The 71,425-nt window shown below is 45.5% G+C and overlaps 4 protein-coding genes across 15 annotated transcripts; 3 read left to right on the top strand and 1 right to left on the bottom strand.

Annotated features, from left to right (window-relative positions):
* Nucleotides 1-16,255: 16,255 nt before the first annotated feature.
* On the bottom strand, nucleotides 16,256-19,488 carry LOC120685077. Its single transcript, XM_039966917.1, has 6 exons — nucleotides 19,484-19,488; nucleotides 18,350-18,478; nucleotides 18,028-18,100; nucleotides 17,783-17,835; nucleotides 16,831-16,909; nucleotides 16,256-16,679 (listed from the first exon to the last, which is right to left on the bottom strand). The coding sequence occupies exons 1-6, from the start codon at nucleotides 19,486-19,488 to the stop codon at nucleotides 16,659-16,661; spliced, it is 360 nt and encodes a 119-aa protein (XP_039822851.1). The 3' UTR covers nucleotides 16,256-16,658.
* A 3,650-nt stretch (nucleotides 19,489-23,138) lies between these two features.
* Nucleotides 23,139-26,549, top strand: LOC120686458 (translation initiation factor IF-2-like). 12 transcript variants are annotated; one of them, XM_039968663.1, is made up of 5 exons: nucleotides 23,139-24,011; nucleotides 24,170-24,243; nucleotides 25,429-25,544; nucleotides 25,824-25,933; nucleotides 26,163-26,549. In XM_039968663.1, exons 1-4 carry the CDS (start codon nucleotides 23,183-23,185, stop codon nucleotides 25,855-25,857), a joined length of 1,053 nt encoding a protein of 350 aa, XP_039824597.1. In that variant the 5' UTR covers nucleotides 23,139-23,182; the 3' UTR covers nucleotides 25,858-25,933; nucleotides 26,163-26,549. The 12 variants fall into 12 exon arrangements, with proteins under 12 accessions (XP_039824597.1, XP_039824596.1, XP_039824595.1 ...); XM_039968662.1 differs by having other exon boundaries at nucleotides 25,384-25,544; nucleotides 25,827-25,933; XM_039968661.1 differs by having other exon boundaries at nucleotides 25,384-25,544.
* A 10,761-nt stretch (nucleotides 26,550-37,310) lies between these two features.
* On the top strand, nucleotides 37,311-39,146 carry LOC120686464 (anthocyanidin-3-O-glucoside rhamnosyltransferase-like). Its single transcript, XM_039968683.1, has one exon. It carries the CDS (start codon nucleotides 37,470-37,472, stop codon nucleotides 38,880-38,882), a length of 1,413 nt encoding a protein of 470 aa, XP_039824617.1. The 5' UTR covers nucleotides 37,311-37,469; the 3' UTR covers nucleotides 38,883-39,146.
* A 26,829-nt stretch (nucleotides 39,147-65,975) lies between these two features.
* Nucleotides 65,976-67,235, top strand: LOC120686379. Its single transcript, XM_039968580.1, has 4 exons — nucleotides 65,976-66,315; nucleotides 66,389-66,457; nucleotides 66,547-66,692; nucleotides 66,953-67,235. Exons 1-3 carry the CDS (start codon nucleotides 66,123-66,125, stop codon nucleotides 66,687-66,689), a joined length of 405 nt encoding a protein of 134 aa, XP_039824514.1. The 5' UTR covers nucleotides 65,976-66,122; the 3' UTR covers nucleotides 66,690-66,692; nucleotides 66,953-67,235.
* The last annotated feature ends 4,190 nt before the right edge of the window (nucleotides 67,236-71,425 follow it).

The raw sequence follows: 71,425 nt of genomic DNA, 5'->3' as shown, positions 1-71,425 counted from the left end.
CTTTTGTGCAAATTTGCAAATGTACAAATAGTTCAAAATGTGAGTTTCAAATGAAAATTTTCATAACACGAAAGTTGTAGATCTTGAAAAGTTATGCAAAAGTGGTATTCAACACTTTTCCAATTGAGCCCTCCAAGTAGGAGATAATTTTAGTTTACCGAGAGGTCCCTGTATTTTCAGAAATCACAGATAGGCCCTCACCTTCACTTCTCTCTCTCCCTGGTGCTCTGTTTCCCGCCGCCCGCCGTACGCCGCCGGTGGACTTCGTCCACCGCGCGCCCGCGGCCAAGTGGACCCGGGGAAACCTCTCAGCGCCACCTGGCCGCCCCTTGGCACCTCCTCACGCGCACACGCGTCCCAGACGCCTCCCCGAGCCGCCACGACACCCCCCGCCATGCGCCGCGCCGCTGGCAGCTCCGCCCGCTCGCCGTCGTGCGCCCCGGACCCAAATCAACCGCCCCCAGTCGCTTCTTCCCTCGCCCAGGAGCCCCTTGGCCTATAAGAACCCCCAGAGTTCCACCGTCGCGCGCCTTCTCCTCCTTCTTCCTCCTCCCGCCGCTCCGCCATGGCCGACGAGATCTAGCTCGCGCGGACTGGCCACCACAGCCCTGCATTGCCCCCTCCAACCACCGCAGCAGCTTCTCTACCTTCCATTTGAGCTCCACGCGCGCGGAATCGAACCAAATCCTCCTCCCGACGCCGTTCCCCTTTTGCGCCGCCGCCGGCGAGCTCGGGCTCACCGCGGACCGGCCAGCTCCGAGGGAGACCGAGCATGACAGCTACCCCAGAAGCATCCACAAGCTCACGCCGTGCTCGTGCGCGCCCTGTTCCCCTACCCCGAGCCCTCCTTCACCTCCAGCGCCGGCGAACCGAACAACCGCCCCGCCATTGACGCCGACGAGCTCGAATCCATGCACTCAACCCTCGAACGCCGACCAGGGTAGGTGTTCCTCGATCCCTTCTCTGACACCCTAGGTGTCTGCACAATAGTTGTGTATCCATTTTATGCATCTTGTGCTTGAATTGTTTGAAAAAGGATCTTTTTGTAAATATAAAAGGTTCTATGTGTAATTATGATTTTATGCAAGGTCCTTTCTATAGTTTAATTTGAATTGAATGTGTAATTATAGCTTTTGTGGAGGGTGCTTTTGCAAATTTCAGTACATTTATTGCTTGGCAGGAAACTTTTCAAATTAGCCCAAGTTTGAAGTGAAATTTCATTGAAAAAGACAAGTTTCCTTTAAATTCAAAATCCCTTCTATGTTTTTAAAATTAGCCCTCTATCCTTTGATCAAATAAATTTTTGCACAACATCAAAGTTGTAGATCTTGAAAAATTGAACAACTTTCATGTTGGGCACTTTTCCATTTGAGCTTTAGTTTAAAAGTTATCCTTGTTTTACATTCAGGTCCCTGGAAATTTCAGAAATTACAAAATAGCCCGTTTTCCTCTTCCCCTGTCTGCCTCTCTGCTTGCTCGCCGCCGGCGCGTCGCCGCGCCTCCCGCCGCTCAGGCCGGCCCCAGCGCCACCTCCGCCTGCTAGCTCTGGCCACGCGTCGCCCTGATGCTCCCCACCGCCCTCCTTGGCTCGCGCTGGTGCCCCCTCCCTTTGCCACGCGCCCAGTGCACCGCCGTGCAGCCGCCACCTCAACGCCGCGGTGGCGAGCCCGCTGCAGCACCCCAGACCGCCAATTCGCGCTCGCTTCAGAACCCAGAGCACCGCAGCCTTCTTTTCCCCTCACTCTTTTGCCCGCTCGCCGCCCCGGAAGCCCAGAACGCGGTCGCCGCCCACCGAACGCCGGCGAGCCTCAAGCTCACCGTCGCCCTACCTTTTCCGACCACCTCCGCCCGCGCTGACCACACCAGCAGCTCCGACTTGGCCCCGCGAAGCTCACCCACCTCTCCTCCTCGCCCAATCCTCACTGGAACACCACGCCGCCGTAGCCCGAGCTCCGCCGCCGCCCTGCTCACCGTGGAGTCGCTCCTCCTTTCTTCCTCTGCCCAAATCGAGAACCCCACTCGCTCCCTCATGTCGAGGTGAAGCTCCCCGGCCGCTCCACGCCCCTTCTACCCCACCGGAACGCCGCCTCCGCCACTAGCCGTCGCCGCCGGAGCAGCTGCTCCGCGGGGGACCTCCAATCCGGCCACCCCGAGCCCCACGAAGACCATCATCGGGTGCGGCTCAGTTTCCTCTTTGATTTCCCCAGCCTCTCCCTCGCCGCCGCCGACCCCTTCACCGGGTTTTGGCCGGTCAACCACCGCCCCTTTGTTCTGACCCGGCCGAGGACCTCGGGTGAGAAGAATCAAAACTCCAGGGTGTTATTTGAATAGCTTGTGACTCAGTTGAATAGTGCCACCAAGGACTCCTTTGTAATTTTTGCAGTGAACTTTGAAATTCCATAGAAAATCGTAGGAAATTCGTAAAATAGCAAATCTTGATGTTTTGGAATCCTTGTGTAAAGCTCTTTGCAGTAGAACCATAATATTGTAGGTGTTTGTTGCAAGTTTTTGCTGTACAAGTTGTTTTGTGTCACTAGGTAAATAATTACTAAATGTTTTATCTTTTTCTTATCTGATGATTGAAAGCTTGTCTTGCTCTGAAATTTTTATGGTGTTTTACTCATGTGACACTAGTATTTCTATAAACATTTCGTGATCAGTTCTCATGTATAGATATTTTTTTTTAATCCTTGTTTAATAGACTTTATTTATGGTAAATACTTTATTTTCGTAATAAATCATGAAAATATTTCTGCATGTTCTTATTGAGTAGGTTAGCTTGTCCAGGAAGTTTGAGCCTCAGTACATGACTAGAACAGGAGCTAAAAATGAATCTTGATAATCTATTGTTCTGTTTTGTTTATTTTCTCGTAATTATTTCTGTGTAGATAAAATCATAAAAAATTCACAGTAGCTATTTCATTTCTGTATAGATCTTCTGTTAAATTTTGAGCTTCTTCTTTGTTTAGTTTGACCTGTATAATTCAAGTTTGTTCTATGTGCTGTATGAATGATTGATTTGTTCTGTTTAAATGGTTAGATGTTATGGCATGATTTTTACAGGGTAGATTACTTTGTTCATGTTCTGTTTAGTGTAATTTTTACAGAATTTATTACTTGTTATGCTCTGAGTGTTTAATTTATTAGCAAACCATGTTTTGTTTGTTATAGAAAACCACCCCCACTTGTTTATGGAGTAGTCAACATCATTTGTGTTGTTGATCATGATGCCTTGTGCAGTTAGATTTGTTAGTTAGGTACTCTATAAACGATTGCCCATGTGTGTTTTTGTTTTGTTTGCTTAAGCTTCACTACATCGCGAGTGTGTTTATAATTCTGTTCTTGCATTACATATAGATACGACTACTTTGTCGGACGGGACGTACGAGCTGATCCCGGAGCCTGACGGAGGTGATCTCGAAGCTCAAGTAAACACTGCGGAACTAACTGAAGCCCCGAACCAAAGTTCGGAAGAGCCTAGGGCTGAAATAGTTAGCAACTACCGAGAAGGCAAGCTCCGGACATAACCTATATTTCAAATTATTATCATTTACTATTGTTATTTACTTGTGCATCTACAGTTCTTAGGATTTGAATTGAAAACCCTAGATGCATGATCCTAGGAACCTATGTACTGAACACTAGACCTGAGTTCGACTACTTGCTAAGCTTATAGGACCGGTAAAAGTCGAGTGATTGTCTGTCACTCGCGAGCTTTATAGGAATTACTTGTTTACTTTCTGTTATCAATATAAGGATGATGGACGGGGTCGTGTTCGATATCATGACCTTTGGTGAGACCCCGTCTGTATTGATGAACTTGCTAAGGTCGCGGTGTGTGGTAGCGGTGGTTAAGTTTTTGAAAGTACTAGCCACATGCCGTAAATATGGTACGCGGCAAGCCTAGTAGCCGATTGGACCGGGGAGTGGATATACCTCCCACTCTCTCTTAGGGATAGGTTTTATTTTGCGCAACACTATGACTATGAGGGACGAGGTATAGAGTGCCCTATGAGACGAGAGAATGTGCCCTGTGGGACGAGGGGGAGCCCTATAGTCGGGGAGAGTGGCACTATCCACAAGCCGGAAAGAAAGGTCAATGGTTGTTTGGGAACGACCCGACGGTGTTCCAGACGTGTGTTCTAGGTTTATCCTTGCAAGGTTGAATTTCGATTCAGAATCGTCCGCCTCTCACGATGAAATGAGACTGCTTGATCCCTTTGCCACACAGAGTAATAAGAGCAACAATATTATTTATCAATCTTGATGTTTGCTTAGTTTTCTACCATGATTGGATAGTAGTTGCTTACATAGAATGGTTAATCAACTAGAATCTTGAAAGCTAAAACTTGAAAGTAAGGACATACTCTTTATTGCTTTTCAGCAAAAAGGAAAACCAGAACCTCACAAACCCTGCATAGTCTAGCTAAAGTGGGTTAAGTATACCCGTTGATGGTTAAGTCTTGCTGAGTATTAGAATACTCAGCCTTGCTGTTGAACCCCTTTTTCAGGTTTGAGTTTCGAAGAGCAGATCGCTAGTTTGACCTATCCCAGCTCTTTGCCTCCTGGCTGGTCCATCGAGTGGGATACGTCTTCGGCCGGCAATGACCCTGGCGAGTGATACCTTGCTTTGGCTAGCTTGGTACCATTTTGCGACGTGTTGTAGCCGTCGTGTTTTATCTTCCGCTGTTTAAACTCTGAAACTTTAACCTTATGGTTTGTATAACTGCTTTTTTTTAAAGTTTGTACTGGTAATAATGTTTTAGAACTGGTTTGTAATAACTTTTATGCCTGTGATGTAAAATTTGTGGTTGTAATATCTCTAGACTCGCCTTCGTGCGGGGTATGCTTGTTCGATCCGAGAACCGGTGGTTGTATCGGGACGTTACCCGACAGACCAAGAATTGTTCCGTTTGAAGTGCGTTTGAGCCGGTGTTGCCTTTTTGGTGATGGCCTGCGCACTTGAGCCGGGATAATTCAGGTGGTTCTGCCACAGCTGGTATCAGAGCTACAAGTGTACACCAGAGGTGTTGGAACCTTAAAAATCGTTTTCCGTATAAAATTGGAACAACAAAGAATTTCGGAAAGCTACGTTGGATTCGTTAAGGGTTGTGCATAGAACGTAAAGTCTTAGGGAATTTACGGGAATTACTAGGTGGTTATTTATGTATGGTTTATGTTATCTGACTTCCAGCACTTTACTTTTTGTCAAACCATACTCACAAGCAACTCTTAATTCTTGTAACGACGCACCTACGTTGAGGTAAGAAGGTAAGAATCCTCAGTCAGCTGAGGGAGTCTGACCTTCCCGTCGGTGATGCGAGCCGAACGCTGCCCTCAAGCAGTGGCTTACTTGAGGTGCTTCCAATATACCGACTATTAGTTGACTATATTGGAAGTAAAATGTACTCAGTCAGCTGAGGGAGTCTGACCTTCCCGTCGGCGATGCGAACCGAACGCTGTGCTCAAGCAGTGGCCTACTTGAGCTGCTGCCAATATATCGATCTCGGTCGATTATATTGGGAGTAAAGGAACTTGTGAATACGCCACTGAGTAGCGTATGTTAACGTTGGCCATACGGCGGAAATTGTATGGCTGCCGCTTCTATAGTGAGCGGTAATGTTTGGGGACACTTTCATGAGTGCTGGCATGAAAGGTTCATTGGATATATATATGTTCTGTCAATCTTCTGCAGGTACACTAACCGCGATTCGATAAGTTAAGAACAGTTAGAATGTATCGACTAGCTATATAGGGAGAGCCGTATTTATGTATGCCATCGTGCTAACCACGTAAGCCCAACGATAGTTGGCAATTGTTTATCTTGCGAGGAACGATCAGGACGTGCATGCATATCTAGTTGATGTTTGAATTGGTTCCTAGTGTTTGAAGTTGTTTCATGAGCTTTTTAAGGAATCTCTAGCATGAATCCTCATAGATAAGTGTTAGTGTGCTTAAATCATGAGTGAATTAAATTTTGATTTTAGGAGCACGCTTGTTAAAATGCTTAGACTTTCTTGGATGAAAAAGATGGTTTTGAGTCTTGTTTTCATCCTAAGCCCCATCTTGATGTCTAGTGATCTTTTCATTCCTTAAAATCTCAAATGATGAACCAGTACCACTTGGACTACCAGTTTGGAAGATCATGATCCTTCCTACTTGCCAAATCTCTTCATTTGTGTATTTCTAGGCGGATTGATGAATACTAAAAATGTTGCAAATTTTGTGACATGGGTGCTCATCAAATTTTAGCCTATTGAATCTGTGAGACCATATTTTTAGTCCAATCACTACTATGATCTCTGTTGATTAGCAGCGTAGCACAAGAACCCTGTCTATTCGATCGCCTAAGATCTATCTAGAAATCTGCCTTTCTATTGTATCTGGGAAAAACAAAATTAATTGGCCTAGTTTGTGATCTGATCTATAGTTGATCATGTGGAAAGTTTTATTCGAAAATGTGTTCTCTAGCTGCTATTAAATTTTTCCCTAGTTAATGAAAGAATTACGCATTGCAGATGGTGCAAGGGACACACAATGCTCCTGCAGGGTTGGAAAGTGCTTGTGATAGCGGACAGCCACTACTGTCCAAACTGGCTGAACTCGTGGCTACCCAGACCGAACTACTCCAGCAACTTGCTCAGAGACAGCAAGAGATTTATCAACTCCTACAGCAGCAACACCAGCTAGGGATGGGTATAATTATAATGTCCCCCAACCTCTGGTTGTGGAACATCAAGAGCTCAATGAAGAAATAAAGGAGACGAGGGATGTTTACTTAGACTCCCTAACGCCACCATCGCGACCTCCAAGGAAACTTAAGGCTCACCAAGCAAAGCGTCGGACTCTCAAGCATGACCCAAGCGACATAGACTTGACTGGGTGGGAAATTACCTGCACAGAATTCATCCCACGTGGTGGTTCAGGCGAAATAAAACGTTGTTTCAATTGTGGGAATCCTAACCACATCGCTCGGGACTGCTCCCAGCCTAGACAACCAAAACAGGGTCAAGATTCTATACAGAACAACAAAAATAAGGGCAAGAGACAGGCTAGTTTACAAGGAAGGGTTGGAGACACCCCACTTGCCGATCTTCTTGAAGGTGCACCGGTTATGACGGGTATATTCTCTATTCTCAAACCGTCTAGCCCATACTTTGCTTAGCAAAGGGAGATCTCATTACCCTCCTTGCTCGTATAACTCTCCTTGAAAACTAAAAAGAGTGGCAATCGAGAATACTAGAATAACACACAGGATCATTTTTAGCATGATTGTTGCATGGCCATTACTTAAACATGTGCATCATGGGGCTCAATTACAATTAACATCATATGCATCTGGGAAGGGTTTTGCGTTTATCACCTAACCCTCCATCTTTCTTTCTAGCCATGCACATTATTTAGGTTGCTATATTTTTACCTTGTCGTGGTGTCTGTCACAGACCAATGGTGCCGCGACGGGACCTAGGGCCTCGTGTGTGCTGCAGCCATACGTTTGTGCCACTAGGAGCGCGCGGGTATCTTGGTACGTGTAAGCAATACCCCGACAATCCATTTTTCGCGACCTGAATATTGTGTTAACTTGGGGTTCTGATTCGGCCAACAAAAACCGTGAGTTTTTGTATATCCTTCTGGGTCACTAACCACCATTGCAATCCTACATCATATGGGTGCATCATTATCATGGTTTCGAGAATTTGCACTTGGAGTTGAAAGATTTTGTCATCACCCCTTGATGGCCTTGGCATACATAAGAATATTTTGCCACGAGCATCCTGCAACTCAATCCGATTATAAAATCCTGAGCAAGGATGTTCCAAAAATCTTCTCCTAAACCATTCTTTGTGTATCCTCACTTGTTCCCACAAATTTTGTGCTGAATCTCACCGACATCCGTTTTCTTCATGTGGTGATCTCAGCATTGTGAGAACTGGCCACCTTGCATCATTGTCGTTCCTCGTTCCTTTTGACGTTTTCTTTTTGGATCTAAAAATCTTACATGGCTTACCTATCCGATCGCGTTGAAAAGCCGTGCAAGAATTAAGTTCGGGCGTTTGCTTAAAAGCATCATCGTCATCAGGAGGCGTCCCTAGCTGCATACGAAGAGGAAGATCCTTTCACCTTAGTAGGAAATTCTAGTTTTGGATTGCATGTGTAACCTTGAGTTCCCTAAACCACCTTGCTTATTTTGGGCTAGAAACTCTTGTATGCAATGCTGTTTACAGCTATTTGTGTGTATGAGGTTTTTGTGGGTCCTCCTGAAATAGAAGTTGTCATACTGCTAAAGATGTCTCCACTTTATTCTGTTTCTTAGGTGAATAATGGAGTATGCAGTGGGAAGTAGTAAGAAGGACCCTGGTCAGGGGCACATCAACCTTCTACCCTCCGACGTTGTGATAACCGAAGCACCAATGAAGAAATTTGAGCCTTGCCACTGTTGTAAGACATACGACCGCCCTTGTCTACGAAGCAGCCCTAGCAAAAAGAAAAGTGATCACAGTGAAGTATCCAAAGGATATGCTAACCCCAGACCGGAAATAAATGGGAAGAAAGAGAAGGCACCGACTGGACCCTCCGGTGTGTAGCCACCGAGATATCGTTTGATGCCAAACGCAGCTCCTAAGGCCCCACCGAGAAATACTCCATCACGCAAATGGATTTTTAGGCCACCCCAGCAGCAAGGAGCAACTGGATTCTCAACACCACAGCGACAGCAACATTCTGATCCAAGGACAAATGATCGACCGTTCAGTCGCAAGAATAGTTACAACCGTTGTTTCAATTGCGGGAGTACCTTCCACTTTGCTAAAAATTGTCCAGAACCCAAGAAATCTTATTCGAGTCAGAACTTCAACAAGAACACTAACCAGAACAATCAAGGCAAACGCAAGAAGCAAGACATACAAGGGAAGATCAACCTTATTACTCTTGCTAAACTTTTGGAGCAACAAAATTCTCCCGACTTCCTTAATCCAGGTACTTAGCCTCCTGGTCCTTTCCTATTCTCGAATCTCGGGGCGAGATTCCTTTTTAGGGGGGGAAGGCTGTGACACCCTAGGTGTCTGCACAATAGTTGTGTATCCATTTTATGCATCTTGTGCTTGAATTGTTTGAAAAAGGATCTTTTTGTAAATATAAAAGGTTCTATGTGTAATTATGATTTTATGCAAGGTCCTTTCTATAGTTTAATTTGAATTGAATGTGTAATTATAGCTTTTGTGGAGGGTGCTTTTGCAAATTTTAGTACATTTATTGCTTGGCAGGAAACTTTTCAAATTAGCCCAAGTTTGAAGTGAAATTTCATTGAAAAAGACAAGTTTCCTTTAAATTCAAAATCCCTTCTATGTTTTTAAAATTAGCCCTCTATCCTTTGATCAAATAAATTTTTGCACAACATCAAAGTTGTAGATCTTGAAAAATTGATCAACTTTCATGTTGGGCACTTTTCCATTTGAGCTTTAGTTTAAAAGTTATCCTTGTTTTACATTCAGGTCCCTGGAAATTTCAGAAATTACAAAATAGCCCGTTTTCCTCTTCCCCTGTCTGCCTCTCTGCTTGCTCGCCGCCGGCGCGTCGCCACGCCTCCCGCCGCTCAGGCCGGCCCCAGCGCCACCTCCGCCTGCTAGCTCTGGCCACGCGTCGCCCTGATGCTCCCCACCGCCCTCCTTGGCTCGCGCTGGTGCCCCCTCCCTTTGCCACGCGCCCAGAGCACCGCCGTGCAGCCGCCACCTCAACGCCGCGGTGGCGAGCCCACTGTAGCACCCCAGACCGCCAATTCACGCTTGCTTCAGAACCCAGAGCACCGCAGCCTTCTTTTCCCCTCACTCTTTTGCCCGCTCGCCGCCCCGGAAGCCCAGAACGCGGTCGCCGCCCACCGAACGCCGGCGAGCCTCAAGCTCACCGTCGCCCTACCTTTTCCGACCACCTCCGCCCGCGCTGACCACACCAGCAGCTCCGCCTTGGCCCCGCGAAGCTCACCCACCTCTCCTCCTCGCCCAATCCTCACTAGAACACCACGCCGCCGTAGCCCGAGCTCCGCCGCCACCCTGCTCACCGTGGAGCCGCTCCTCCTTTCTTCCTCTGCCCAAATCGAGAACCCCACTCGCTCCCTCATGTCGAGGTGAAGCTCCCTGGCCGCTCCACGCCCCTTCTACCCCACCGGAACGCCGCCTCCGCCACTAGCCGTCGCCGCCGGAGCAGCTGCTCCGCGGGGGACCTCCAATCCGGCCACCCCGAGCCCCAAGAAGACCATCATCGGGTGCGGCTCAGTTTCCTCTTTGATTTCCCCAGCCTCTCCCTCGCCGCCGCCGACCCCTTCACCGGGTTTTGGCCGGTCAACCACCGCCCCTCTGTTCTGACCCGGCCGAGGACCTCGGGTGAGAAGAATCAAAACTCCAGGGTGTTATTTGAATAGCTTGTGACTCAGTTGAATAGTGCCACCAAGGACTCCTTTGTAATTTTTGTAGTGAACTTTGAAATTACATAGAAAATCGTAGGAAATTCGTAAAATAGCAAATCTTGATGTTTTGGAATTCTTGTGTAAAGCTCTTTGCAGTAGAACCATAATATTGTAGGTGTTTGTTGCAAGTTTTTGCTGTACAAGTTGTTTTGTGTCACTAGGTAAATAATTACTAAATGTTTTATCTTTTTCTTATCTGATGATTGAAAGCTTGTCTTGCTCTGAAATTTTTATGGTGTTTTACTCATGTGACACTAGTATTTCTATAAAAATTTCGTGATCAGTTCTCATGTATAGATATTTTTTTTAATCCTTGTTTAATAGACTTTATTTATGGTAAATACTTTATTTTCGTAATAAATCATGAAAATATTTCTGCATGTTCTTATTGAGTAGGTTAGCTTGTCCAGGAAGTTTGAGCCTCAGTACATGACTAGAACAGGAGCTAAAAATGAATCTTGATAATCTATTGTTCTGTTTTGTTTATTTTCTCGTAATTATTTCTGTGTAGATAAAATCATAAAAAATTCACAGTAGCTATTTCATTTCTGTATAGATCTTCTGTTAAATTTTGAGCTTCTTCTTTGTTCTAGTTTGACCTGTATAATTCAAGTTTGTTCTATGTGCTGTATGAATGATTGATTTGTTCTGTTTAAATGGTTAGATGTTATGGCATGATTTTTACAGGGTAGATTACTTTGTTCATGTTCTGTTTAGTGTAATTTTTACAGAATTTATTACTTGTTATGCTCTGAGTGTTTAATTTATTAGCAAACCATGTTTTGTTTGTTATAGAAAACCACCCCCACTTGTTTATGGAGTAGTCAACATCATTTGTGCTGTTGATCATGATGCCTTGTGCAGTTAGATTTGTTAGTTAGGTACTCTATAAATGATTGCCCATGTGTGTTTTTGTTTTGTTTGCTTAAGCTTCACTACATCGCGAGTGTGTTTATAATTCTGTTCTTGCATTACATATAGATACGACTACTTTGTCGGACGGGACGTACGAGCTGATCCCGGAGCCTGACGGAGGTGATCTCGAAGCTCAAGTAAACACTGCGGAACTAACTGAAGCCCCGAACCAAAGTTCGGAAGAGCCTAGGGCTGAAATAGTTAGCAACTACCGAGAAGGCAAGCTCCGGACATAACCTATATTTCAAATTATTATCATTTACTGTTGTTATTTACTTGTGCATCTACAGTTCTTAGGATTTGAATTGAAAACCCTAGATGCATGATCCTAGGAACCTATGTACTGAACACTAGACCTGAGTTCGACTACTTGCTAAGCTTATAGGACCGGTAAAAGTCGAGTGATTGCCTGTCACTCGCGAGCTTTATAGGAATTACTTGTTTACTTTCTGTTATCAATATAAGGACGACGGACGGGGTCGTGTTCGATATCATGACCTTTGGTGAGACCCCGTCTGTATTGATGAACTTGCTAAGGTCGCGGTGTGTGGTAGCGGTGGTTAAGTTTTTGAAAGTACTAGCCACATGCCGTAAATATGGTATGCGGCAAGCCTAGTAGCCGATTGGACCTGGGAGTGGATATACCTCCCACTCTCTCTTAGGTATAGGTTTTATTTTGCGCAACACTATGACTATGAGGGACGAAGTATAGAGTGCCCTATGGGACGAGAGAATGTGCCCTGTGGGACGAGGGGGAGCCCTATAGTCGGGGAGAGTGGCACTATCCACAAGCCGGAAAGAAAGGTCAACGGTTGTTTGGGAACGACCCGACGGTGTTCCAGACGTGTGTGCTAGGTTTATCCTTGCAAGGTTGAATTTCGATTCAGAATCGTCCGCCTCTCACGATGAAATGAGACTGCTTGATCCCTTTGCCACACAGAGTAATAAGAGCAACAATATTATTTATCAATCTTGATGTTTGCTTAGTTTTCTACCATGATTGGATAGTAGTTGCTTACATAGAATGGTTAATTAACTAGAATCTTGAAAGCTAAAACTTGATAGTAAGGACATACTCTTTATTGCTTTTCAGCAAAAAGGAAAACCAGAACCTCACAAACCCTGCATAGTCTAGCTAAAGTGGGTTAAGTATACCCGTTGATGGTTAAGTCTTGCTGAGTATTAGAATACTCAGCCTTGCTGTTGAACCCCTTTTTCAGGTTTGAGTTTCGAAGAGCAGATCGCTAGTTTGACCTATCCCAGCTCTTTGCCTCCTGGCTGGTCCGTCGAGTGGGATACGTCTTCGGCCGGCAATGACCCTGGCGAGTGATACCTTGCTTGGGCTAGCTTGGTACCATTTTGCGACGTGTTGTAGCCGTCGTGTTTTATCTTCCGCTGTTTAAACTCTGAAACTTTAACCTTATGGTTTGTATAACTGCTTTTTTTTAAAGTTTGTACTGGTAATAATGTTTTAGAACTGGTTTGTAATAACTTTTATGCCTGTGATGTAAAACTTATGGTTGTAATATCTCTGGACTCGCCTTCGTGCGGGGTATGCTTGTTCGATCCGAGAACCGGTGGTTGTATCGGGACGTTACCCGACAGACCAAGAATTGTTCCGTTTGAAGTGCGTTTGAGCCGGTGTTGCCTTTTTGGTGATGGCCTGCGCACTTGAGCCGGGATAATTCAGGTGGTTCTGCCACACCTTCTCTCCCACGCGCCTCCCCGTTGCAGCCCCGGTAAGCCCTGCCTAGCAGAACACCACCGGGCGAGCTGCGGCGGTGGAGAAGGCCGGCAAAGGACCCGGTTGTAAATTCTTTTTTTTCGTTCGGGGTGTGTTTGCAAGAATTCTAGGGAATAGCAGTGAATTTCTAAAATGCAGAATAAATCACATAAAAATCGTAAAAATGTAAACTCAACTGATTTGGAATCCTTGTAACAAGATCTACAAATTTTGTAACAGTCAAATCTGCAGAAACCCAACCAATTTTAATCTGGGAAAAAGAATAAGAAAACCACCTTATGCATGTTCAGGGAGTCCTACTCAGTAAATGACCTTGATTTTTGGATATGTTACCACTAATGGAATATTAAGATCACAGTAAAAAGATGACACCCAACCAAAATAGATATCATGTTGGAACAAACAAGATTCTCTAATCTGTTGCTAGCTTTCTCGATTTAATTATGGATAACACATACATGAACTTGTTTTGAAATTTTTACTGAGTACATGTGTAACTGAAATCGTGTTACTCCATAAATTTCAGATTTATTAGAGTTAAATTGCTATATACCATGAATTATACTTGTTTAATCAACTTAATTCTCCATATATAGTTATTATGCTCAGAAAAATCTATATTTATTTCTAAAGTCTCTTTTTAGCTCTGTGTTCCTGTCTAAAAATTTTGAGCTGCAGTTAATGAGTTTTGCTTTGGTGAATAATCATGCTTAGTATCTTAGGGCTAGTTTTACTATTTTTGTTCTGAGTAATCTACAAAGTTCTGATCATGATTTTTGGGCATGATCTTTTATAGATTATTTTCTATCTGTAATAAAAATTTCATATGCAATACTGGTCAAATGCACCTTGAGAAATTTATGCTAACTCATGCTAAGTTAACTGCATAACTAATTTATCATATTGAGTTAAATCTTGAAAACTTTTCTGGAGTATGTTTACCTCATGTATAGTCTATGGCAAAATTTTGAGAACCATATCCCTAGTAAAACTCTTTGTAGAATTAATGTTAGTTAAAAGCTTGCTGATTTTGTTCTTTTTGTCACCTCAGATGTATAAGTGAATAAAATCTGAAAAATATTTCAGTGCTGAGTACATGCTATTAAGTTGGTCTCGTAAAAATTGTAGCACCAGAACCCATGTTAAACGTCCTGTACAAAAAGATGAAGTAACTAGAGTAATCTACTTACATGAATAGTAGTGGTAAATGCTTTATGGTCAATGGCTGAAATTTATACCATGAATGCTTAAGTTTGGATCTATGTTACTTTAGTTTCTCTCAATAGCTCATTAATAATGGTGTTGTTAAGAAATAATGAAAACATGCTATGTGTTGAATTTAAAAAAGGAAAACTAAAACCCCCACTCATTCATGAAGAAACGTAGTTATGTTTACTACTCTATAAATGACTGCCCATGAAATGAAATGTTGAAATCATCATTAATGTAACTTTTGTTGAACTACAACTTTATCGTGAAGGAAAGAAATCGTTATCCGTGAGTAACTCATAATCTTGCATTGCATATAGAAACGGTTAATCTCGCGGACGGAGACTACGAATTGGTGCCCGCGGACTCTCGTGTGGATCAGGAGGTCAATTTGAATTGTGCTAACTTGTCTCAAGACCTGGGCCAAGCCCCAGAGGCTTTTCTGCCTGACAGTGCCCAAGAAGGCAAGCCCCGGAGCATAATCCCACTATTTTTCCGAATTATCTTTCAGCTATCTTTTTAATAATGTATTGTAATATTTTGTTTTCTACATTTAAGTTTTCTAGGCGTTGATCGAAAACCCTAGATGCATGATCCCTAGGAACCTATGTTTGATACCGGATCTTTTATCGACTAGTTGCCATGCTAAATAGGTACGGTAGAAGTCGAGTGGTTCCCTGCCTCTCGCGAGCAAATAGGAATTGTACTGACTTTAATTCCTGTTGAAATGTAAGGACAACGGGCGGGGTTGTGTAATTATGATACCCCGCTGGTATAGTCAAAAATGGCTAAGGTCGCGGTGTGTGGCTCATTTCTTAAGCGTTTGAAAGTACTAGCCACATACCGAGAAATATGGTAATCGGAAAGCTTAAGTACCTGATTGGACCGGCGAGTGGAACGATCTCGCACCCTCCTGGTAGAAGTAGGGTTTATATTTTGTCGCGACGTACGGGTGCAGAGTGGTCGGACTCTGTAGTCGGGGAGGGTGCCCCGGATCCACGGACTGGAAAGAAAGGGGAACTGTAGCATGGGCGGGAGCGAAGTCAATCCCCATGCGTGTGGTCTAGGTTCCCCTGGCCAGGTTGAAATTCGATTCGGAATCGTCCGCCTCTCACGGCATGAGATTGCTTAATGTTTTCGGTCACACAGAGTAACAAGTGGAACATGATGATGATAATACTGCTGGTTGATTAAATGGTTGCTCTACCATGTTTGTGTAGAGTTAGTTGCAAATTTAGAATGGTTAATCCAACTAGAATACGGCTAATTAAAACCTGAAAATAAGGATCAACATTTAGTGGCGTTTTTGGCAAAATAAACCCCAACAACCAAAAAGCCTTGCATGTCTAGTTATCGGACTATGTTATATCCGGAGACGGGTCAGTCTTGCTGAGTATTAGTATACTCAGCCTTGCTTGTGGCACTGTTTTTCAGGTACTAATTTCGAGGATCTGTTTGCAAGTCTTACTTGGCCGTGTACCTTGTCTCCGGGTTGGTCTGTTGAGTGGGATGGTCCTTCAGCGGGTGCTGATCGCCCTCCCGCTGAGTGACACTTTCATACGGGCTTATCGATGCGTCACATTTTTACGCTAGTTATCTTTTAATGCTTCCGCTGAACAATGAGACTCGAATAATTTGAGTAGATGGAACTCTGTAGTACTTTACTATTCTGAACCTGGTTTGTAATAAATTTCTTTCCGCTGCAATCACTCTGAGGTGTATGAAATGTTCTGTATTGTAATCTCTGGGCTCACCTTCGTGTGAGTGTTGTCTGCTGATCCTGGAATAGCGCGGCTTTAATCGAGGCTTCACTCGAGGAACTACCGGTGAGTGCCAATTTGGGTCAGAGTTGCTTAGCAACAAAGATCAGTGCACCCGGGCCCAGTAGTTTTGGGTGGTTCCGCCACAGCATGAAGGCCACAAAGAATGTGGATACAACAATCATCAGCCATGATCTCAGGAAATCCTTATTTCAATGTTATTTTCCTTCACACCCTTTCCATAATTGCTTCAATTTTGGGTGCTGTGCCATGGACAATTTTGTACAGAGTATAAAGTTAATAGCTTCCAAATCAAGCTCGTATTTCACTTCGCCGCCCTTGTTTGGTAAGTCCAGTATGTCAGCGACAGCTTCTGCTGTAACAGAGATCCTACCCCTTCCATGAAGCACAAGCTCTGAGGACTCAGCATCAAAACAGTCAAAGAAAAGCCAGTTAGCGAGATCCGTTGCATTGTTTCGCAAGAGATCTTCAGCAGCCCGCCGAATTCCACATCACATATCATCTTCATCTCATCTGATTAGAAGACATGGTTTTGTACAGCTTGACAAGCCTAGCAGGCGAAGCCCTGTGCCTGGGTTGTTAGCAACAAAAAAAAAAGCAGGGCGTGCTATCAGTATTTAAGGAAGAACTGATAGGTATTGTTTACAGTTAAGACATGATGCTAGGATGAGTTGCCAAAAAAGATAAGAAAAAATCACATAGTTTGGTGGTTGGGGCCATACCGCCGTATGAGAAGAAGGGGGGCGCTGTTTCTGCTTCTGTCCTCTCGGCATTGTGACAAATATGCATGAAAAAGAGCTGCTGCAGAAAAAATTGAGGAAAAAATTAAGATGTTTGAGATGCCTGATTAGTAGACTATTACTGCCTATCTAGGATCATATTAATGCCTGGTTAACTAAATAAAATTACTCAGTATGCAGTGTGAAAAATATTTCAAAAACACTACTAATTAGAGCACATGCTTTCCAGCCCGCATATGCCCCCCTAATATGTGCTTCCAGCCAACATCACCCATCCCCGAACTGAATCCGAAAAAAATACGCAGCACATATGGAGTGCACAGCATAGGCTCGACAACCTAAATTTGAGACCCTAATTTGAAATGGTACTTTGCCTGATTAGTAGAGTATTATTGCCTATCTAGCATCATATTAATGCCTAGTGAACTGAAAAAAGTTGCATAAAATGCAGTGTGGAAAAATGTTCCAAAAAAAGCATTGCTAATCAGAGCATGTGCTTCCGGCCCGCATATGCCCCCCGATATTGGCTTCCATCGAACATCCCCCCACCCACTCAACTTAATCCAAAAAATGCCCAGCACATTTGAAATGCACAGCATATGCTCGAAAGCCTAAGTTGAGACCCTAAATTGAGATGGTACTTTGCTTGATAAGTAAAGTATTATTGCCTATCTAGGATCATCTTAATGCCTGGTTAACTGAAAAAAATTGCTTACTATGCAGTTGACAAAAAAGAGTTGTTGAGTAGAGGTGTAAAAACAGCTAAACTACATCTCCAAAAACTAAGCAGCTAAACAACTAACTCATCCAAAAACTACAGCTACATAAAATGTGTTTACGGGCATAAAGCACGTGCACAGATCTGTCTGCTAGCAGGACACGCATCACATATATGAAGATGATTTAGGGGTGTGTACGGGAGAGAGCAGCTCACCTGCAATTTCCCAGCACCCTGGCGTTACCCAAGATCCCCAGCGGCGTGCAGTTCTGGACACTGCGAAACATGAAAAGGACATGAAAACGGTGATGAGCATGCGAGAAAAATCCTACTCCACACCCATCTCCAAAATCAAACGCCACTTGAAAAACACCCCAAAATTGAATCCCTAGATTGGAGCACACAGAAAAGGGGATCCCCTGCAGGACGAGGAGGGAGGGGTGCGTGGAGAGATGGCTTACCATGGCCTGGATCTGCACTTCCCAAACAAACGCGCGTAAGCCACCACACGGAGATCCAGCCTCCCGACCCGCACTGATGAAAAAATCGACAAAAAAACTAGAGCACATCAGAAAAACAAGGGGGGGGGGGTAGATGTGCACGTGGGATAGGATGCTCGACTTGATCTGATCTGCGATTCAAAAGAGAGGGGATCCCCAACCTCCTCGCAGTTGGTCAGTGAATCGATGAAAAAAAAACAACCGAAAACAGAGCACATCAGAAGAAATCGCAGGGGGGACAGCCAGGTAGAGTTTTGGGGCTAGGGCGTTGAGAAGCATTCACCTCGTCAGGGTGTGATGGCCGGATTCAGCTTGGCACCATGGGGGTTGGCTGTGGGATCGCCAGAGGTCGACGGGAACGAAGAGAGAGAGAGGAGGAGAACAAAATGAACAGGCGCCGGTTTCGGATGTTCTGAATAAAATTGTCCACCGCTCTAACGTGGGGCCAGCCTGTCGTCTGCGCGCGCGTGAGCGAGGCGTGCATGTGGTGTTCGTGTCGTTGGATGAAACGCGGATGGTGGATGGAAGAGGCCATACAATTGCACAACCGTACGGCCGGTTGTAGTAAAGTCTTTACCTTTCACCACAACTATGAAAATCGAGGAGAAATGAAGGAACAGGTCATACCAGACAATGTCTTACGGGTTCATTTAGAGCCCGTTTAGTTCCCAAAAATTTTCACGCGCTACAATAACTTGAAACGTTTGACCACTAATTTGAAGTATTAAATGTGGATAACTGACAAAATCCATTCCATAACCTCTGGGTGAAATCGCCAGACGAATCTAATGAACCTAATTATGCAATGATTAGACAATGTTGTGCTACAGTAACTAACCTCTAATGACATATTAATTAGCCTTAATAGATTCGCCTTGCGATTTCCCATCCATCCGTGTAATTAGTTTTATAATTAATTCATATTTAATACTCCTAATTAGTGGTCAAACGGTCTCAAAATTTTTTGCCCCAATATTTTTTGAGAACTAAACAGCCCTTATACGGCATTTGCAGGGGAACAGTCGTGTTTAGTTTGTGTTACGCTAGAAGTAGCACAAACTTTGACCGTTAATTACTGGTATTAAATGAAGAAAGTTTGCAAAACTAACTCCACAACTCATGCGTTACTTTGCGAGACGAATGTAAGCGATTAGAGGATGGTTATTGTAGCATTACTGTAGCCAATCATGGATTAATTACCGTCATTAGATTCGTCACGAAAAGTTACACATTTTGCAAATAAACTTCGTTCAATACTTCATGCATGCAAGATTCTTTTTGTAGCGCGGATAGCGCAAAGTAACCAAACAGGGCCAAGGTGAGCTCCAAGCATCCAAACCGCCATGGAGTTTCTTGGGAATCTGCCAAAGCCGCTGCAAATTCTTGGTCTCTGGGCTATCGTTTCATGGCGAAGTACTGCATTTCCGGTATCAGCAGACTGCAATCGCCAGAGCGAATAGCTTTCGGAAGCGTAGGGTGCTCAGGCATGCAGGAACACCCAAACTCAACTCGGTGAAGCTTGAAGTAGGAGCAGGTAGAAATAACGAAATTAGCTTCTTCTTTTTTCTTTGCCCCTCCTGGGCCTGGATTTCTCCCAGGGATCACTGGATCAGACAAGCCCGATTTGTTGGCTTTTCCTTATGTTGGGCCTCACATGTACAAGGAAGAAGATCGTTGCGCAAAAACTCAAGAAGAAAAATCTTGGAACAGCGTGGTATGACTGCTTGCCGTTGTGCATTGGGGCACGATGATCTCGTCGTGAACTGGCCCTGGGAGAATCCTTTCATCATCCTTTACTTAATCTCTCGCTTAAATGCCCCCGCGTATCATATTGTGCACCAACTTGGGGTGGTGGCGCTGCCGCATCCTAATTAATTTCACCGATACGGCACGCTGGAAGAACACACTTTTTATCTCCTTCGCTCCTCCCCTCTCTGCTGATATCTGAAATTGCTAGTTCTAGTAATTTGAGCATGATGGTCCGGTCAAACAATTGTTACAAAGGCCGGGTATGCGACGTGGTAAGATGCAACATTAGTTAATCATCAGGCTAGAGCTGATGGGCCCATCAATACACATATGGTTAGAGCCCCGCGTGTTGTGATGCTATCTGTCCCTAGTAATAAATTTGGTCGCAAACAATGGCCGGTGATGCCCATCAATACATTTATGATTTCGCGTACCGAGGTTGGTCCTGTCAAACGAAGTACCCCCATGTCGGTGGGAGTTCTTTTCATGACTAATGAGCTACCACGTAAAGGAAAATGATGATGTCGTCATTTATTTGATGAAGTAATTAAAAGGGTAAACTCGTTTCATTTAGAATGAAACCACTTGAATACTCTTTTCGAATATTTGGAAATCACATACCTCCTCCATTATATCTATGGGATTTCATTTGTATGATCAATTGGCCAATGTGAATAATGAGTTACCTCATAAGAAAAAAATGATGACATGCCATTCATTTAATGAAGAAAAAGGGGGTAAACTCGTTTCATTTAGAGTGAAACCACTTGAACACTCTTTCGAACACCTCGAAATCGATCCTACCAATTCAAGCTTCTAGTGGTTTAGAAACTGAACCAAAACCACCCCATTATGTAACATTGGTTGCATGTCATGCAAGTCCACCCCAAACAAGTTTGCCATCTACAAGATCCAAACCAAACCAAACCACATGTCTATTAAGTCCAAATCCTCAAACGGTTCCTAATCAAAACTACATGCTTGGTGGATATGGCTGCCAGCCTGCCAGTCGGGGCAGCAATGAGAGTTGAACAGATCGAGATTTTCCTGGTAATGACAATCATAGTGTTATAGTGTTTTGGTTCGATCATAAATATTTTAGTTTAATCCAAACCTGATTAAACCATTCTCAAGGAAAAACCAAATTGAACCAAACCATTTTCTAGAGCCAGCCTATTTACACCAAACCAATGTTAAACCAGTTGAAACCCAAACTGAAAAAACTGGTTTGCCACCGAACCATTAGCCACCCACCATCCTCTATTATAATTTCTATAGGATTTCATGTATATGATCAAGTGGCCAAATCATATTGTAATTAACAATTAATATCACCACCTGTCTACAAAACAATAACAAGATAAAACCATGAGATGGGAGAGTTCTATTAGAGCAAGTATTATGGTGGGCTAAAAACAGGCTGAATGCTGAGGTGGAGGAGAGAGAAAAGAGAGAGGAGAAGTGAGCTGTTAGCTTACAGCCAACTTCGACACAAGAATCAAAAAAATTTGTGAGATAGACAAATGGACTATGTATTTATGGTGCAGAGCTAAACCATTATACAAGTGGGCTGAGAGATGAGCTGCAAAGGTTCTTGCAGCCAGCAGTAGGCTAAATCATTAGCCTTGCTCTTATCTAGCAATACACTAGTACTCCCTCTGTTCTCTTTTGATAGTCTCATTTTCAAAACTGAAATATTCACAAATGATAGTACTATTTGCTATTGATAAGGACCATGGCAATAAATAGCACCAGTAACGAGGAGTTTCTAGCAAAGACATTGGGGGCTAGAAAAAAGCCTTTGTGTTACATTAATTAGATGATAAACAAACTTGTTTTTTCTTAGTCATTGTGTTAAGGTGAAATAGGACTATCAATAGAGAACGGAGGGAATACTATTTTAGTTCACGGGCTATCTTGGAAACACAAATTTAGGGCATCGTATACTGTGATGCATGTCCCTGGATTTATGACCTTCTAGATCTGGATTTGAGTAAAAGTCTTCGGCTGCATTAATTGTTTTAGCGGCTTGTTTATCTTGTTACCAATCAATGTACCCCATGTGATAATCACATGTGCCAGCCAATCGAATCAATGAGCTTATTCTTTGTTTATTTAAGAATGCATCTACCGTACATTGTGATGCGTGTTCTGTCCCTAGTGGCCAGTGCCATAAAAATTGATCCAATTTTGTTCAAAGCATAGCTTTTGTCCATATATACAACTTTTTAGATCCAGACTTGAGTTATATATAAGTCAAAGTCTTCTGGGCTTCATCTGTTTAGGGCTTGTTCGGTTAATCTTCTCCACAAAGAGATTGGAGGTGATTGAGGGAGGATTTTGATCTGTTGGGATTTAATCCCTTCCAACCCTCTCCAATCCTCTTCAGTTCCCTCCAAACCGAACAAGGCTTTAAGAGCATTCCCAACCCTCCTCCATGTAAGATGGTGTCAATAGTATTAAATATACTGTCACATAGGACTTTTGACTTATGTGGCACCATAATAAATGAGAGAGAGTGTGTAAAGAGAAAGAAACTAGGTCTCATGCAAGACCCAGTGTCAACACGCAAACAAATACGCTTGACACCACATTTATGCATTGGGAGTGAGGTGGTGTCTTCATAATAAATGGAGAACAAATATGATAGGTGGAGAAAAGAGAGAGTTTAATAGGAATCCACACTAAAAATCATGGGTTGTAGAGTGTAGTTTCTAAAAGTGATGTCTTGATGATATGACAACATAAACACTACTCATGGACACTATGGGTTGGGATTGACCTAAGGCCAGTCTCAGTGGGAGTTTCATGTTCACAGTTACTTAGACTAAAAACTAAGTAACTGTGCCAGATGTGTTTCATGGTGATGAAACTCTCCTCATATCTCATGAAACTCCATTCTTCTCTCTAATTGCCATGTCAGCAAAATTGATGATATTTAATACTATAAAATTCTCCATAAAACCCTTTTGAGACTTGTTCAAGTGGCCAGGCTGCATGAATGAAGATTACTAGTACTAGGCAACCAGGGGAGCCGGTATCTGTACCGTTGATGTATGCTTGGAGATTTGTGATCCTGTCAGGAGGAGGTCAGGTGCGCTGCGATGTGGTCAGAAAGGGAACAGGGGAGGGTGCAGATACGTATTTGTATACGAAGTGATGTTCAACCAATGGGATGTGTGGAATTGAGGGGATCCGCTCCATCCTGTACACCAGGTACTAAATTAATCTGCGGTTAGTGGATTCAAAATTCAAAATTTGAACAAGCAAAGGGAAAATAATTAAATAAAGGGGACGTACCCCTTGAGGCAGGGCCAGCCATTTGCTTCCCCCGGTACAGCTCTATCGTTGAGGTCGAGGGGAGGGAATGGAGAACGAGAGGCAGCACCTTCTATACGCCGACCAGAGGGGGGGGGGATGGAGAACGCCCAGATCGGGCGTTGCTGCGTGCGGCGGCAAGCGATACCGCGGCTGGCGGTGCTGTGCTGGGACCGCGGCCGGCGCTTCCTCCCGGGCTGGCGGCGCTTGCCTCCCAAGCTTGGATCCGGCGCTGGCAAGGCCAGATCCGGCGGCGGTGAGCTCGGCACCCGCGCCTCCACGCCGAGCTCGGCGCGGCCCTCCGCGCGTTGGATCCGGTGTTCGCGAGGCCGGATCCGGCGGTGGTGAGCTCGGTGCCTGTGCCTCCACGTCGAGCTCGGCGCGCCTACTAGCGCCGCCGCCCCGTCGGGGCTGGTGGGCGGCGGTGGCGGCGCGTTCGGGTGGGACGCCGTCTGGTGGGTCGCGGCGGCGGAGGCGAGGGGCGCTTGAGCCTCCGCGCCGTCCCACTCCCCGCAGCGGGCCTCGCCGGCCTCTGCTCGCTCTCCCTCAACGAGGACCACACCAACGAGGACGACGCCGGCCCCATGTGGGCGACTGCGCACTGCCCCGATCCATTCCCGACACCTCCTCGCATCCGCCTCGCGGAGCGGCATTCCATCGAGCACCTCACTGGCGCGGACGCCCACCGCCTCCCACCGCATTCCAAAAGAGGAGAGGAAGACGACGACGTGGCACCATGGCGACGGCACAGGCAGCCTCGGCGTCCCCCACCCACCACCGCGTGTCCCCGGGGACGTCGCCGCCGCAGCCGCCGTACCCCAGCGCCTCCAGGATCGCAGACTCTGCCTGCTTCCCCCAGTACACCGCCTCCCTCAAGTGTATGCGCACAACTTTATCCAACCGCCGGAATCCCCATTCTGGGGCCGCCGTCTCCTCCTCTCCCGGATCCCTTCGCACTTGCGCGTTCACTAGGGAACTCTTTCTTTGTAGTGGCATGCTGTATGGTCATTCGCTGATGCTATCGTTGTTTCTTAAGGTTTGGAGGGCAACCAGGACAAGAGCAAGTGTCAGCAGCAGTTCGACAATTACAAGGAGTGCAAGAAGAAAGAGGTTTGCCTTTTGTCTTCCCAATTCCTCTGCAAACTCAGTGGTGATACATGATAGATGGAATCAGTTGTTTCGCAGAGTCTCACTTTCTGTTGGTTTCCCAAGATGCTTCAATCGAACAAGTTTAGGATGCCTCCTTCTCAAATTCCTCTATTAAAAGCTTTAAGATCATTTGGTGCATCCTAAAGGATCTCAGCGAAGGGTGATCCCATGATTACTACATAGACTCACTAGGCTTTTTAACCATGTCATATTGGTCTACTACATACAGATCCGTACAGTAGCTATCTGTACTCCAATGGGGGCAATTGATTTTTCAGAAAATCTTGCTGCTGTACGGTGCATGTTTTTCTCTTTAGATATTCAAGGATCAGCAGTAAGGTAGTAATTTTGGACAATACTGGGCATAGAGATGTAGCATCCCAATCCCAACTGTCCTAAGTTGAGATCAAAACTCTCTGTAGCATTTGGTTGACATGCTTAATTGATTTTCATATTGCTAGCACCAACATTTCTAGGGTCATCCATTTTGATGATTTTTGCTTTGTTCTTCCGTTTGTTCACTTGTTGCCTCATCGCATATAGCTTCACCCCATATCCATCCAGTATCCTGACTTCAGAGATTCTAATGATATGAGTGATGCTTCATTCCTCTTATCCTTGGATACTAGCTTGCATTTGCATGCACATAAGTAAAGGACTAGAGTTTTGTAACTTTTAGCTATAAAACCCACCACTCAGATCTGCTCCAAAGTTTAATTTTTGACTACAATGGCCTTAATACTAAATCTAAATCATCAAATGATCATTTACTTACAATTTTATTTGGCCAAATGATGACATCCCTTTACTACTACCATTTTTTTTGGGGGGGGGGGGGGGGGCTGTCTTCTGTACCTCCTTTAGTGCTTATTCACCTTCCCAAGCTGCATTGTTTCTTTCTCCCTTAGCTGATACTTGCAATGATGGATGCGTGATTATTGTGAAAGATATGTTTGCTTAGCTCGGGATATGTTATTAGTTGATAGCAAGACTGCACCTTTTGTTATGCTTCCTTGCCTGTGCAATATGCTGATCCACTTTTTTCTTGCCAACTGCTTTTATTGAGTGGAGATCCTAATTTTTGTTCTGATGTGTGTGTAGCTTGGCAACACTCCTCAAAATTTGACTCCATTCTCCCTCACGCAGTCCTCACGCAGTCCTCACTTCTTTGCAAATGGCAGTGTTCCACTCGTGGAGGAGGACGATGAGCGCGGCTGCGGGCTGAGGAGGACGCTGAATACTTGTTTCAAAACTTTTGATGTGTAAATACATTCTGCCTGTTTCCAAGTTCCCATTTTTAGCTCTCAGAATGTTTGTGCATATTGCTACATGCACGTTTGTTTTGCTTAATCATTCAAAAGGAAAACCCTGAAACAAGCTTGTTTTGACAATAATTGCATTATTGCTGTCTTCTTGTACAATCATATTTGTGCATTCATATAGTAGTACATGGTAATCTTTAAATAAAGTGGTACACATGTACTGAGTTTCTTCTATATTTATCTTTACTCTTGAGTTTCAAAAATATTTCTCATTTATGGTAGGTACATTGGGGCAGCCGGCAATCAGGGGTAGCGTTGTGCAGTATGCGTGCACCACGGTGGTCATCGGTACCACATCCGCGTCCTCCTCCGCGAGCAGCAGTCGATAGGTACTTCCACAAGCAACATTCTCTTCTCTGTTCTTGCCACGGGGGTAGTGTTTTGTTTTGTAGACTATATTACTAGCTAAATCAATACTTGGTATAAGTTGATATCAAAACTGCACCTTGTGTGATGCTTCCTTGGCTGTGCAATATGCTGATCCATTTTTTCTTGCCAATTGCTTTTATTGAGTGGACTAGTGGAGAGATTCTAATTTTTGTTCTTATGTGTGTGCAGCTGGGCAAAACCTCTCGCAATTTGACTCGTCTGCTCCGTCTCCAGCCGTCCTCACTTCTTTGATCTATGACAGTTCCTTAGATTCTTGACGTAGCTGAACCATTACAAACGGCGGCAAGCTCCCTTGCTCGTGGAGTAGGTATACAATGTATAATTCCATATCAAAGTTCAAATCCCATGAACACGTACTTTAAGCAGTGTTTTGATTAGGGCCTTGCTTCTCTAAGACACTGGCCGGGACCATGTACATTTTTGTTTTGGATGGGGCTTTGATTCTCAAATAAATTTGCACATGATCTTTTATATTATTTCAAAGCTAGTTGTCGAAACACAATATGTATAGGTACATGTACCGCACTTTGATATTCTTTGATTTTGTTTCAGAAATTCCTGGCAATTTCGTTTCTTTGTCATCCATAAATATCGGTGTGCTTAGGCTCGGGTACTGGGTGGTACCAGATAAATTGAATAATGTGTTGCATATACATCATGGTATATAAAAAGCCTGTATACATGCCCTAGAGGATCAGCTCAATGGATAGTAAATTTATTGATATTTTTTTTATATATATCACTGCAAATGAGTTCTTGCACACATGATACTAGTATAGTCCGGTACTAGCTAGCACATGAATTGAGAAAAAGAAAATGAATATATATGACAACACTACTATAGATGGATAGAATCTTTTAGAAAATTACTTAGCATTTTCTCCCAGTTACTTGTATTTAAAATTCAAAATATTTATTGACAAGGTACTAGTACCGGTATATGCTTATTCCACTATCAACGAAATATTATTGTTGGCTGGAGCTGCAGCACACAATTAGGCAGCTAATAAAAATAGTCTTCTCTATATGTGTGAAGAAATGGTAAAAAAATGAGCGGTGGAGAGGTAACGGTAAGAAAATGACCGGAGAACACAGATGATTAAAAAAATAAACGGTGCACAGAGGAGCATGCTTTCTCTAGGCTTCTGTGCACTTTATGTTCATTCACCTGTACCTCTGGCAGTGTAGAATGGGAATACGAGGAGTAAAAAAATTAAAATACAAGAGAATACAGCCAAATAAGACAAGAAAGCACAGATCTCGGTACAGCACCAGCGGCAGGATAAAGACACTCGCGGTTGCCGGGTCCAAAATGGTGTTTCCGAGGCTGCATGAGTTATCTCTCTTGTTCTTACCAAGGTTACAGTTTACCCCCATGCAAGTGATGGGTATTGATAGGTTACGGTCAACCGTACGGAGGCTCTCGTACCGTCGATTTTCCGACCGTTACTTTTTTCCATTTATAGAAATTTTTTTGTCGTTTTCTGATTAAAATTTTTTTTAAAAAAAATACAAGAAAATTTTGGAGACCAAAAAACATTTCAAGGAAAATATTAGAGCAGAAAAAAAATTCAAGAAAAAAAATTGGAGACCAGAAAAAAAATTTCAAGAAAAAAAATTGGAGAGCACAAAAATTTCAAGAATTTTTTTTGCGACATTAAAAAAAATATTCATTCGAAGAAAATCAAAAGAAATTAAAAAAAAATGTTGAAAAATTTTTGCAAAAAAAAACTGGAGGCGCGAGGCGGCGGCGGATCCGCGCTGCCCCGTCGGACGACGGGGGAGCGTGCGGCCCAGGGAGTCTTGAGGCCGCCGCACCCAGGGGAGGCGGATCCGGCGGCGGTGAAGTCGGTGGAGCGCGCGGCGGCGGCGGCGCGCGGATCCGGCGGCGGCGACGGGGTCGCAGAGGCACACGGCGAGGTGGAGCGGGGTCTCCCTCCTTGGCACGTCGCGGCGGTCGATGACGGCGGAGACGGCGTCGGCGACGGCCTCCCCCGCGATGGACTCCTAGGGGCGCGGAGCTCCCCGGCGCCTGCCGCGCCGCTCGCCTGGATGGGAGCCGGGAGGTGGGGCGGGGGCGCCGGGCGCCTCGCCTGGATCCAGACCCAGAATGAGAAAAGAGAAAAAAGGATAGAGGAGGAAGGGAGCAGGTGGGGGAGGGGGATCACGTGGTGGGCCATGTCGACCGTAACTTTCCTTGCGTGCGGTCATCTGGAAACTCAGCATTCCGGCAAGTGATGACGTTACCTATTTGTACTAACTAATTAGGATTAAATTTTGCGCCGACTCGCTCTATTGCTTAGACATCTCAAAGCGCTAATATTCCCAGTCGCACGCATGACTGGGATTTGCACCGTCGCATAAGCAGGCTATTAGGCTTCATCTGTTATTTTCTGATGACATATTTGCTCTCTTCCTGCCCATATTGCCAAGCGATCAAGTGTGAACATGTTGGCGCACAATCTGGGCTAACACCACTACTAGAAAACAGGCCTTCAGCACCGGCTGAGAAGGGCCAAAGGAACCGGTTTCCCAACCGGTGCCCCGCAACCGAAACCATTGGCTTGGGTCTAAAACTCCGGGTATTTAACCCGGTGCCTTAGGCACCCATTGGTACCGGTTGGAAAGTCCAACCGGTACCAAAGAGACTGCCACGCTAACGCAAGATGGCAGCTGTAGCAAAAATGGTCTCTCATGCCATATTTCAATATACTGTTTTGGCGATTGATGACACACAATACTTGGACTAATATATGTGTTAAGATGATCATTATCAGGCTTATAGGTCCAAGGGATGAAAAGATACAAAACCCCGAAGAAATCAGGTCGAAAGGACCGAGACAGAGGTAATTTGCACTCACCAGTTAAACCGACGTGAGGCAAATTACACTCACCGGTGCAATGGGCTCAGTAGAGGCGAAGTCAACAGAGTGCACCGGATGAACCGACGATGGGAAAAGATGTATCATCGGTGCAGCGGATCCAGAAGCTAAGGCTAGGGTTCAGCACCGGTTAGACCGGCGATGCTCAAATTGAGCGTCGGTGCAGTTGTTCAGAGACTCCATTTTTCGGGGGTTTCTGAGCTTGCACTCACCGGTTAAACCGACGATGATTTCAAGAGCGTCGGTACAATTGATCAAGTAGCCGTTGGAGCAGTAACGGCTAGTAGCTGGGAAAAAGCATTCACTGGTTGAACCGGTGATGACAAAACTAGAGCGTCGGATCAACCGGCGTTCAGGAATTCTGTCAGCCTTTCCCAACGGCTCTTTTGGGGGTGTGTGGGCTATATATACCCCCAAGGCCGGTTGCTGCATATGGTTGGACGCCAAAAAGGTTGAAGGAAGTGTTGCCCAAGCAAATCATCATCTCCAACCATCCTTGCAAAGTTTAGTGTCATATCTAGCTTGTGAGAAGCTTTTGAGAGAGTGCTTTGTGCACTTGTATAGGCTTAGTTCTTGAGAGAGCTAGCTTAAGAGAAGTCTTGCCGAGGCAAGCAAAGCATTCCCGTCGACGACCCTCTGACTTGGTTTGGAGTGATGCCGACACTTTGTACGGGGGAAGAGGAGACCCCCTCCTTGGTGGAGAAGCTCCGTAGTGGATTTCGGCCGGGTGACCGAGAGAGACGGTGGCGGTGCACGAGACTTGGTGTCTTGTGGGCACTTGCCTTTGCTTGCCGGTGCGCCTTGGTGGCCTAGTGCAAGACAGTGATCGGAAGAGCCTCGGTGTCCCGTGGACATGGGCGTTTGAGCCGAACCACGTTACATGATCGTGTCTACTCAGGAGTTTGCATCCCTCTTGCACTTACCTCTTTACCTACCGTATTACGTTTCCGCACTTACTCTATCTTGCGTGCCTTTACTTTTCTAGTTAGTTTGATTAGGATTGGCTATAGGTTGCAATTCTTTTGGGGTAAGTAGAGAGTAGCAAAGATAAACCTTAGTCATAACTAGCATGTGTAGAATATGTTAGGTTTATCTAATGCAAATAGATTGAGCCCTAGATTAGAAAGCAAATTAGCGACCCTATTCACCCCCTCTCCCTCTAGGGTCGGACACCCCGGCGATCCTTACAACAAGGCCTCATAATTTACAAATGTTAGCTGCATTGTACAGACCAGGTCACACACGCGATTTGAGGATTTAATTTTTGTAGACGATCTACTAGCGGCTGAAGGCGTAGAAGATGATGTCGATGTATATGAGCATGGCGGCGGGGACGAGCACGAGCGGCACAACAGCGACCCAGGAAGCCGAGCTTCACCTACACCACGTTGACGAGCACCATCATGAGGAAGCCGCACCTGGTGACGGAGCCCATGGCACTGCCGAGGGCCTTGAGCATGTTAGAAGCGACGGCGAACAAAACGATGAAAAATAGAAAGATCAAACCGTAGAAAGACACGAGGATTTAACGTGGAAAACCCCTCCAATGCGAAGGGTAAAAACCACGGGCGCCAGCCAGCAAGAACTTCACTATATCGGGTGTTTGTGTACAACGCCTAGCGGCGGCTTACAAGAGGAATAATATGATTGATATTCTCCGGTGAAGCCTATGGGTTAGATATATAGGAGAGTCACGTGGTCTTCTCAACTTATACTAGCAATGTGGGATTAAAAGTTTGCACCACATGGGCCTTAATGGGCCAAGCCCAAATTCCAACAATCTCCCGTCAGAATTTGGATCACAATATAACATACTCCACCTTGAGACAAATTCCTTCTTGTAGCATATCGAAATCATCACCTGAACACAACAAAGAACAGAACTTCTGGCGCCAAATAGCCTCTTGGGCTAAACTGTCAAACCAACTAAGCTTGAGCAAAGCTCAAACTTAGCTACATGAACTGGTTTAGTCATCATATCAGTTAGATTATCTTGCATACCTTCAATTTACCTTGTGAAATAACATCACGAACATAATGGTACTTGACATCAATATGTTTTGTCCTTTCATGAAACATCTGATCTTTAGTGAGGCAAATAGCACTTTGACTGTCACAGAATAGATCAATGCAAGAATCAACTCCACACAGCTCAGCAAACAAACCTTTCAGCCAAACTGACTCCTTGCATGCTTCAGCAATAGCCATATATTCTGCTTCTGTGGTAGACATAGTAACAACAGGCTGCAAAGTAGCCTTCCAACTCACAGCACAACTGCTAACAGTGAACACATAACCTGTGAGTGACCTGCGCCTATCCAAATCAGCAGCATAATCTGAATCCACATAACCAATGAGTCCCTGATCAGTTCTCCCAAACTTAAACAAGAATTTGCTATTCCTCTGAGGTACCTGAAAATCCACTGAACTGCCTTCCAGTGTTCTTTACTAGGATTAGACATGTATCTGCTAACCAAACTCATAGCATATGATAAATCTGGGCGAGAGCAAACCATGGCATACATCAAAGAACCAACAGCACTAGAATATGGGACTTTTGACATGTATTCAACATCCTCCTCAGAACTAGGGCACTGAGCAGCTGACAATTTAAAGTGAGGTGCAATAGGAGTACTAACTGGCTTTGAATCATGCATATTGAAACGCTGAAGAACCTTGTTAATGTAATTATGCTGACTAAGAAATAATAAACCAGATTTTCTGTCTCTAGTAATCTTCATACCTAGAATTTTCTTAGCAACACCAAGATCCTTCATATCAAATTCACTACTCAACAATTTCTTTACTGTAGTGATTTCTTTTCTGCTCTTGGCAGCAATAAGCATGTCATCAACATATAACAGCAAGTATATAGGTGATTCCTCAACAATCTTAATGTAAACACAGCTATCATATTCAGATCTTTTAAAACCATGTAACAACATAAATGAATCAAACCTCTTATACCACTGACGAGGAGACTGTTTCAAACCATACAAGGACTTCTTTAATTTGCAAACATAATTCTCTTTGCTTGGCACTATGAATCCTTCTGGCTGATCCATGTAAATTTCCTCCTCAAGCACTCCATACAAAAATGCAGTCTTCACATCTAACTGCTCAAGCTCAAGATCATGCATAGCAACAATACTAAAGAAAGTCCGAATTGAGCTATGCTTCACAACTGGAGAGAACACATCATTATAGTCAACACCAGGAATCTGACTAAAACCCTTTGCAACTAACCTTGCCTTAAATCTTAGAGGCTCACTAGAAGACAAACCCTCCTTTCTCTTGAAGACCCATTTGCAGCGAACAGTCTTCTTTTTCTCAGGCAAGCTTACAATCTCCCATGTGCCATTCTTCTCAAGAGACTGCATCTCCTCCTGCATAGCTGAGATCCACTTCTCCTTATCAACAGAATCAATGGCTTCAGAATATGTTGCTGGCTCACTAGCATCCTCCACCTATTCAGCACAACTCAAAGCATAATAAGTCAGATTACACTCCTCAATTAAACGGTTTGGAGGTCCACAACTCTTCTTTGATCTGCGAAGAGCAATAGGTAAATCTACATCCTCCTCATGCTGCAAATTAGACTGTGAAACTGGAGGTGAGTGCTGAACAGTATCAGGAATACTATCTGAAACATCATTACCAACAACTTCATTTTCCTGGTCATCCATAAGCTCCACCTGCACACTAACTTGTGACTGCAATTTCTCAACTAAAGCATCATCTATGGACAAACTGTCAGTAAACATCACAGATTCATTGAAAACAACACTTCTGCTCATGAAAGTCTTTCTAGTTTCAGGATTCCACAATTTATATCCTTTGACTCCCGAACCATAACCAAGAAACAGACATTTAATAGCTCTAGGCTCTAATTTTCCATTATCAACATGAGCATAAGCAGTGCAACCAAAAACTCTCAAGTGTGAATAATTTGCAGGTGTACCAGACCATACCTCAATAGGAGTCTTCTTGTTGAGTGGAATAGAAGGCGATCTGTTGATCAAATAACATGCTGTATTAGCAGCCTCAGCCCAAAAATGCTTGTTCATATGGGCATTGGACAGCATGCAACGAGCCTTCGAGATGATAGTCCTGTTCATACGCTCGGCCACACCATTCTGCTGAGGAGTGTATGGTATGGTGTGATGCCTAATAATGCCTTCTTTTCTGCAATAATCATCAAAAGCATCCAAACAGAACTCTCCACCATTATCAGTTCGAAGCACCTTGACCTTCTTCTCAGTTTGCCTTTCTATCATAACTTTCCATTCTATAAAAGCAGCAAAAGTATCATCTTTGCTTTTCAGAAAATAAGGCCAGACTCTTCTAGAGTAATCATCAATAATGATAAGCATATAACGAGCACCACCATATGAAGGCTTACGTGAAGGACCCCACAAATCAGCATGAACATAATCAAGTGTACCTTTTGTGGTATGAACAGAGGTATTGAATTTGACCCTCTTATGCTTACCAAATACACAATGCTCACAGAACTTCTTGCCACTCAGAATGCAGCCATCCAGTAGGTTTCTCTTCATCAATTCTGCCATACCGAGTTCACTCATGTGTCCAAGACGCATATGGCAAAGGTCAGTCTTACTAGGTTCAGCATTAGCAACATTAGCAGCAGAAATAGAACCATGCAAAGTACAACATCTGAGAATATATAAATTTGAAGGATTGAGATCACCCAGCAAACATACAAGAGAACCTTTAGATACTTTCACAACTCCACCTGAACCGGTGTATTTGAGTCCTTCTTTATCAAGTGTGCTCAACGAGATCAGATTTCTTTTCATCCCTGGTATGTGCCTTACATTCTTCAGTATGCGAATCATGCCATCATGGGTCTTGATCTGAACAGAGCCAATGCCAATAATCTCACACGGTTTATCATCTCCCATGCGCACAAAATCACTGTTCTGCAAAGACTCATAGGAACTGAACCAATCTCTATTAGTGCAGATATGAAAAGAACATGCAGAATCAAGAATCCACTCATCATGACCAGCAACACAACCAGCAAAGACAACCAAACAATCTGACTCAGAGTTTTCACCAGCAGAAGCAACACTAGCCTTACCATCAGATTTATTTTTCTTCTTCTCCTTATTCTGCAATTTCCAGCAATCCTCAATCATATGAGATTTCTTCTTGCAATACTTACATAATTTCTTCTTGGGACCTTTGGACTGGGAGCGGCCTCTACCGTCATTGCTCTTGCCACGATCGTTGTTATCACTTGAGGATCTTTGCTCTGATCTGCCTCTGACATGCAAAGCGTCGCCCCTAGAGGACGAGCCATCTGTCTGCACCATGCCTTTCATCTTCTCCTTAGACTGGAGTGCCTCACAAACTTCCGCAAGGGTTAGTTCATCACGGCTTAATAGTATGGTGTCACGGAAACTTGCATAAGAACTTGGCAAAGAGCATAATAAAAGAAGACCTAAGTCCTCATCTTCATACTTAACCTCCATCGACCCTAGGTCAGCAACGATCTCCTTGAAGACAGATAGGTGACCTATCACCGAATCACCCTCCTGCATCTTAAGCGTGTTCAGCTTCAACTTCATATGCAATTTACTGGTAAGATCCTTCGACATGCAGATCGATTCCAGTTTTAGCCACAATTCTGCAGCAGTCTTTTCCTGTAGCACTTCTTGTAGAATATTATTAGATAGATGAAGCTGAATAAGAGAAAGAGCCTTACGGTCCTTGCACTTCTCCTCATCGGTCCACTCATCCTTCTTTTTCTTCATGAATTTTTCCAGAGCCTCATCAAGATCATTGGTTTGCGCCAGACTAGCTCTCATCTTGACTTGCCACAGCGAGAACCTTGTCTTGTAGTCCAACATCGGTAGATCATACTTCATCGACGCCATCACGGAACCCTAACTTGAAACCACAGCTCTGGTACCACTCGTTAGAAGCGACGGAGAACAAAACGATGAAAAATAGAAAGATCAAACCGTAGAAAGACACGAGGATTTAACGTGGAAAACCCCTCCAATGCGAAGGGTAAAAACCACAGGCGCCAGCTAGCAAGAACTTCACTATATCGGGTGTTTGTGTACAACGCCTAGCGGCGGCTTACAAGAGAAATAATATGATTGATATTCTCCGGTGAAGCCTATGAGTTAGATATATAGGAGAGTCACGTGGTCTCCTCAACTTCTACTAGCAATGCGGGATTAAAAGTTTGCACCACATGGGTCTTAATGGGCCAAGCCCAAATTCCAACAATCTCCCATCAGAATTTGGATCACACTATAATATAGCAGGGGCGGTGTCGAGGGGCGAGTTGCCGGCGTGGCTTTCCGGGCTGCCGGCCCTGCAACCCTAGCCGGTGGTAGTGGGGCTGCATGCAGACACGCGGCCGGAGCTCCAGCGGCCAGGACGGCAGATCCGGACGGGTAGTGGCGGGCTGGCAAGCGGATGGCCTGGATCCGGTGCAAAATGCTGAGGGAGAGGTGCCGTTGGTCCAGAGGAGAAGACGGACGCGTGTTGCGGACGGGCGCCATCGCGGGCTCGAGGGGAGGCGGAGGGGTATTGCCGCCAGAGGCAGTGCCGCGTCAGGGGAGTGAGCGAGAGAAGCATCGGGGGAAAGAAAAAACGAACTGGTACGCTCATAAGCAGTGGCATTGCGAGTAAATTCGCTGAAAGATTCACACAAGCACCTCGAGAGTAGCTGTGGAGAATGAACCACAAAAAAACAGATTTTATGGACTTCCTTTGATTTGGCTTTTGGCTTATTTCAGAAGCCAAAGCACCTTCACAACTGAACCATAGGGACCCCAACATGTCTAGCTTTGTTCCTGCATTAATAGATCTATCTTACGTGGGCTGGCGCCCCTAATGTGATGATTATTAGAACCAATTGAATGCTTTGTTCCTCTTGTTAGAGGGATGGTGGGGGGGGGGGGTGATTTTTTCTCTAAAAAAAGTTGTAGTAGTATTCTTGTGCTCATATTACATGCATGAGAATGTTTGAGAGAGTTATAGTCTACGGTAGTGCGGAGTCCGGACTAGCCTGATCACTTTGCACACACTAAAACGTCTGTGTGAATGACGGAAATACTAGCTGTAGCCTGCAACGCTCAATCAGTAAAGCTACGTAGAGCTGAGCTTACTAATCGTGGGGTTCGGTTCTCAGCCACAGGTTCGCATTATTCCAAGCCCCCGTTCTTTTGTCTTCATTCCGCTTTTCATATTCGTTGTGATCTTGAATAGTAATATCCTAGTCGAAGTAACGTTTTCCAACGTACTGTTGCCTTCAGATAGAATTTAGAATACCTTTTGACAAGGTCCCCATTGCCATGAGACTAGTACTTGAGCTTAGTTTCTGCAAACTGATGAAATACATCAACCCAATAGGTGTAGGTTCATTAGTTTTGTTTATTGACCTTGGGCTAGCACGTGGCCTGTTGTGAATTAGATCCGGTTTGGAAGAGCTTCTACCTGTTTCGGCTTCACCTGTTTCGCGTAAATTGAGATATTTTAAGGGTAAAGCTGTTTTGCAATAAGCTGAGGTAAAAATAAATTAGACACCGGATGAAGCCATTGTTTTTAGCTTTATCGACTTTAGCTTCACAAGTGAATTCATTTTAGGAGAGATCCTTCCAAACGGTGCCTTCCAATATCATGCGACCGTTGTCAGCAAGCGGCTCGTGCAACTCGTTGAATCGATTCTCTTCCCAACAATAATACAATATTGTAGCATCTTGTTACGGTGGTGGTTGGAGATTTGTTTCTTCCTCCGTTCGTCAGTGGATTTCGTCTATAATATTACCGGCCTGAGAAACCCAAAGCAAAGCCTCTTCAATGTCCAAGAAAAAACAAGCAGCTACAGCCAGCACCCCACGTCCCCGTCCCCTTCCCCCCGTCCCCACCCAACAAGTGTGTCGGACTGTCGGTCAGTATAACTTTATCCTAACTCAAGTTAAAACGATCGATACCAGAAATCGGTATAACGTCTCTATATCGACTGATGTTGTCTGGTGATGAGGCCGTGGCATAGAGGAAGGGGTCTTGCTTAGATCCCAAAATTTTACATCCAAAACATCATATCGAATATTTGAACACATCGATACATAGAGTATTAAATAAATCTATTTACAAAATTTTTTGCATGAATAAATTGTATATCGCAAGATAATCTAATGAGCCTACCTAATCAATAATTTGTAAAGTGATGCTACAGTAATCATCTGCTAATTATAAATTAATCATAGATTAATTAGTCTCATCAGATTCATCTCGCGATTTACGATCCATCCATACAAACAGTTTAAAAATAAATTTTATTTAGTACTTCGAAATAATAAGATTTCATTCCAAAATTTTTATCATGGAAATCTAAACAAGGCCTCGGCATAGAGTCTCCTCCCAGCAATAATGGAGATGCGCTCTTGTTATGGTGGTAGTTGGAGATTTGCTTCTTCACCCGTTCGTCAGTGGATGTCGTCTCTATAATATTACCGGCATGAGAAATTAAACCCCAAATCAAAGCCTCTTCATTCCCCAAGTAAAAACAGGCAGCGACAGCCAGCACCCCGCCCAACCAAGCACCACCATGTCAGGCGGTGGAAATGGCAGCGCCGCCGTTCCCACTCACATCGTGATGTTCCCCTGGCTCGCCTTCGGCCACATCAGCCCGTTCGCCCAGCTGACACGCAGGCTCATCGTCGGATCCAGCGACGGCGTCTTCCGCGTAACGTTCCTGACGGCCGCCGGGAACGTAACCCGCGTCGAGGCGATGCTGGCGGAGGCCGCCGGGACGGTGAAGGTCGCGCCGCTGGACCTGCCCAGCGTGCCGGGCCTGCCAGCGGCCGCCGCAAGCACCGCAGAGCTCTCCGCCGATGGCGCTGAGCTTCTAAAGGTCGCGCTCGACGGCACCCGGCCGCAGGTCGCCGCGCTCCTGGCGGAGCTCCGCCCGGACGCCGTGATCTTCGACTTCGCCGTGCCGTGGGTCTGCGACGTTGCGGTGCCGCTCGGCATCAAGCCGCTCTACTTCAACGTTTACTCCGCCGCGACCCTCGCGTTGGTCGCCGTCCCCGCTCGGTGCCCCGGCGGGCGGTGCCCGTCCGCGCACGACCTCATGGCGGCCCCCGCCGGCTTTCCCTCGGACTCGCCGCTCGTCACGCTGCCGGCGTACCAAGCCGCCGACTTGACGTACGCGTATGAGAGCTTCTACAGCATGCCGAGCGTGTATCACCGCTTCATTCCCTGCTTCGAGGGCTGCGCCGCCGCCGTCATGAAGACCTGTGCCGAGATGGAGGGCCCCTACATCGACTACTTCTCCGCGCAGATCGGCAAGCCCGTGCTCCTCGCTGGCCCCGTCGTCCCGGAGCCGCCGCAAGGAGAGCTCGAGGAGCGGTGGTCCAGCTGGCTGTCCTCCTTCCCGGAGAACGCCGTCGTCTTCGCCTCCTTCGGCAGCGAGACGTTCCTGCCAGCCGCCTCAGCGACAGAGCTTCTCCTCGGCCTGGAGGCCACCAATCGGCCGTTCCTGGTGGTGCTCAATTTTCCCAAGGGTGCGGACGCCGAGGCAGAGCTCGCGGCGCGCGTTCCGCCGGGGTTGGAGGAGAGGGTGAAGGGGCGAGGGGTCTTGCACACGGGGTGGGTTCAGCAGCAGCGCATCCTGCAGCACCCGAGCGTGGGGTGCTACGTGAACCACTCCGGGTTCAGCTCGGTGGTGGAGGGGATCGCCGCCGGCTGCCGGCTGGTGCTGCTGCCCATGAAGACCGATCAGTACATCAATGCAGCGGTGTTCGCGCGCGAGCTCCACGTCGGTGTGGAGGTGGTGCGGCGCGGTGAGGACGGATGGTTTGGCCGCGATGCTGTCAGTGATGCAGTAGCTGCTGCCATGGCAGCCGGGGGGGACGGTGAGGGGAGGAAGTGGAGGGAATTCCTTCTGGACGACGCTGTGCAGAAGGGGTATGCAACTGAGTTCGTCAGGAAGCTCAAGGACCTTGTCAAGGTCGCTTAACTAGATATCAAAAAAGAAGGCGCCGATTTCTCTGAGTACAAGTACTCTCCTGGTCTACAGGCTACAACTCACAAATGCCATCTGAATTTGTAGTGTCGGTACTGTTATAGTTGAAATTGTATTGAGTATCTCCAACAGTCCCCAATAATTCTTTCCTAGTAACTGGAATTGGATGATGTCAGCATCTCCAAGAGTTCTCAATCTCACTTCTCCATCCTTATTTGTTTGTAAAAGGGCAAAAAAACCATCTCCAATAGTTCTCTATACTAATTCATCATCTCCTAACAATTGGCAAATCTCTCTCTCGTGCTTAAAAATACGCACACCATGGCTCCTCCCGATCCTCCCTTCCCACGTTGTTTTTTCTTTGTCGCGGATTTCTTGCTCGTGCGCCCAGGATCCCAGGTCAACCTGGGGGCTTCTATTTATCGCTCTTTGCGATTTTCTGTCGAAGCATTGCAGAAGAGTTTCTCGTCCTCCACCCCCGCCTTCCTCCGCCTCCCCCGGCTCCGGCGCCGCCGCCCTCCACCGCCGCCGCCGCTAATCTGCTCCGACTCGAGCTCCCCCGCCCGGTGCCTGGCCCCACGCATGTCAATCCGCCGCCCCCGGCCAACGGCCGCCGCCCAGCAACCCACCGCCGCCGCCGGGCTTCCCTACTTCCCCCTCCTCTTCTAAGGCCGTCGGTGGCCAGCGCCACCCCAAGCCCCGGCAACCCCGGAACATAAGGTCTGCCGCTGCCCTCTACCACCCCGGCCGCCGGCGACCTCGCCGGCGGCCGCTCCCCCACCAACCACCAATCCCTGCCCACCCCCTCCCCCTCCTGTAGCTCGCAAATCTCGCGGCCGGCCAACCCCCCCACTCCGAAGTCCGGCCGGCATGCTCGCCGGGGAAGAAGCACAGTAGCAGCGGTGCCTTCTGCGATAGCACGCATCGCACTCGCGCGTGCGATAAATAGACGCCGTGGGTCAACCTCCCGACCCTCGACGCGGAAGGTTGCCTCCCCAAAGAAGGTCAACCTGAAGACAACGTCAGAGGACTTCTTCGAGGCGACCCCTTCACCATAGAAGGAGGGCCATCGACCTCCCATGCGGGCCATGGAATCGGAGACCCAGTGGCCGCTGGGGTGGGGGGGGGGGCTGCTCCGCCTCCCCATGGCGGTGTGGGTAGTGCCAGCAGGATGAGAAGCCATGGATGGTCTGTAGGGTCGAGTGCGTGCGCCGCCTTGGCAGCCTGCACCGTGGAGGGCCTGCGCCACCCTGGATTCCTATGCCGTGGAGGGCCTGCGCCGCCCTGCTGGCTGCCTGCGCAAGGTGGCGCCACCATGGCTGCATGTAGGGATGTAAACGGATCGGATACGGACGGATATTACTGATATCATATTTTTTTTCATATTTTATTCGAATACGGATAGTGTTAGTTTTTGCCAGATAAGATTGCAATGGATGTCGACATCATAAAAATGTAACTTTTGAATATTCGGATACGGATATTGAATACTCGGAAACAGATACGGACGGATAAAAACCCTTCTAGATCGGATCGAATTCGAATACAGTCAGGAAATATCCGTACCATTTACATCCCCAGGGCCAGCTCATGGTTTTCGAGGGCCTCAAGGCGAGCCAAACACTATAGGCGTTTGAGCCGAACCACGTTACATGACCGTGTCTACTCGGGAGTTTGCATTCTTCTTGCCCTTACCACTTTACTTACCGTATTATGTTTCCGCATTTAATCTATCTTGCGTGCCTATACTTACCTAGTTAGTTTGATTAGGATTGGCTATAGGTTGCAAGTCTTTTGGGGTAAATAGAGAGTAGCATAGATAAACCTTGGTAATAACTAGCATGTGTAGGATGTGTTAGGTTTATCTTAAGCAAATAGTTTGAGCCCTAGGTTAGAAAGCGAATTAGCGACCCTATTCACCCCCTCCCCCTCTAGGGTCGGACACGCCGGTGATCCTTACAGCAGCCCCTTTGGTACTGGTTGGTCTTTCCAACCGGTACTAATGACCTTTGCCCTTTTTTTCCCAAATCCAGTTTTGTTTGTTATATTTATTACTATTTTTTTATAATTGCTAAACACACTCGAGCTCTACAGTACTATACGTTCATTGGTCATTCATGTTCGTTTTCAGAGAATATTTGAAACTAACTAAAAGTGAAATGCGAGCATATAATTAAGCTAATTAGATGAACTAATATATTTACAAATATACAAACATAAAGGCATCACGTTTAGAAATATTTACAAATGTACAAGTCATGTTTGTAGTCCAACTACTGGCACCCTCAAGAGCTCGATGGAAGTCCTCTATGGATGTGACCGTCGTGGTAGAACTCGCCTCTAGGATCCAAGATCTCGTTCAAAATGAATCCGGCGAGCTGCTCGCACACGGCGTTGATCCGATCAGTAGAGTAACATTCATCCCCCATTTGAGACATCTATCATTTAGGAAAAAAGGACTGATATATTAACATCATGTGCGTTAGTACAATTATGAAAATATACTAGTGAACGGTTTGGACGTACTCTCATGTCCTCCGTAGTAGGCTTCCCGCATGGAGTTATGATGTGCAAATAGTCACAGACGTAGTACCCGCACCAATTAGTTCCTTGTTGTTGTCTCGCACACTTAAGGAGAAATAAATAAATTACTCAATTTAGATCAATTTGGGATTACTTAACTAGACAAATCTTTGTGAATCAACATACCGGATAATCCATTTTAACGTTCAGTTCGGGCCTCCATTGACCATGCCCTTTGTTATTTTTCACAATTTTTTTCCAAACCCTGCGCTCAAAGTTAAGTTTGATATTCAAGAATTGTTATTAACAGAAAAAGGATTTGATTGTGCAAACTGAACTTACCTGTTCAAGGGGTCTATGATATGTTGGATTGCGGACTTTGAATTTCTCATTGAGTCAAAGACTATAAGATTGCCGCTCTCTACGGAAAGTATGAGAAAAATCCAATGATAACTGCAGATATAGATAGGATATATACATACATGCATTAGACAACTTAGTATTTATTTAGTAATATAACAGAGGATTGAGTCGACCAAGGCTTACCCAAAGTTGTATGGTATGAATATATAGAATTTGTAATTTTGCCTAGTCAACTAATCGTACATGTTTTGGCACGTTTCCTTGTAATTTTCGTTGAACACTTTCTGGTTAACTAGTAAAGGAGACATGAAGCCAGTCTGATGGTGCCATCCATGTTTTCGGCTTCTTTGGGTTTTCGGCTTCTTTGGATCTCCTGTCTAAACGATACAATAGAAATTTTATAATGCACACATATAATTATGTTCTTATTAATAAAAAGTATTAATGTAGAGGTAAGTGATACTTACAAAACCCAAATGGTTATAACACACGATTGCGCTCAAAGGTGCTCGATGCAGCTCTGCTGCATGGAGCGGCCAGACCGGTCTTAGGGACCGGTCAGGCCAGTCGCCGATGTGAATCGGCGACGACCGACGAACGCTCGCCCGAGAGGGACTCTGTTAGGGCAAACACATGTAGAGTTGTTCTAGGATCGGCAGGCCACCTAGAACGCTTTTAGACATCGCGGAGATGAAGAAAGAACGGGAGATGGAAGTTGGAAAAGATAGAGTTTGGGGAAGATAAAAAGTAATGCAAAGTAATGAAAAGTAATGTATTGATATGTTTTGGATCGATTGGATGCCTTAATCGGCCGTGACCCTTTATGTTTATAGGGTGGGATGGACTTACCCCGTAAGGAATCACTTTTACAGATCTAAATCTACAAATTCTCTAATTGTACTCGGACTGCTCTCAGACCGGTCGGACCCACCGCAAACTGGTTGCGGTGAAATTTGGTCGTCAACATATGCCCCCCTATTTTTTGGTAAAGCTTGCTTGCCAAAAAAACAATTTGCTGGACCAAAATTGTCTAAGGGCGATGGGTAACAATACATCGGCCATTCATTTGTGCTAAGGACGATAAACAACTATCGCCCATAACTTGCTTTTTTCAAATCGATGTTGAAACAACTTGTTTTGGCCGCCACACCTTCTTCATTTTAGTTGACGTTGTTGGCACAGCCTCTACTCGTTGTTCCATTGCTTTCTTTTTGCGCAAATGTTACAACCTTCGCTTTTGAGTATGAGACAAGCCTGAGGGACACCACCTCAGCTATAAATACTTTGAATCTTGCTTTGGACTCTTCTCATTCTCCTTGCTGCAATCAATATCTTTTTTGACCAGATTATAGCTAGCAACAATTGGTCTTTGTGGTGAAGCATGATTTGGATATATAGAAGGATATTGAATGTAATATGATTGTATATGCATCTACTATAATCCATAGATGAATAAAAGTAAGGATACCTGTAATACCATGGAGTAATCGGTCCATCAAATGAGGCATAACTAACTTGGCTTGGATAAAAACCTGATCGCTCTTGACGTTTCGATGATGGCTTCGTATCCTTGACTTTACTTGACTGCCCCTCCTGTTTCTAGGCGATCCCCTTCTTCTCATAATTGGCCGGGAGCTCTTTGAAGCTCGGCCTTTTCTTATCTTTAACTTCAGTGGAATTCCCAGGTTTATTGAGCGCACCGGTCAGACCGGTTTCAGCACCGGTCATACCGGTCGACTTGCTATCGACCATCTTTTCTTTGTCCTGCCCCTGAGCGTTGAAGTCCTTGCTGCAACTCGAGAGGTCTTCTTCTACAACACCTTTTTCTCAGGCCTTTCTTCACCAACGATCACATTTTTCCCTTTAACCGATTCGGCTTGATGCGATCGAATCAATACTTTTGGATTTGTCAACTCAAGTGTATGAACGGGAAATGATTTTAATCAATATGCATTGCAGGAACAACCAATCATCCTTCATTTATGGCTGATTGTATTTGTCTATGAAGAACATTGCAATCATTGGTAGCATGAAAAAAAGTATTGTGTAACTTACAATATGCGCGCCGCTTCAACTCATCCATTGATGGAATAGTGTGAGAGAACTTAATTTTCCCAACCATCAAAAATTCTATCGTATTTGAACACATCAAAAGTAAATTTAACCTCATCATGCCGATTCTTAGGATTCGGCTTTAAAAAAGCACAAGTGCTGGGCTTATCATTAGACGACCACACAAATTCAGTAGCATATACTTCATTATCCTCATCGTCTGAAGATTCACCTTGTAGCACATGCATACCAAGATAATCAGGTTTAAACTTTGCATCTTTACTTCGGCTTTCTTGAGCCAAAGCCCTTTGCAACACTTCATTAATGGTTAGAAACACATATCCTTCTATTTTTTCTTTAATATGAGACCTCAAACCATTATAGCTAATTTGGCAAGATTCTTTTCAGAAATAACCAAACTATAACATCGGTTTTTATATCTCTAAATCTTCTAATATACTCAGCAACAGACTCATCATGCTTTTACTTAACTGATGTTAAATGACATAGCTTCAATTCATTATCACTATTGTAAAAATGCTCATGAAATTTACGCTATAATTGAGACCATGTTTGGATAGAATTAAGAGACAATGCCGAAAACCATAGCAAAACAGTACCTGATAATGACAATTTTTAAATGATCAAGACTACCATAGATTCCCATTTGAGCATTAAACTGACTAACATGCTCCCATGTAGTCCTACTATTCTTCCCAGTGAATTTTATCCTTAAAATTTTGAGGATATGGTATAGAATCAAAACTCTCAGGATAAGGTTTTTGACAAACAAGAATTTTATCCTTGAGTTCTATGCCGAAAGTCTCTTTAAACATAATAGCCAAATCTTTCTTATGTTTCTCAAGTATTTGATTAAAATAAGAATCATTTGGCCTTTGAATATTAGTACTAGAATTATTCGGCATTTGCGGTGCATAGTTCGGTTGTGTATACGATGTTTGCTACAAATAACCATTATTTGGCACTGCATCATATGAAAAACCTGAACTTTGGGGAGGCATAGTATTTGGATTGTATGGCATAGCAGCGTATGGAGGGACACAATAACTAGCAGAACCATTCGTTCGGCTAAAATCAACCTAAACATGAGGTATACTAGCAATTGGTTCAGGAGACGATTGATACGCCACCAGAGCACCAGGACCGGTCTGACCGGTTGGGATTCCGGTCTGACCAGTCGGAACCGGTCCACCATGACCAGTCGGACCGGTTTGTGAAACCGGTCTGACCGCTCCATGCGCATTGTATTACTCTGAAGTTTTCTGACCATTGTAAAAATTCATCTGGATACCATATTGTGGTGCCGGTGTTGCCGATGACTCAGGAGGCATAGTATGGTTTTGAAAAGCACCAACAACACTAGATACAGGAGCACTACTATCATTGGCCAAGGGTTGCTTTTCTAATGATTTATCAATCATGTTTTGGACAATAGCAAGCATCTTCTCCTGACCATTAACTAGTAATTGACAAACTTGCTCCAAAGTAACAGATGATGCTGAAATACTTACATTACTATTTGCTTTGCCTTTCTCTCCTTCATCCAAAAGAATGACAACCTCCTTGTCTTTGGAGACGTCGCACTTCCGATTCTTTGAGAAGTGAGACAAGAACCACTGATGCTTCTCTTTGATTTCTTTCTCTTTGTGCCGTATGCTCTCCTCTTTGCACTCCTTGATGAGGGCTTCATAAGCTTGACGATCTTCGGCTGACAATTTATCGACAGTCAGCCTAACAATATTGCTGGCATCAACATCACTAGGATTTGACAGCTTCACCATGGTAGTAGATGGAGTAGATTAGATCGGTTTTTAAATAACCAAGATCTTTCTTCCCAAGCGGAGTCATCAAAATATGTTGGTGCACAATCCGAGCCAACACACGATTGCGCTCGAATGCACGTCGCGAGGAGGAGCTTGATGCAGCTCTCCTGCGTGGAGCGGTCAGACCGGTCGCCGGTGAGAATTGGCGACGACCGACGAACGCTCGTCCGGGAGGGACCCCGTCAGGGCAAACGCGCGTAGGGTTGTTCTAAGATCGGCAGGCCACCCAGAACGCCTTTAGACGTCGCAGAGACAAAGGAAAAACAGCAGATGGAGGTTGGAAAAGCTAGAGTTTGGGAAAGACAAAAAATAATACAAAGTAATGAAAAGTAATGTACTAATATGTTTTTGATCGATTGGATGCCTCAATCGGCCACAACCCTTTATATTTATTGGGTGGGATGGACTTACCCCGCAAGGAATCTCTTTTACAGATCTAAATCTACAAAAATATCTAATTGTACTCGGACTCCTCTCGAACCGGTCAGACTGGTCGGGCTCCTACTGGACAGGCTACAACACCAGATCGGTCAAACCGGTTGGTTAGACCGGTCAGACCGGTTACGGCCAATTTTGGTCGTCAATAGTCCAGACGACACTGCAACAGATTCCTAGCTGCTGGCCATGTCGTGGGTTCCAGATTTGCTTTTCCTTTTCTTTTGTTTCTTTTAGAGTAAAATGCATCGGAGGTCTATCAACTTGTAATGAGATGTCACTTAGTTCCACGAACTCCTAAAGTGCAATTTGGGGTCCATGAACTTGTTAAGTTGTTCATTGTAGGTCCATAACCATCCACATGTGCTTCTAGCGCTGACATGGACCCAAAAATACATTTTTAGAGTTCGTAGTCTTAAGTGACACCCCCTTATAAGTTGATGGACTTGTTGTGCATTTTACTCTTTCTTCTGTGAGCACTACTATGAAAACTATTTTTAGGGGCGGGTAGAAACATATTTTTAGAGGTGGACGCAATACCCGCTCCTAGTTTTCGCTGCTACAAATCCTATTTTTAGGGGTTGGTAACGCGATCGCCCCTGAAGATCTATTTGTAGGGTGGGTCATGCCCTCACCCGGCCGTAGAAAAGATTTATAGGCACGGATGATGGCATGATGCGGCTTTAGAAATGGGTTCCTAGTGGCGGCCGCCACGACTCACCCCTACAAATTAAATAAGAAATAAAAAAAGTCATCGGCAGCTGCACTCCGCGAGCCACCGCCGCTGAATGCTGAGCCGTTGCTGCTCCCTGCGCCGATGCCCCCCCCCCCACGCTGAAGCTGCAGCCTCAGCGCCCCGCACTCGGGTAGCAGTTGCACGCCGAGTCGCCGCCACTGGGACTGTGCAGCTGCGCCGCCGTGGGCGAACCGCCGTCGTTGGGTCCTTGCGGCCATGCCGCCATGCGCCTACCGGTGGTGGACCATGCAGCCGCCGCGCGCCCGCAAGAGGACGCCCTCATCTCCCCCGCCACCGCAGCCGCTGAGCTGCACAAGCAGGTCCACCGCCGCCATGTCCGCCTCTGGGGAACAGGCCCCTGAGTGCAAGCCCGGGGCCGACCTCCCACCCGTACGCCGCGAGCGGCACACACGCCGCGCCATGGCTGCGAGCGGGATTGGAGGGAGCCCGGGGAGAACCAGCTTCGTGGTGGTGAGCAAGAGGGTGAGGAGCCCCCCCCTCCCCCCACTGGGAGCACCATGCCGCGTGCGGCTGTGGAGGAGATGGCAGGGATAGAGAGAGATTGAGAGATAGATAGAGTGGCGAGGAGATTATCGTTACCGGAGGTCACTGATAAATATTGTATCGCTGGTAAGGTAATCCTTGGGAGAGGAGGCGACAGAAGGGATAAGAAGTTTTATAATTTCGCCCGCTAGCCGGCGAGAGCGACGTCCAGCTCAGCGTGCTGTTTCTTTTTTTATTCACCACCACTTGCATCGTTTAATACTACTGTACTTTTCACATGGTCAGCAGCCAACTGGAGCGTAAGACTGGTGTTGGTGGACCCCAAAACATCGTAGATGCCCGCGTTTCGTCGGCGGTTTGCCAGACGCCGGCTTTCATTTATCTCCTCCTTCCTCTCACTTCCAGCTCGGACGTCGCTAGCTCTTCGTCGACCATAATACTTGCTCTAAGAAGAAGTGACGGCTGGTGGGGAGAGTTGGTGGAGTCGCTGATCTTACGTCACTTGATTCAGCCAATAGCGTGTAGGTTTGCCCATTACGCTGATCCCCATCTCTATTTCTTGGGGCGGATGGTTTTGTTACCCGTCCCTAAAAATAGAATTTTAGGGGCGGGTGACACCCCCACAAATAATTTTTTTATATTCTAAATTTTTGTTTAAATGAAAACATATAGCAAAATATATCCAAGAAAGGTGCAAGTTTTACCATAAGCCTATTGCAACATGTAGAAAATTTGAAAAGATATCAAATCTATATTTCAACGTATGTAATGGCTAAAAGTGTGAAACCATAATGTATTACTCACGTTACTATCTCATACAGCTCAAGACCCACTTTGTGGTTTCCACACTGGTAATCACTTTATAATATGAAATGGGTTATTAATATTTTTTTCTTGTTCTACAGATCACAATAGATTTATGGTAAATTTTTTTACTTTTGTTGATATATTTTTTCTATCTTATCCAAAAAATCATTTAATTGTTTACATATAGCAAAACAAATAAAAAAGTAAATCTTCTACACTATAATTATTGTGAATTATACAAACAAAACAAAATATATCAAGCTTATTTCAGTGTATATAAAGGTCAAGATTGTGGAAACCTCAAAGTATGACTTGAGTTATATGAGATAATATGTTGTTATAGCAATTGGAGAACTTATAATAACTTTTTGAACCAATAAATGACCTTAAATGAAAAAATTATCAAGACCTCATCATTCTATACAATTGATATAACGTTTGACTTCATCCGATATTACATGAAAAAGTTATATTTTTTTTTACGTGGATCCATTTGTAGGGACGGGTGATGCCATCATCCGCCCCTAAAAATATATTTTTATGAACAGGTGAGGCCATCACCCACCCCTGAAAATATTGCTTATTTTTAGGGGAGGGTGAGGGGGTAACCCGCCCCTGAAAATACATTTTTAGGAGCGGATCAGATGCTACATTACTTCCGATCTATTTGTAGCAACGAGTAAAATTTTGATGCGCTTCTAAAAAATCGGACGTTCCTACAAATTATTTTTGTAGTAATGGAGTATCCGAAGCTTGCTTAGACAGCTGCATGCATGCGACCCCAATCAATCAGCTAGCTTTGTCGTCGGCTAACACCCCGTGCGCCGTCAGTTAATTAAATCAAGCTGGAGCCAGGCCAGGACGCGACGTGCTTTGAGGAGGGGTTACTCAGGGCAGCGTGACTACTGCGTATCATGTCGCATAAGTATCCCCTTCTCAAAGCACGTCGCGTCCCAACCTGGCTCCAGCTTGTTTAAACGGGCGGCGAGCGGGGTTAGTCGACGACTAAGCTAGCTAGCTGATTCCTGATTGATTGGGGTCGCATGCATGCAGCTGTCAAGAAGCTTCAGATACTCACAATATTTTTTCTTTTGAGATTACTAATAAATTGCCAGCTTGCCTCTCCAGGGTATTTAACATCAGTTAAGACACGTCGTCGAATCTGCCCTAGTGGAGCATAAGAAATTGGTTCCATTTTATTCAAAGCACTAGTTGTTCCCCGCCACATGACTATTACGTTAGTAACCAATCAAGTCTTCTTTCGCGGCATTCTTTTCTTTTTGTTTAAGCGTTAACATACGCTTTGCTTGTTTTTCCTTTCAAATAAATTTTTTTTTGCTTGTCTGATCAGGTCAGCTATCTAGTTGTCTTATTCTCACTAATATTGCGTGCCCGCCACATGTGACATGGGGAAGAGGGGAAACGTACACCTTAATTAAGTACAGTGGAGACTTTTTCAGGCATTTGGTGCTCATAGTTTACCAAACATATTCTTTATTTATCTTATTTTTAATTGATGTGGGAGTTCACTAAAGGAGGCAATTGCCACCATACTTCCCATACAATTAACATTTACTGTTTACGATGTATTTAGCTTAAATGAACTTCTCTTTAGCAAATGTAACATCTACTATGTTTGTGTGGTATTAGCTCATTTTCTTTTTTTAATGAATTTTGGATATTTGAGGATTTCCCTATAGACGTGTTTGGAACTTTGGATGGTGTGGGTTTTTGTAACATCCCGTAAATTTATAAATTAATCATATTTGTAAAATGTGGATTTTCAAATTTTTTTGGGTGGAGTGATAATAGTTAGCATCACTTAAAGCTTAACTCATCTTACCTCAATCTTAGCTCAAATAAAAATCGAGTTAAACATAGGAGAATTTATGTTAGAGTGGAAATATTTGGATTTTATATAGGTTTTTGCGTCTACCTTGTTTGAGATCTTTTTGAAGGTTTTGTTTGAATTGAGTGAAGTTTAATTTGACTTGGGAATTCAAATTAAACTAATAAACTAAACCCTAACCCCTAACTGCTACCGGGCCTAAACCCACTAACCTAACCGACCCAGCCCGCCAAAAACCGCCTGCCCAGCACCGCCCGCTCGCACGCGCGCGCGCGACGGCCGGAGCCGGCCCAAACCACTGCCCGCCGGCCTGCCTCGCCATCCCGGGCCGCTAGCGCCCTGGCTCGCCAGCCCGTTTTGCCGCCGACCCGCTGACAGGTGGAGCCCACCTGCCAGGGGCACTGTGCCCCTTTCCCTCACCTCTCGCCCGCTCTCTCTCTCTCTCCCTCTCTCTCACAGACGCGCCCGCTCACCTTTACCGCCTGCAGCCGCAGCCGTGACGCCACCGCCTGCCACCCCGGTCGGCCACAACCGTGCGCGCGCTCCGCCGTTCCCGCGCACCCCAAAACCCTAGCCACGACGCCGCTTGATGCGCGCCACATCGCCCCGCGCCGCGCCCGTCCCATCCTCGCCGCCCCTCGGCGTCCGGACCCTGCCGAGCTCTCGATCGCCGCCTATAAGAACCCCAGGGGCGCCACTGCGAAACCCTAGAGCCCAATTAGGGTTTCCCCGAGCCCCTCCACCGGAATTGGAAGAGGAAGGGAGAAAACAGAGGAAGGAGGGGAAGAGAAGGAGGAGAGCCGCTGCCGCCGGAGCTCCGCCGCGCCTGCGCCCGAACATCGACCCCGACGTCGCAGCGCTGCACGGCACGGCACTACCGGACCTCACTGCACCGACCCTTCGCCACACCGAGCACCTCCGCCCACGAGCCCGCCGGTGAGCCGCCGCCGCCGCACCCTTTCCCGTGTGCCTCTCTTCTGCTCCGGTGAGCATGACTGTGTGGCCGAACCCTAGCTAGCCTTAGGAAACCCCCCGGCCTTCTTTGATTGTTGCGCAACCCCTCGCCGGCCTAGAAGCCCCTCGCAGCCGTTCCCCGCATCATGGCTCGGCCATGGCTTCACCATGGGCAAGCCCGACGCGCGTATGTGTGCGTAGCGCATCAAGGCTGAGCTTTTACTGGCCTGAGCGCCGCTCCTAACACCGGCTCAGCTAAGAGCCTCTCCATCGCCGCCTCGCGGCAGTGAGCCGCATCGCCGGCCGGTCTTGGCCTAGCCATGGCTGCGCCCGTCCCTGCCGCCGGCCAAAAGCCGTGCCCTGGCGTTGCCCAGGAACGCGCCAGGCCCAAAGGAAGGGCCTTTTGCCCGTTTCCCCGGTGAGTTGCCACCGCCTCGTACCTCGCCGGCACAGAGCGCCGCCGCCGTCGTCATCGCCGCCGCCGCCGTCGTCATCGCCGCCGCCGCAGGCTGCTTCGCTAGCCTCACGCGCACACGCATAACACACTGCAGGGAAAAAGACCAGGCCTTTGCTGGCCTAGGCCCTCAGCCGCGCCTCGCCACTGCCTCGCCGCCGGCGGGCCACCGCCGCGCCGTGCGCGGACTTCGCCGCGACGTCGCACGCGTCGCGCCCCGGCTCGCATCACGCACGCACGCGCGCGCGCACACACACACACAGGTCAGCCACACCGGATCTACAAGCGGGCCCGAGACGTTAGCGAGAGAAGGAGGAGAAGAAAAATAAAAGGAAGAAGGAGAAGACGGGCCGCGGCCCAAAAGCCGCCACCGAACCAGGCCAAGCCGCGCGCAGAGGAGAAGACAGGCCGGAGCCGAGCCAGCCCGCCAAGCAGAGGAGGAAGCTGAACCGAGCCAAGTGGGCCACGGAGCCGGCCCAAGAGTGAACGAAGCCCAAGTGCACATCACGTTTTTCGTTTTCTTTTTCCAGTGCTGACACACGGATCAACGGCCGTGCTGACATCAGCAGAGCCCCGCTTCCGGATGACGTCATGCTGACGTCAGCATGCCACCTGGCACGCCCAGAGCCTACCACGTGTCACTAACTTTCTTTTTATTTTCCAAAAATCATTTATTAATTTCAGAAATGCCTTTTAACTTCAAAAATTCATAATAAATCTATTTTAGCTCCAAAAATTATGAAACCAGTTTCATAATTTTTCTAAAAACATGATCTACATGTTAGAATAGGTTTTGGGTGCCATTTGGATCTTATTGGAGAGTTTTGTACATATTTGCACTTTGACGCCTATACTTATACACATTTACAAATTGGACCCGCCATCGAGGAGCTAACCGAGGACCAGGAGTACCAGGAGGCTCAGGAGTTCTACGAAGAACCAATAGGTTCACGACCATCTCTTTTCTCTTGACTCCCATAGTCATCGCATGTTTAGATCTACTACGCTTTACTTTCTGTCGAGTGAGAAATTGCATGACCCCCTTTTACATACCTGACCTTGACCACCTACTCCGCCAGTATATGGTTAGGAGGCTATGAGTTTGTACAGTTTGTGATATAGTCTTGGTGTATGAGCTACTTATGGAGGAGATGGTGGATAGGGTGATGTCGCGGAGACGAGCAATGTAACTCGATCTCGGATGGAGGGCTGGGGGCATGTGTTGGGCATGCCCTGCGAGTACCTATGGAGGGTACGAGAGTTCCCAGTTTGAGGACGGATCTTTTGGGATCCCAGATAGAGTAGGAAGTAGATGGTGGGCCATACCTGTAATGGGTGCCAATTGTGGACCACTGTGGCGGAAACACGTGTGACGAAGATGCTCGTCTCACGAAGTAAGGACCGAGTTAGCTGGACCTAGTGACGGAACTTTGACTGCGTGCACACCACTTATCCTTTATGAGGAAGGATCCAGTCCGGACTAGCTACGCGCGGCGCCAAGCCTGCAGGAGGATAGAGATCAATGCAGGGGGAGGGCTAGTGCTGGCGTGAAGGGGTATTGACCCTCGTTAACCCCAACACAGCATGGAGAGGCTTCACAGTCCCAGGACGATCTCTCGTGGGAGATTGTGCCCAGACCCGCTAAAGCAGGATGGCGGCTGTAGCCATTAGTTTTGTGATTTTAGGCCGGTGTTTCGATATCCGGGAGGGTAATTCCCGATCGGCTACAATTCGAGTGGGTCTAGATGTACAACCCCTGCAGGGTGTAAAACTATATGTATAGCTGCGTACTCGGATATGTACGATTCTCGATCTGGCTTCACTGACTAGAGTAGGGTTACTATATTTCTAACTCCCCCTAGTTGAGTCTTACTGTAGTTGTGTAGCTGAGGTACGAGGAGAGGGAGTTCTCGTACCGACTCAATGAGTGATTGAGAGTTTGAAGGAGAATGGTCGGGAGTCCGGAATGCCGGAACAGCCCGAGGTTAAGAGAGATGTGCTTTTCCTGATGTTATTCTTGCATAGGAAACCTCTGCCTTTCTTTGGTTACTCTTTCTACCTTTGCATCCACAAAGCTTGCATACGGATGGTGATGTGAACCTATCCTGTCCTTGGGGATAGCTTGGCAAGATGCAGGATCCGAGAAGGAGTTCGACACCAACGATGATGGTTGGTATGACTGAAGGTTGGGGTACGCGCAAGTCTGCTTGTGGGAAGAGGAGACCCGAAGATGATGGCCCAGAAGACTAGAACCGCTTCCGCTTTTCTGTCTGAACTATTAATTCAGCCCTACGGGCTTGTAAGGAGAAAAAACTATGAAACTCTCAGGAATTATGTAATAATTAAATCCATGATTGTACCCTTTAAGTGGTATGACTTCGATGTTGCCTGAAATGACGATTCTGTATGTGATACACTACTACAGAAAGGTTAATTTGTCCCGGTTGGGAAACCTTTGTTGTCCCGGTTTCCCAACCGGGAACGCCAGGCCGGGACAAAAGGGGGGTCCTTTTGTTACCAACCGGGACAAAAGGTGCTGCCAGCGCCACGTGGCTGGCGCACCCTTTTGTCCCGGTTGGTGTTACCTATGTATTGGAATTCAGTGTGTATGATCTCCACTAATATATATACATATATATATAGTTACTTATATAATTTTTGTCCTAGATAGTTTTCATATCTAAATTAATTCACTTATATATATATGTATACATATGTATACACATATCTATACATGTGAATTCCTTTACATATGAAAATATCTAGGACCAATATTATATAAATATATATATACACACACACATATATATATTATTGGAGTGCTTATATATATAATAAATACATACTCATAAATAGAAATTTAATACATACACACACATATATATTTACATAGGTATATTCATTCTTAATTACATATATACACGTATATTATCATATTTGCTGCGATTGTCAATATTAGATAGTCCATCATAGTAGAATTCGCCTTTTGGATCGAGGACTTGCTCAACAATAATACCGAATAAATCAAGAGATCAATATGTTGAGATCATGCAAAACAATAAGGAGAGTAAAATACTTACAGAACCCACAAGCCGACCATAGAGATGTCAAGGGCCTCCTGATGGAATAGTTGGTAAATTTCTTCCCAGTTTATCCATATAATGGCCTCCCCCCGTAAGAAATCGTCATCTTTAATCTTTGCGCCCTGCATGAAGATGCAATCGGCCATCGCACGCATGTAGTGCTGGTGCAGCTTATACATTTGCGTTGGAAGCACGGACACTACTTCGGGGGGTACAAGAGTTCTGCCGATCTCATACGTCCATTTGACGACCACATCGGCCTTTGGAATATCTTCTCCCCCTGCAATCTGAGCCGCCGTCAGGTTTGATTCTTTCAAAAATGTAACAAAATCTTGTTCTTGCGTCGTCTGTCCCACTACGAGAGGCTCTATTGATTGTTTCTTTTGGGCTCCGAGCTGTGGAACGTCGGACGACGACGACTTTGATTGCCTCTTCTTTTTCTCAGTAGTTTTGATAATTGTGCGTTCGTAGTCTGAAGGGGGTCTCTCGGAATGAATTTTCTCTTATTTGCTTCGCACATTCCCTTACAAAATTTCAAATCTATCGGATTTATCACTTTCTCGGGCTCCGGCTTCGGCTTGAAGTGCTCTTTAACTCTTTCTTGAGTTACCCGGTCGCATTCTTCAAGGCTCATGTCCCAGGGTTTTATAGGAGCCCCCTTGGTTTTCTTCTCCTTTTCCTTCTTCTTTGGAGGCTCCTTAGCCGGTGCAGCTACCTTCTTTGCCGGCGGCCATTTCTGCTTCTTTGCCGGCAGCGGAGGGGGTGACCATGGTGGCGACGGTGACGCTTGAGTGTTCATCGGCACATGAGATGATGGTGATGGAGAATGTGCCGGTGAACCTTGCCGAGACAGTGCTTCTCTTGGGGAGTTTTGCGGAGATGCCGGCCTTGGAGAGGCATGCTGAGATGCCGGTCTTGGTGTTTGATCATCCGACTTTAGGACAATGTAGCGCTTATCCCATAGGATGTAGCCATGAATGGCTTCTGCTAGTGTCCTCTCCCCATCGCCTCCAGGAATATCAAGCTCGAGCGTCTCCCAACCCTGGCACACCTGCTCCACGCCAACTCTTGTGTATCCTGGCGAAATTTGCTGCCCGTGGTACACGTCGCCTAGTTGGGTTGGCATGGCAGTACCGTACGCAATAGTGAACATTAAGTTCTTAACGGCAGTCTGCAGGTCACAAGGTGTCCGCTGGGTGATCTCATCCACTGGAAATCGCTGCGGGGCCGTCGCTTCAACTGCGGCCTGGATCCCCGTTGGCTCGGCGATGGCGACATCTGTGGAAGCGCAGCTGCTTTTCCGCTGAGACAGATGATCGGCTGCGACATTAGGCTCTGGAGGCACCGTTTGCGCTTGCTGTTGCTGGCTCATTGATATGGCCACTTGGCGTTGAACCTCTTCCTCCAGTCTTTGATCGTGTGACATGAGCCGTTCATCTAGCCTTCGCAAGTGCTCCCGCTCATCATTCTTTCTTCTTTGCCGGCTTCTATATGATTCAATGTAATTCCTGAACCCATACTTCCACGGAACCACGCCTTTGCCTCTTGTGCGGCCCGGATGCTCTGGATTCCCAAGGGCGTAAGTCAGCTCGTCCCTCTCTCTATCCGGCTAGAATGTTCCCTCGGCCGCTGCTTGTATGGCCTCCTGTAGTCTCTGGGCTGCTCGCTGGATGTTTGGCCCATAGATGCAGTCACCAGTCAATGGGTCCAAGCTTCCCCCATGACCATAAAACTAGGTCCTTGACCTTTCAGGCCAGTTCATAGTCACAGGTTGGATGCCTCTGTCAAGCAGATCCTGCTCCATCTTCTCCCATTTGGGTATTGCAAGCTTGTAGCCTCCTTGGCCTAGAGTGTTATGGTACACTTTCTTCGAGGCATTGTCTTTGGCCTTCTGCACCTTCTGAAGCCCAAGCTCTGAAGATTTGTATTCCACAAATGCATCCCAGTGACCCCTGAGCTTTTCGAGCTCGCCGGTAAATACGGGTGTGGTCCCGGTCTTGATATATTTCTTCGTCAAAATTTTCTTGAATGATTGCAGCTGTTCGGCCATCTTACTCAGGATCCAGCGCTTGCATATCTCTTCGAATTCAGCTAGAACCGTGAAGTTTTACTTAAACTCCCACTAGCACCATTCTTTTTCTCTTTCGGGTACCGCACCCCGTTCCTCGCTTGGATTGGAAGCTTTCCAGAGCCTGAAGCTGATCGGGATGTGGTTCCTGACAATACATCCGGATTGTCTTATGAATTTTTTGGCGGCAGCTTCTGGAGCGATCGGTTCGCCATCTGAACCAACTTCCGTTATAATGAACCGCCCTTCCAGTTTTTTTGTTGGGCCTCGCTTCATCTTTTTCTGCTGCGACGATGATCCAGACGGCTATAAAAAAACATTCATAGTATTCATATAGATTCAGATGAAAATATGATTGTCACTACAAATAAGTATAGTTGTGATATGTACATTAGCACTTTGTTCAGCAGCAGCGTCATCCTGAATAGATGGTGGCTCAATTCCATCACCGGACATATTCAAATTATGTCGGTATTGCTGCCATCATCAGCTTGTTCAGCGACATCTCCTTAACCTTCGCCAATCATATTCAACAGGAACTGTTCGTCTTCCGTGTCTGTGTGTCGCGGGTCCATCGTAACTAAAATATGAATACAAATAAAACCCTTAAAAAATTATCTAAATAATCCACATATTTAGATCGGTAACGATCGGAAACGATTCGGTTGGTATCGGTAACGATCGAAAACTATCGAAAATGATTAGGTCGGTATCGGTAATGATCGGAAACTATCGGAAACGATTCGGTCGGGATCGGTAACGATCGGAAACTATCGGAAACGATTCGGTCGGGATCGGAAACTATCGGAAACGATTCGGTCGGGATCGGTAACGATCGAAAACTATCGGAAATGTTTGTGTGTTAGCGCGAGTTTGCGAGCTCGAGAAGTAATATAAATGACATAATTAAATAATAAATACATGATACATTAAAATATTTGAATGACATAATTAAAGAATAAATACATGATAAATTGAACTCTTTGAATGACATAAAAAAATAATAAATACATGATAAATTAAAGTCTTTGAATGACATAATTAAATAATGAATACATCATAATAGAAATTCTCTCTAATTCTATATTTCCTTCTCTATTTCTCTCTAAATTCTCTTTAATAATATATCCATAATTTGTCACTAATAATATATCCAAAATTGAATTCTAATAATATATCCAAAATTGAATTCTAATAATATTTCCATAATTAAATTCTAATAATATATCCAAAATTGAATTCTAATAATATTTCCATAATTGAATTCTACTAATATATCTATAATTGAATTCTAATAATATATCCAAAATTGAATTCTTATAATATTTGCACAAAATTTGCATTCTAATAATTGAATTCTACTTAATATATAATAAATAAAATTAACACCTAATTCACTAAAATTTGCACAAAATTTAGGGTTTGGGGGCCGGGGCGGCAACGGCCCACGGTCGGTGCCGTTTTCACCTAATGCAGCTCGGGGCGAGGTCAGGACGGCGAGCTCGGGGCGGCGCACGGGCGAGGCAGAGGTCGAGGACGACGACGGAGCAAGCGGCGCGGCGGTGGACGACAGGCGCGAGCGGGGAGGAGGGACGACGTCGGCGCTCGGGGTGGGGCTCGGGGCGGCGGAGATCAGGGACGACGGCGCAGTGGGGCGGCGGAGCTCTGGGCAGCGCTCGGGGACGGAGCTCAGGGCGGCGCTCGGGGATGGCAGACCTCGGGACTGGCGGCGCTGTGCGGCGGCGGAGCTCGGTCGGCGCGTCCCTTGGTGGCGGGGGACGGCGGCGCTCCGGGACAACGACGGCGACGAGCAGGAGGCGGTGGTCTCAGGGGACGGCAGCGGCACGAGCGTGGCGGAGATCAAGAACTGACCAAGTGCTGGAGGAATGCAGAGGAATGTGAGATATATAGGGTGGGGGCCTTTTATCCCGGGTGAAGCGACCACCCGAAGAACTGACCAAGTGCTGGAGGAATGCAGAGGAATGTGAGATATATAGGGTGGGGGCCTTTTATCCCGGGTGAAGCGACCACCCGGGACAAAAGGGCCTTTTGTCCCGGGTGGTGGCTTCACCCGGGACTAAAGATGATTTTCGACGGGCCGGGAAAATTCCCAGCCCGCGGCCCACCTTTAGTCCCGGGTGGATCTACCACCCGGGACAAAAGGGGGCCGTTTTCCCTCGGTCCCGCCAAATCTTATGTTTGTTTTTGTTTCTTTTTACTTCTCTTTTAAAATTAGTTTTCATTTGTTAATTCAGTTAATAAAATTATGATTCCAAAAATTATGGAACAAAATTTCTTATCTCTATATAAACTCGATACACGCAACAAAAATAATTAATTTTCATTCAAGTGATTGGGTCAACCAAATATCTAACTTTTTTGAAATCATATTTGTTATTTTGACCATGCAAAAATATATTAGGTGCACAAATTTTTTCAAACTGTTGCTTTTCGACAGAAAGTGGATTCTATCACGATATTAACATTTAAAAAGTGAATTTTAGATAAAATTAAGCAATTTCATTATATTAATGAGTAGTGTGTGAGTTTGAGAGATAGTGTGTGTGTGTTAGTGAGATTGTGTGTGTTAGTGAGAGAGTATAGTGTGTTAATGTGAATGTAATTTCATGAAATAAATAAAATTAGTTGAGTAATCCATTATTGAATGAAAATTTTAATTGAGTCTGGTAATTAAGTGAAAAATATAAAAAATAATATATATATATATATAACACATAAAGTATAATTGTACAGTACATATATAATAAAAGTATTCGAATTGCAATTACATTTTTATACAATAATATAAAATGATTCAAGTACATGAAGGATTAGCGGTAACAGACTTTCTCTTCACAAATGTCCCTTGATTATGATCACGGCGCAAGTATGGAGCATCATCATTGGCTAGCAGGATGCATGGATTAGCATTTACTTCGAAAGGTGGAATGGCAACAAAATTATTATATTCTTCTGAAAAGTCTGTCTTGTCCTCCACTCCAACGATGTTTCTCTTTCCTGATAGAACTATGTATCGCTTAGGCTCATCCTTTTGCTTGTTTATGCCCTTCTTTGGCTCGCTGGACATGTCCTTAATGTAGAAAACCTGAGCGACATCCTGGGCTAGGACAAATGGCTCGTCTCTATACCCAAGATTGTTGAGATCAACTATTGTCATCCCATACTCATCTTTTGTTACCCCTCCTCCAGATAGCTTAACCCATTGGCAACGAAATAGAGGCACCTTGAAATTGGGACCGTAATCCAGCTCCCATATCTCTTCAATGTAGCCGTAATATGTGTCCTTTTTTCCATTATTGTCCGTGGCATCCATACGAACACCGCTGTTTTGGTTGGTACTATTTTTATCTTGGGCTATAATATAAAATGTGTTTCCATTTATCTCGTACCCTTGTTATGTTAAGATATTCCAAGATGGTCCCCTAGCCAATAAGAACAGTTGTTCACTTATATCCATGTTATGCATTAGAGGCTTCCGCAACTAGCTGCAGAAAGTGTTCATGTGCTCACGTGTAATCCATGCCTCAGACTTTTTCGGGAAATTGGAGAGCAGAATTTTCTTGTGTTCCTCGATATATGGGTCAACCAAGGATGATTGTTGAAGAACCGTATAATTGGCTTTCTTGAATGAGAAATCATCTGTGTAGACATAAGATTTCTTTCCTAATGTACCCTTTCCAGTTAGTCTCCCCTCATATCGCGATTCAGGGACTCCAATCGGTTTAAGGTCATCAATAAAGTCAACACAGAAGTCAATGACCTCCTCAGTTCCGTAGGCACTGGCGATGCTTCCTTCTGGACGAGCTCGATTACGAACACATTTCTTGAGTACCCCCATGAACCTTTCGAATGGGAACATGTTGTGTAGAAATACTGGTCCGAGGATATCAATCTCTTTGACAAGGTGCACTAGAAGATATGTCATGATGTTGAAGAAAGATGGTGGAAATATCAGCTCAAAGCCAACAAGACATTGCACCACATCGTTTTGCAGCTTTATCAAATTCTCTGAGTCAATTATCTTCTGAGAAACTGCGTTGAGGAAGGCACATATCTTCACAATGGTTAACCGGACGTTATCAGGCAGAATCCCCAGCAGCACAACTGGAAGAAGTTCGGTCATAAGCACATGGCAGTCATGGGACCTGAGATTTGTAAATTTCTTCTCTGCCAAATTTAAGATTCCTTTTATATTGGATGAGTATCCTGATGGAACCTTTATACTGCTCAAGCAGTCAAACATGGTTTCTTTCTCTTCCTTGCTAAGAGTATAGCTGGCAGGACTTAAGTATTGTCGTCCATTATCTCGCTGTTGTGAATGTAAGGCATCTCGTTCTTCCATACGTTGCAATTCTTGACGTGCTTCTACTGTATCTTTTGTCTTTCCGTACACTCCCAAGAATGCTATCAGGTTGACGCAAAAATTCTTCGTGAGGTGCATCACATCAATTGCATGACGAACATATAAGACTTCCCAATATGGTAGCTCCCAAAATATAGATTTCTTCTTCCACATGGGCGCCATTCCGTTTTCGTTCGGAACAGGTTGGCTGCCAGATCCCTTTCCAAAAATAACTTCTAGATCTTTTACAATGTTGAAGACGTCTTTACCACTACGGTGCATCGGTTTTGTTCGGTGGTCCACTTGGCCTTTGAAATGATTGCCCTTCTTTCATACCGCATGCCTGATGGGAAGAAACCAACGATGTCCCATGTATACAACCTTCTTATAGTGAGTAAACCATATATTATCGGTATCATCTAAACAGTGTGTGCATGCTTTGTATCCCTTGTTTGAATGTCCTGACAAGTTACTAAGAGCAGGCCAGTTATTGATCGTTACGAACAGCAATGCTCGTAGGTTGAAGTTTTCCTGTTTGTATTTATCCCACATCCGTACACCTTCATCGCCCCAGAGCAATAAGAGTTCTTCAACCAATGGTCTTAGGTACACATCAATGTCATTTCCGGGCTGCTTTGGACCCGGGATAAGCACTGGCATCATGATGAACTTTCGTTTCATGCAGAGCCATGGTGGAAGATTATACATACAAAGAGTCACAGGCCAAGTGCTATGACCACTGCTCATCTCACCAAAAGGATTCATGCCATCCGTACTCAAACCGAACCTTATGTTTCTCGCATCCAAATCAAATTCAGGGTACGTTCTATCTATTTTTCTCCACTGCGACCCATCAGTTGGGTGTCTCAACATCGAGTCTTTCTTGCGTTCCTCTTTGTGCCATCGCATCAACTTAGCATTATCTTTATTTCTAAACAGACGCTTCAAATGTGGTATTATAGGCGAATACCACATGACCTTCGCAGGAACTCTCTTCCGGGGAGGCTCCCCCTCGACATCTCTAGGATCATCTTTTCTAATCTTGTAACGCAATGCACTGCATACGGGACATGCATCCAAATTCTTGTACTCGCCTCGGTAGAGGATGCAGTCGTTGGGGCATGCATGTATCTTTTGCACTTACAATCCTAAAGGGAAAACAAGTTGTTTGGCTTCATACGTTGTGGCAGGCAATTCGTTGTCCTTAGGAATCATTTTTTTAACAAGTTTGAGTAATTCACCAAATCCCTTGTCGGATACACCATTTGTCGCCTTCCATTGCAGCAACTCCAAGGTGGTGCCAAGTTTCTTCAATCCATTTTGACAATCTGGGTACAACAACTTATGGTCGTCCTCTAACAACTTCTGGAACTTCAACCTCTCCATTTCACTCTCACAGTCTGCCTGCACATTGTGCAATGCCTGCCCCAGATCATCGCTGGGATCATTTTCTGCTACATCTACTTCGGGCTCTTCCATGGGAATATCGTCATCGAATGCACCGATTCCAGCATTCCCGGGAAAGTGGTCGTCAAAATCTTCTTCTTCATTGTCTTCCATGGTAACCCCCTGTTCTCCGTGCTTCGTCCAACAAACATACTTCTCCATGAAACCATTTGCGAAAATGTGGCTGTGTAGGATTCTTGAAGATGAGTAATCCTTGTTATTGTTGCAATGAACACACGGGCAGCACATAAAACCATTCTGCTTGTTTGCCTCAGCCACAGACAAAAAATAATACAGGCCATCAATGAATTCTTTCGAACGTCGATCAGCATTGTACATCCATTGCCGGTCCATCTGCATTTTAAATAAATCGATTTGAATTCTTTACACGTATCGAATAAATAAAATATATCAAACCTAAATTAAACTAAATGTAACATAACATGAATAATTAAAAGATATGCAATATCCATCATACATCTTGATTAATTAAAAGGAGTACTTAATCCATTACAGAACTTAACAAAGGAGTACTATACATGAAACTAAAAAATTCGGACAACAACACATAGGTTTTCAACCGTCCTTGCGTTGGAATGCAGAATGCTCAAATGGATTTTTTGCTGGCGCAGAAGAAGATGGCGGAGCTGAAACCTCCGAGTTTGGTGGTGACAAACCGTAACGCCGCAATAAATCCTCAAGATCAAACGGAGGTTCCTCGCTCCTTACCATGCATTCTCTATATTCTTTATCCAAATAACGGAGCGCTGCCCTATGAAAAGTACTAGGTTTTTTGGACCGACGACCTACTCGAGTTGTGCCCTTCTCTCCAGAAGGACAACGATCACCCCCACCGGCGCCACTCCCTCCAGCTGCTGAAGCCATATTTTACTGAAAAATACCTTTATTTTCCACAAAATTATAAATTCTTACCATTACAATGCAAAAATTATTTACTATTACAATTACAATGATCAGATTAATAACTCTTGCAAATAACAATGAAATCATATAAAAAGACAAAATGTATCATTAATCCTCAAGAAATCTCTAATTAATTGAAAGAAATCTCTATAACTTCTAATTACTTTGACAGCCTTCGGTTCCAGGAGTACACTCTTTTCAATATCCAGAAACCCTCTAAAAGAAAAATAAACCTTTATTTCTGAAAATGTATATGTCAGTAACCTCAACCCTGCGGTGATGACACTGCCTTTCGGGGGGACACGGTGCGGTACAAGGATGTCACCAATCGGCCAGTCGCAGCACCAACATTTACGATTAATAGGCACAGCACCTGGCATAGGCAGCATGCTCGTTGATATGCTCTCAGTACAACAACGGCCATGCTGACTGCGTCAAATGCTGTCTTCTTATCAATCGGAAGTGCTGGTGATGCGACCAACCGATTCGCGACGTCCTTATAGCGCATCGTGTATCCCCGAAAGGTAGTGCCATTACCGTTGGATGGAGATTAACGACGTATACTTGTTTCGAAATAAAGATTTTCTTAGCTTCTAGATGCTTTCAATGTGAGCCTGAATAAATACATCACTAGAGTGTCAAAATAATCCATTCATAATACAAAAAATTCTAATATACTCATTTCATTAATTCATTCACGAATACAAAAATCAACTATCCACAATATGGTCATATATACAAGTACATCACATGAAGTGTCTACACTCATTCTAAAAATTTCTACTATCCACATACTCATCTAAATCTAAAACAAAATCACACCTACATATACAATCTAGCTAAATGTCCAAGAAATGAGCTAGCTACACATTTTCTCTATTTCTAAAGCATGAAATGAGCTATACAAGCCAAGGAAGAAGAGAAAAACAAGCCCCAAACCTTTAGCGCCGATGGATGGACGGGGAATCAAAGATCTTCACAAATGTGGTGTAGAAATGAGCAAGAACTCCTCTCTTCCGACCCAAGAATAGCAAGAAACAAGTGAGCTGAATGGCTCGGGCGGGGGGAGAGGGAAGGGGATAAGGGGGCCAAGGCCTTTTGTCCCGGTTGGAGACACCAACCGGGACAAAAGGGGGGCCTTTTGTCCCGGTTGGTGGCTCTAATCGGGACAAAAGGCTACGCCGGCCTTTTGTCCCGGTTGGATCCACCAACCGGGATAAAAGGCCACCCTTTTGTCCCGGTTGGTGCCTCCAACCGGGACAAAAGGCCCCTGTCCCCCCCCCCCCCCCCCCCCCCCGCTGGCCCGGCTAGCCGTTGGACCCGGGATAAAAGCCACATATTGTCCCAGGCCCAAAGGCTGCCGGGACAAATGGCTTGGAACAAAGGCATATTCTGTAGTAATGATAGCGTCTGATTCAGGGACTATCACGCCGATACGAGAACCCGGTTCATTTCAGTTGGCATCAGGGCCATGCTTGCCCCTAGTACCAAGCCCTAGCAATGGTCGTTAGGCAAAGGACTCTCCAAACAATTCTAAATACTTTATATGGCCCCCTTGAACTATAAAAATAATATTTTCTCTGTATTACTCTACTTTTCTAATTTTAAATTTCTACTTACCTAACGCTAACACCTTGCTTACGTCCTCGCGCAGATGGACGCTGCTTCGAACGCCGTTTCTGCTACCTCACCTTCCCTCATCGACACCTACCAACGCTACTGGACTGGAGCTGTTGTCTGGCTTGAGAGCATCTTGAAGCAAATTGGCATCAGCCAGGACCTCGTTGGCCTCACCATCATGTCCCAGCACACCTCCGAGCACTGCTGCTACTCCGCCATGCTCGTAGTGAAGACCGACCCCACCATACCCTTCCCCGATGAGATCGTCACCGCCCTCTCCACCGACGAGGCTTTGTGTGCTCAGATAGCCGCCTACAAGATGATCAAGAGGATGCTAGCACACTTCTGGGAGAGCAAGTTCCAAGACAGCCAGTTCAGCCTAGTGCCCCGAGGAGTTTGACCAGGAGAGGACAGAGAGGCTACACGCCCGGAGATGATCTCCGAGCCACCTACGGAGCAGGACAATGATGAGCTGTTTTCCTACACCACCGATTCGTACCTGTTCGACACCGACGCCCTGGCAGAGACTACAGTCGACGAGGCCAAGCGAGTTCACTGTACCCTCCACGACCGCAGCAAGTTAGTCCGACAGTTGAGATACGAGACCGGAAAGTGGGCAGAGTGCCTTGGGAGGACTCTCAATTTTTTGTGAAAAGAAACTGTTGTTTGGATCAATTGAGGCTCGGAGTTCGGCACTTCATGGTCAAACAAAAGCAGGTAGTGTATTATTTCTTGGACAGATCAGATTGCATGTTTTTATTGTGCAATCGCTAATTTTCTTAGTTCGTTGCAGCTCAATGGTGGACTCAATACGGAGGACAGTGCAAAGAATTACAAAAACTTGCAAAACTCATTGTCTCACAATGCATGTCATCCAGTGGGTGTGAAAGAAATTGGAGCACATTTGCTTTAGTTCATACTAAATTAAGAAACCGATTAGGTTATGAGAAGCTGCATAAGCTATTATATGTGCATTATAACTTAAAGTTGTCTATCCAACAGTTTGAAATAGATTTCCAGAACCTTCAACAACACAAGGAGGTAGATCCATGTAGCATGATGATGGATGTTGCCTTATTCGATGAAGAGAATCCAATTATGGATTGGCTGTCCAACTCCATGACTGAATCTGCACCAATTCTGGATGAATATGATGACTATGATGATGATTGAATCACACCTGGTGGCTTCCTCATTGATGAGCTACAGATGCAACCAGAAGAAGTGGCTGCATTCAAGAGGAAGCTTTGTTTTGGTAGAAATGGTGGTCAGAAGAAAGGGAAGGTGGGATTGGATGATGAGGAAGAATTCGTAGATGACTATGAGTCGGATTCTACACATGGTAGCCCTGTGTATGCTGAGACAGGGGACAGCAGCTCCGCCTCTGAAGAGGATGGTGATGGTGAGTTTCTATTAGCTTGAGTAATTCTGATAAATGGTCAACAACATAATTTTTTTCCTTATTTGCTGCATAGGTGCTGATGATGTGGGGGGAGATCAATCTGGTGGTGGTATAGCCTTTGGTGAGGCAGCAAAAAAGCATGGTGAGTTACTGAGTTTCAATCAAATTCAAGAACTGATTATTGTTATCTTGCTTGTTTCTTTATTTTTTGAAAAATATGATCTGTGATAGGCGCTGGAAGTAGTGGACGTAGAGCCCGTGGTGGTGGTGCAGCCTACCGTTCAGGAGTTACAATTGGAAGGCCAAGCTGCTCTATCCGTACAAGATCAACTAGGAAGAAGAAGCCAACTCTCAAGGCTGTCTCCGAACTCTAAAAGGTTACTTTACAATGCTTTTAACACTTGCTCAGTTTTCATTTGATGCACAGTAAAAGATTTTTTTTATGTGAGCCTCTTACATGTTCAAGATGAGAAATTCCTCTTTCATATATGCTATGATCATTAGAAGTAAATAGAAAGTTTGTCGAATTTATACCAAACAAGGCCTACAAATGCAAAGTATTGTTTTAACAACAGCAAGAGCATGCTTAGGCCATTTTTTGTTTCAGATTTTGAAAATTTTCATGTCTATTTTGTAGGCCTCCTGGTTCAGATGCGGCAGGAACACTCCTAGTTGGTGCATGTTCTTTGTCCAAGTCTATTTTTTGGGTTTGATGTGCGCTCCTGTATTTTGCAATGGAAATGATGTTCATTTGGGATCTACATTGGTGCTCTGTGCTTCAAGCATGTACTAGGGACTGTAATATGGACTGTATTTTGTGGGGACACTTTAGTCTGGTACTGCATTTAGGATTGATGAGTCATTGACATATTGAGATGCTTGAAGCTATCTAATCTGGCTATAACATGTGAAATGGTCTTGTTTGTTTGTTTCTTATATACAATTATGATATAGGGTGGACTAGACGTAGTTTCTAGTGAAATTCTGCAATTTTTTTTTAAAAAAATTAAATTTATTGAATTTGTCCCGATATTTCACATTTTTCGGTGGTCACCGATTTTTTTTAAATTCCGGAATGGAAAACCTTGCCTACGACCAGTAGGTCAGGCTTCAGAAGGCCGAGTCGGAGCTAGAGCAGCTTCGGGCAGAGAGGACAGTCTGGAGGAAGGAGAAGAGGGAACTTCTCCGGAGTCAGGACAAGCTAAAGGAGCAGGTTCTCAACGCAGAGACGAAGTGCTCGAAGCTACTTTCTCAGGACGATGATCTGTTCCAGATCATCACGACACAGGAGTACATGGAGTCCACCTACGACAAGTACCACGAGATGAAGACTCGTCTGAAAGAGAACCAGGCCAACCTCACCGCGCTGCTACGTACCACCGTCTACTTCCGCGAGAAGGCCAATAGGATGATGGAGTCTTGGAAGATCTCCGACGCCATGAGAGTTTACGAGATCCAGACGCTAAAGAGCAAGCTGCCTGAGGAGGATCAGACACCTGTGAGAGTAGAGGACTTTCAGCTGACTCCATTAGAGCTACGGCTGCACAAGTGCCCCTACAAGAGCTTGCCCCCGATGATTGAGACATAGGAGCTTCTAGCGAGTCTAGAGACGCTCAGAGAGATCTACCCCCTCCACTACACCGAGAAGGACAAGAGAATACTACCCTTCAGCAAGCACCCCAGGACGAAGTAGGGATTGTGTAACCTAGGGAGTGAGTTCTTGGTTGAGTTGTACTCGGTGTGTGTGTCAGATGCGTTGAGTTGTAGTAGAGTTACCATGCCTTGAGTCCGTCTATGATGTACTTAGAGCGTGTGTTGGTGTGAGATCCCCAAGGTTTAGGAGTTAGCCTCGGGATAACACTAGGAACTATTGTAACATATTAATTTACTGCTGTATGAGTGATTCGATCTTAATCATGGTGTTTAAACATTCTTAATTGGTTCTTCATCATGAGTGAACCCATATTATTAAAAGTTATGTTTTTAGTATACTCATATATACTCCATATTATGTGACTAACCCCTAACGCTAAACTAGTTTTCTTCCTATCTCTGTATTCAGAGGATGTCCATCCGAAGGTCCAACCGCCTGATGAACCGTTTCGAGGAAGCCGCCCAGGACGAGGCCGTGGACGACCCGCGGGACAAGGCCAGGTGCCTGCCCCCGCCGCCGGGCGAGGCAAAGGCCGAGCCACAGTTCCACCAGCCGAAGAGCACGAGAATGAGGAGAACGAGCCTGAAGTCGAGGTTGACGCCGCCCCGCAGCCAAGGTGTGGAGCCCGCAACAGCCGCCAGCAGCAAGCTCTGCCACCACCGCCGCCCAACCTCACGGAGGTGATGGCCGCCCAGACCCAGCTGCTACAGCGCTTGGCTCAAGTGGCCGATCAGGGAAACAACGGCGGACACCTCCATGGCCCTCAGGAGGAAGATCTACAGAAGAAGATCGAGAGGTTCATCCGCCTCAAAGTCCCTACCTTCAGCTACTTAGAAGGCCGCATGGATGCTGACGACTGGTTGAAGATCATCGAGACTAAGCTGGATCTGACCAACTGCTCGGACGAGGAGTGCGTCGCGCTCGCAGTCCATCAGCTAGAAGGACCAGCAAAGTCCTGGTGGGATAGCTATTGTGACTCTCACCCGAACCCAGCTCAGATCTCTTGGGATGAGTTTGCCAGGGCATTCCGAGACCAGCACGTTCCCCGCCAAGTGCTCGTCCAGAAGGCACAAGAGTTTCGTACCATGATGCAAGGAACCATGAGGGTGGAGGAATACGAGCGCCACTTCACCAAGATGATGAGGTACGCCCACGATGACGTGAACACTGACGAGAAGAAGCAGTTCTGGTTCCATCGCGGACTGCACCACAGCATACGCCAGATCGTGGCGGGAAGCGACCACCCTTCGCTTCGCCACATGGTGAACCGTGCCATTGCCGTGGAGAAGGAACGACTGGGATGGGAAGACCGCCAGCGTCAGAAGAAGACGAAGAGAGACCACCAGCCACACGATATAAGCACCCAGAGGTTTCAGAGTGCACCACCGACATAGTTCAGGAACAGCTACCACTGAGGCCCCAGCCAGCCGAGCAGGAACTTCGGAGGGAACAACCAGCACACCGAGAACAAGAACTTTGGAGGACAGCGCATAGGAGGAGGAGGAGGAGGCTACCCTCGCTAGCAGCCAGCTCGGAGGAGTAACAGTGGAGCCCCGCAGTTCACCTGCTTCACCTGCGGGAAGCCGGGCCACAAGTCGTACGATTGCCCCGAGAAGAAGAACCAGATGCCCGCTCGCGCCCCAGGAACAGCTGGAAGGCCAGCTCAAGCACCCCGCACCACCGATCATGGCCGTCTCAACCACTTGACTGCAAAAGAAGCTAGAGAGGTGCCCGACGTTGTGACTGGTGAGTTCATGATCAATGGCAATAAAGCACTGGTGTTGTTTGATTCCGGAGCAACTAGCTCCTATGTGATTACCAAGTTTGTTAGATAGTACTCCCTCCCCATGACCCTCAGAGAGAAACCCATAGTCACTAGCTCACCCTTAGGGGATAAAAAGTGCATATTTGCATGCAAAGGGGTAAAGATCATGATCCAGGGTTTGCCATTTGCGGCAGACTTGACTGTGCTACAGTCGAATGGGATAGATGTCATTCTAGGGATGGATTGGCTAACAGCCCACAAAGGGGTAATCTCTTGTTCGCTTAGATTAGTAACTCTAGAGCATTCTTGTGGAAGGAAAATAGAGGTTGAACCTCTAAGTGCAAAAGGCACCCCTCTAATCTACAACTTGAACAACCTAGGAGAGAAGTCACTCTCCGAAGTACCCATAGTGTGTGAGTACCTGGATGTGTTTCCGGAGGAGCTACCAGGTCTACCGCTAGACAGAGACATCGAGTTTGTGATTGACCTCGTGCCAGGCACCGTCCCGATTGCCAAGCGACCCTATCGGATATCAGTAGAAGAGTTGGAAGAACTCAAGAAGCAGCTGAAGGAATTGCTGGAGAAACAGTACATCAGACCTAGCACATCTCCATGGGGATCCCCAGTGTTGTTTGTACGAAAGAAGGATGGTTCCATGAGGATGTGTATCGATTACCACTCCTTAAATGCGGTAACCATTAAGAACAAGTACCCACTACCCAGGACCGATGACCTATTGGATCAACTTAGAAAGGCCAAGTTCTTCATCAAGATCGATCTAAGATCCGGATATCACCAGATGAAGATTCGACCCAGCGATATCCCAAAAACCGCTTTCGTGACTAGGTATGGCAATATGAATTCAATGTGGTGTCCTTCGGACTCACTAATGCGCCTGCCTATTTCATGAATATGATGAATAAGGTATTCATGGAAGAGCTAGACAAGTTTGTCATTCATTGACGACATTCTAGTTTACTCCAAAACCGCAAAAGAGCATGCAGAGCATTTGAGGATCGTGCTAGAGAGGCTAAGGCAGCACTAGCTATACGCCAAGTTCAGCAAATGCGAGTTCTGGTTAGAGAAGGTAGCATTCCTAGGACATGTTCTGACAGCAGACGGAGTTGCCGTGGACCCCGCCAAGATCGAGGCCATTTCAGAATGGAAACAACCCAGGAACGTGACCGACATCATAAGCTTCTTGGGATTGGCAGGATACTATCGAAGGTTCATCGAGAACTTCTCCAAGATCGCCAATCCAATGACAGAATTGCTCAAGAATGGAGTTCCATTTGTCTGGTCTGGAAAATGCGAAGCCGGCTTTCAAGAAATCAAGTCCAAGCTCACGACTACACCGATCCTTACCCTAGCGGATATTCGCAAGGATTTCACTGTGCATTGTGATGCTTCTCGTCAAGGTCTAGGTTGTGTTCTTATGCAAGAAGGCAAAGTGGCCGTGTACGCTTCACAACAGCTGAGAAAGCACGAAGAGAACTACCCAACCCACGACCTCGAGCTCGCAGCAGTAGAACAAGCATTGAAGATTTGGAGGCACTATCTGATCAGAAACAAGTGCGACATTTATACAGACCACAAGAGCCTGAAGTACTTCTTCACGCAAGCAGAATTGAACATGAGGTAGAGAAGGTGGTTAGCATTGATCAAAGATTACAATCTGAACATCCAGTACC

This window comes from Panicum virgatum, chromosome 8N (assembly GCF_016808335.1).
Source record: "Panicum virgatum strain AP13 chromosome 8N, P.virgatum_v5, whole genome shotgun sequence".
In the NCBI taxonomy this organism is placed as follows: Eukaryota; Viridiplantae; Streptophyta; class Magnoliopsida; order Poales; family Poaceae; genus Panicum; species Panicum virgatum.
Note: the sequence above shows the minus strand (reverse complement) of the source record. Positions and strands in the feature narration are given on the sequence as shown.

Coding starts and splice junctions, on each gene's coding strand:
- LOC120685077 (XM_039966917.1), bottom strand. Junction 17,836..18,027: donor AAGTGCAGATCCAGGCCATG/GTAAGCCATCTC, acceptor CGCAGTGTCCAG/AACTGCACGCCGCTGGGGAT. Junction 16,910..17,782: donor AGGGTGCTGGGAAATTGCAG/GTGAGCTGCTCT, acceptor TTTTTTCTGCAG/CAGCTCTTTTTCATGCATAT.
- LOC120686458 (XM_039968659.1), top strand. CDS start 23,183: ATGGAGAACGAGAGGCAGCACCTTCTATACGCCGACCAGAGGGGGGGG. Junction 24,244..25,463: donor AGGAGTGCAAGAAGAAAGAG/GTTTGCCTTTTG, acceptor TGCAAATGGCAG/TGTTCCACTCGTGGAGGAGG. Junction 25,545..25,823: donor TGTTTCAAAACTTTTGATGT/GTAAATACATTC, acceptor TCTCATTTATGG/TAGGTACATTGGGGCAGCCG.
- LOC120686464 (XM_039968683.1), top strand. CDS start 37,470: ATGTCAGGCGGTGGAAATGGCAGCGCCGCCGTTCCCACTCACATCGTG.
- LOC120686379 (XM_039968580.1), top strand. CDS start 66,123: ATGCAACCAGAAGAAGTGGCTGCATTCAAGAGGAAGCTTTGTTTTGGT. Junction 66,316..66,388: donor CTCTGAAGAGGATGGTGATG/GTGAGTTTCTAT, acceptor TTTGCTGCATAG/GTGCTGATGATGTGGGGGGA. Junction 66,458..66,546: donor TGAGGCAGCAAAAAAGCATG/GTGAGTTACTGA, acceptor GATCTGTGATAG/GCGCTGGAAGTAGTGGACGT.